We start from the raw sequence: 60,948 nt of genomic DNA, 5'->3' as shown, positions 1-60,948 counted from the left end.
TGTCAGCTGTGTGACTTTGGGCAAGTCACTTCACTTCTCTGGGCCTCCGTTCCCTCACGTGGAAAATGGGGATGGAGCCTGTGAGCCCCACGTGGGACAACCTGATCACCCTGTAGCCTCCCCCGTGCTTAGAACAGTGCTTTGCACATAGTAAGCGCTTAATAAAAGCCATTATTATTATCATTAAGATGGATTTGGGGCCTTCTTCATGCAGATAGGTGGGAACGCTGCTCAGCGCTTAGTACAGTGCTCTGCACGCAGTAGGCGCTCAATAAATACGATTGATTGATTGATTGATCTCAGCCTGCTCTTCCCTGGGGTGTCAGCCCCACCTGTTGGAGACGAGGATATAATGCAGGGGCTTTCCTTTCCCTCACCAATGTCTCTGAGGCCGGGAAGCAGCTATCTAATAATAATAATAATAATAATAATAATAATAGCATTTGTTAAGCGCTATGTGCGAAGCACTGTTCTAAGCGCTGGGGGGGAATACAAGGTGATCAAGTTGTCCCACGTGGGGCCCACAGTTCCCATTTTACAGATGAGGTAAAGGCTCAGAGAAGTTAAGCGACTTGCCCAAAGTGTTGTCCACTAGCGGACTTGACATGACTGACTCCATTTTGTGTACGCTGACAGTAACCCTCCGTTTTGTGCAGGCCGTGAGAACAACTCCTTTTTTTTTTGTATTTTATGCAAGGCTCGGCAACAGATGTCTTCAAGGCCAGTAACACCTATCTAGGCAAGGCCATAGGGCAGATAACAACAACCTGCACAAGGCAGTGAGAACAGAGAATAATGAGAATTTGTAACATCTTGTCGGTCCTAATTGGATTCCTAAAATTCCCAATTGCTCCGCTCCCATGTTGCTGTAACTCAATAAAAGACACAGTGAGAATGGGATCGGGGCTGCTTGCCACTCGTACCTCTCCCGGGAGGTGAACGGGTAGGTTGCCACTTTCCTTCTTTACTGCTCTATCATGTCTCCGAGTCATTTTTCCTCTCTGCGTCACCACCCTGGGTACAAGAACCCTGCGGCCGATTTACACCGATTAACCGATTTTGCACCCTACTTGTCGATAACAAAAGTCACACAGCAGACAAGTGGTAGAGCCGGGATTAGAACCCATGACCTCTGACTCCCAAGCCCGGGCTCTTTCCACTGAGCCACGCTGCTTCTCTACAAGCTCTTTCCCTCTACTTCCAAATCCTGTTCCAATTTCTTCCTTTCCCTCGGCAGCGAACACACCTATTAGAGGCTGAAATAAGGAGCACAGTAATAATAATAATAATGGTAATTGTTAAGCGCTTACTATGTGCCTAGCACTGTTCTAAGCGCTGGAGTGGATACAAGGTAATCAGGGTGGCCCACGTGGGGCTCACAGTCGTAATCCCCATTTTACAGGTGTGATAAAGTAATTATGATTGCAGTTTGGTGTCATGAGAAGGGCAACAGCCAAAGGCAGCGTGACCCAGTGGAAACAGCTCAAGACTGGGAATCAGAAAATCTGGATTCCAGTCCCGACTCTGCCACGTGCCGGTTGTGTTACCTTGGGCAAATCACAAACTCCCTGAGTCTCAGTTTTCTTATCTGTAAAAGTGAGAGGAAAAAACACCTGTTCTTCCTGCCTCTTATAGCAGGAGCCATCTGTGCATTCAGAGACTTTGTCCACTCTGATTATCTTGTATTTACCCCAGAACTTGACAAATAGTAAGCACAAACGAAATATATGCCATCATTAAGCTCCATCCACCCAGCACAAACTGAAATGGATGGTTTAACCTAATTTGATGGTGCCCACGGCCAAACCAGATCAACCAGGCCTCAGAGTGGTTTTGGTGGGGTGGTTTTTTTTTTTTGTCTGAATATTTGGTTCGACTGTCTGCACTGATCAAATTAACAGGGTAATTGACAGAAATCTCTACCTTACTTTGCGTGGTAAGTGTTGTCCACTCCGGCAGAAGCGGTATTGACTGCATTTTCCCTGAAGGCTTAGCATAACCGACTCCATTGTATTGCAGGGCGGAAGATCCTCTTAATCAAGGAGGGCTGACACTGATCAAAGCGGCTACGCCCTGTCTAAAACGACCCCATCCTGTGTGGGCGATGTCTCCTGCTAACGTCTCCTCACAACAGGGTGCCAAAGTTTCGCACGCTTTTAGGAATCCTTTGTGTAGCCCCGCTGTTTTTCCTATCTGCGTTACCACCTTGGGTTCTCGAACCCTGCTGCCTATTTACACCGGTTAATTTATTATTCCCCCTACTTGTCGATAACACTGTCATCCATTTCTTTTTAAAAAATGCCAGGCTTGCTACAGTCTTAGATACCAGCTTTACTATTATTATCATACAGGCTTGAAACATGGATAATTCATGTTAGCCTGTGAGTCTCAAATCTCTGTGAATGATTCCCCCTTTTCAATCTTACCTTCGGCATGATTTTCTTCCTTCAGTGAGGCAATCATGACTTTCGTGTTATCACTTCATCATGCTTAATCGCGCCTTTCAGCGTGGACACTATTGGAGTGCCACCAGCTCTTTGAAGTTGAATTGCCACTTTTCTTCTGCCTTTTGTCAAGCCGCAAGCAGACACTATTGGAGTTGGAGAGGCATTCATGCCATCGCATCAGATGCTGTGTGTATTTCCATACCAGCTCCTGGAAATTCTGGAACAGTCTCCGTGAAATGGATTCAAGAACGCTAGGCTACATTTTACCAGGAAAAAAAATGTATTTCCAGCCACAAGCGACTTTCAGTTCTTAGCTAAATTCACTATGCTTCTCCTCCATCCCTCACAACCTACCAAAGGCCTCTCTTCCCTCCCTCAAAACTAACCAGTCACTCCCTTTTATATTGTTTAACAGTCATTCAAAGAAAGGATGAAATTCCACCAGATCTGATTTCTCCATTAAAGGCAGAGTTGCCATTTGAATTCAGAAATGCCACATCAGAAACAGCACGAGCCATGAGGGAGGGAGCGACTGTGGGATGAAAAGATATAATTAACATATAATTAGTGTGTGCAGAACAGATATCAGGATGCAGACGCCCACATGATGCTTTGGCATAGCACATATCACTCATTTGCTTGTGCCGTTTCAAAAAGTATTGTGAAGTCCACAGAGAAAGGCAGTGAGAGTTCAGGAAGGCTGCTTTTCCAGAATTACTGTTCCTTTGCTGTACAGAATCCTCCAAGGTGGGTGATGAAGAGGGTGTCCTCTTCATCTCCAGGCCAATTTCAAACCATGGCTGAAAAGTGGGGTGTAAGGGAGATGATAGGAAAAAACTCGTAATATAATGGATGTTTCAGTTCTGAAGTGACGCTTAAGGAATGGCAAGGAGTCAGAAAACGTATTTTCATGGGCTTGGAATGCAAGTGTGGAAGAGATTTTTTTTCTCTGTCAGTGACACTCACGCCCATGGATACAATCCCACCTTCAGCAGAGGGGCTTTGAAGCCACGTTAAGGTAATTAAGTTGTCTGAAGTTGAGATTATTAGGCAATCTTGATGCTTTCCTTACACAGTAAGAGCACCTACAGTCTTCGAGATTTTCACTAGCCCACTCCTGCCTCCCCATTGTAAGATTTTAAGGCCCAAAACCTGATCTGCATTAAACAGCCTTTTCTGCCAAGAAACTTCAATTAATCGTTTGCCATTTCTAAATGGAGAACAGCTGAGGAGTAAGCTCTTTATACTAACCCTTCATTTACTTCACCTCTTTAAGTTTCTTTCCTCCAGTGATATCCTGAATGTGTAAGAAGAGTTCATTTTCATGAGGGTGTATAAGAATTTTCCTCGCCGTGGAATAAGGCCAGATATTAGAGTAGCCAGTTCCATTCAATTTGAATTGAATTTGTTGAATTTGTTTTTCATTTCTTTACCAGAATAGTCAAAGAACACTCTAGGTTGACGTGATCTGATTTTTTCATTTTATCCCTTCCCCACAGCACCTGTATATATGTTTGTACATATTTATTACTCTATTTATTTTACTTGTACATATCTATTCTATTTATTTTATTTTGTTAGTATGTTTGGTTTTGTTCTCTGTCTCCCCCTTTTAGACTGTGAGCCCACTGTTGGGTAGGGACTGTCTCTATATGTTGCCAACTTGTACTTCCCACGCGCTTAGTACAGTGCTCTGCACACAGTAAGCGCTCAATAAATACGATTGATGATGATGATGATCCCCCTACGACTGTATCTTCAGCATTTACCTACCAAATTCCTCATTTTCTCTGCATCACCTGGGCACTTAGGTCTGTTTCCCTTAAGCACTTTGCTATTCACCTCTCTCCTGGCCCAAAACACTTAATGTACATATTCCTTCATTCAATCAATCTTATTTATTGAACATTTACTGTGTGCAGAACACCGTATTAAGCGTTTGGGAGAGTGCAATGCAACAATAGACACATTCTCTGCCCACAATGAGCTTACATATCTGTCTGTAATTTAGTTTAATGTTTGTCTCCCTCTCTAATAATAATAATAATAATAATGTTGGTATTTGTTAAGCACTTACTATGTGCCAAGCACTGTTCTAAGCTCTGGGAAGGATACAAGGTAATCAAGGTTGTCCCACGTGGGGCTCACAGTCTTCACCCCCGTTTTACAGGTGAGAAAACTGAGGCACAGGGAAGTTAAGTGACTTGCCCAAAGTCACACAGCTGACAAGTGGAGGAGCCAGGATTAGAACCCATGACCTCTGACTCCCAAGCCCGGGCTCTTTCCACTGAGCCATGCTGCTTGTGTGTAAACTCCTTGTGGGCAGATATTGTCTATATGTAGTTTTATGTTTTATTCATTCAATTATTTGAGTGCTTACTGTGTGCAGAGCACTGTACTAAGCTTACTCTCCCAAGTGCTTAGTACTGTGCTCTGCACATAATAAGCGCTTAATAAACACCACTGATAGATCCAGTGTGGAAACAGCTCCTGGAAGCCACTGTTTCATGTGGGCAAGTCACTTAACTTCTCTGTGCCTCAGTTACCTCATCTGTAAAATGAGGATTAAGATTTTGAGCCCCCCATGGGACAACCTGATCACCTCCCCAGCACCTAGAACAGTGCTTTGCACATAGTAAGTGTTTAATAAAGGCCATTATTATTATTATTCCTCTAGACCATAAACTGTCTGCTAATTCTGTTGTATTGTACTTTCCCAAGCACTTAGTACAGTGCTCTTCCCATAGTAAGCCCTCAATAAATACCACTGATTGATGGATTCCTTCAAATTCCTGTATAGGAGAAAGAGGGGTGGTAAACTCAACAAGAATTTCCTCTTTCAATAGACTACACTATTCTTTTCCTCTCTTCATGCCCAAAATGAACATCGAAAGGGAGTTCTGCCTTGTACTCATTGCTTCCTGGGCAGCTTGCATTTCCCAGTGTAGTGTTCAAACATTTTACACTTTTGGAATTTAGCTTTCTGGCAGCTGTAAATAGGAATTATGGTCAAAATCTTAATAAATGGTCCAGTTTATTGAATTAGTTCACTCGCTTATCCTCCATTTCATGTTCAGCGTCTAGTGGCAAAGTCAATCACGCTTTTTAACCACATAAAAAGCAGGAATGGAAAATTTACCGTTGCTTCCTACCTTCCAGCCGCTGCCCTAGAGGGTGATTAGGACACATGATTTCAATATTGTGTAAAAGCCTGAAGTGTTTGCAGGTGAAAGCAGCCCAGACATTCTAAATGGAGAACAGCTGAGGAGAAAGTTCTTTACAATAACCCTTCATTTACTTCACCTCTGTTTCTTTCTTCCAGTGACAGGGTTCATTTTCATGATCGAGTATCTGAGAATTTTGATCACTATGGAATTAGGCCAGTCACTAATGATGAAAGCAGCCCAGTGAGGCATTAATTAATTAATTCATTCATTCAATCGTATTTATTGAGCGCTTACTGTGTGCAGAGCACTGTACTAAGCACTTGAGAAGTACAAGCTGGAGGCAGCCAATAGTATTTATTGAGTGCCTACTGTGTGCAGAGCAGTATACTAAATGCTCAAGCTAAGAGAAATCACAGCACAGATTTCCAGCTCAAATTATTTTATTTTCAAGTAATACAATTTGAACAGTTTGCATTACCTTAAAATTCTTCAATCTGTTAAAAACTAACAGTGTTAGTGATACACAGCAGCATGACGAAGTTAAAAGATCCTAAGCCCCAGTCTCTAAACTTGTGGATAAGGAATGTGTCTACCGTCTCTATTATACTGTACTCTCCCAAGCGCTTAGTACAGTGCTCTGCACATAGTAAATGCTCAGGTAAATACAACTGATTACTAACCATCTCCCACCTACGGTTTCTCACTAACTTTTCTGGATTGTTCTTTTCTCTTGAAGGCAAACCTTGGAGAACTTGAGTGTTTGAGATGTTCTTGGGGAGAATGTAGATGCCAACCTCCACCCAGGCGAGTGCTACTAAAAGAGGAAAGGTACATGATAAGAGCCCTGCAACCTTTACAAACTGGGCCAAAAGGAAACTGAGTCATTACACTTCAGTCATTTAGCCTGTAAGCTCTCCATGGGCTGGAAATGCGTCTGTTATATTGTGTTATACTCTCCCAAGTACTTAGTAGAGCACTCTGCACACGGTTAGCACTCAATAAACATGATTGATTAATACAGTTAACCCTCAAGATCCAACCCTTAAAACTCCCACATTCGCATCACACTATCCTTACTACCCACCAGCTCCCTGCGGTACTTTCATTTTTCTCATCTGATGAGCTCTCATAAAGATGTTTTGGATATTAATACCTTATTTTTTTTCCTACCCACAAAACCATTTCCCAGGCACTGAACCCCCACAGCCCACAGTCTGCAGAGAATCCAGAGCGGGAGAAATCTAGAGAGATTGTCGACCTTGGCTTTTGATAGGGTCAAGTGGAGATTACAGGCAGGGGGGACTCCAAAGTAAAGATGGGGGGGAGATATGGAAGAGTGGGGTGACAGACACACCCATCTATGCATGTGGGATCCTGAACTTTGGAGGTGTTTGAGGGAACCTAACTTCATTTTCCCTTCCTGTATTCAAAAGCCCAATTCTCTCCAGGATTTCTAGCTCAGGGATCTTAGGCAGGTGCTCCCTCAAGACCCTAGGAGACCCTTTGATGCACTGTGTACAGGGAACATGTCTACTGACTCTATTAAATTGTGCTTTCCTAAATGCTTAATACAGTGCTCTGCACACAGTAAGCACTCAATAAATACCACTGATGATGATCACTGCTCTAATAGGTGAAATAATAATGGCCTGAAGGAATGCTAACACCTTATTAAGCCCCCAATTCTACCAGGAAGGGACTGAGCAGATGAGATCTTAAGTGGGGTCAATGAACAACCCTTGTGGGGATGGTTCTGGACTGATGAAGCGCTTTCCCTTTCTATGATTTGCAAACAGAATATGAGGTCATCCTTTGAAAAGCTGAAGCCCATCCAGGAGAGCATCTTATTTCCCTTTCTACGCTCTGTCCCCACAGTGCCTAGGCACACTGACAGAAACACAGGAACTGTGATAAAGCCTTCTTTACCTCAGTAACAGCAAGTAGCTTCTGAGCTCCTGGAAAAATCAGTTCACCAAGGTGTGTGTACTGAAGTTGAGGAAGGGAAGAGAAGGGTCTTGTTTCAGGGCTGTGTCTGACCGGGAGGGAGGTATTCGGGGATTATAATTTAGCATCTCTGCTTCTTATCCCCCTGAGACACGCTCAAAAAATACCACAGGTTGACTGAAGGACACTGTAAGTTTGTTGTGGGCAGGGAACGTGTCTGCCAACTCTACAGTACTGTACTCTCCCAAGTACCTAGTACAGTACTCAGGGGAAGGAGCATGGGCTTTGGAGTCAGAGGTCATGGGTTCAAATTCCAGCTCTGCCAATTGTCTGTCAGCTGCGTGACTTTGGACAAGTCACTTGACTTATCTGTGCCTCAGTTCCCTCATCTGTAAAATGGGGATTAAGACTGTGAGCCCCACGTGGGACAACCTGATCACCTTGTATCCCCCCAGCGCCTAGAACAGTGCTTTGCACATAGTAAGTGCTTGACAAATACCATTATTAACTCCACACATAGTGAGCACTCAAATATTGCTGCTGCTGATGATGACCCTTGGAACATCAACTCAAAAACCCTTAAATAAATTCTGTGTGGCCCCTCCCCAAACCCTCCCCAAGCCATGTCCAAAAAGATGGCATTAGACAGTAGATGATTTCTTAAATGAAATTTGACATTACCTTATTGTCGCAGACTCAAGATGGTTCCTCACTTTGTTCTGAATATATGTTCTGAATACAGGTATATTATTTAATGATGAGATAAAGCCTCTTTTCTGTGAGTACCTTTTTCATAGCCAGTGCTAGCCCTTCCCAGGTCAAAATTTGGAAGAGAGAAATAAATTTCATGTCACTTCAACGATTCATTTTGTCCCACCACGTTGAAGCTCTTTGAGGGCAGGGATCTTGTTTACCAACTCTATTGCATTGTACAGTGCTCTGCACACAGTAGGAGCTCAGTAACTACTTTTGAAGGGCTACTGGCTGAGAAAGCAGGAAAATATCCACTTCTTTGGAAGTTTGCCCTCAGAACAAGCTCATTGGCCAGGGTCACATTTTTTAAAAATTCCACTGTGTAGCATAATGTTTGTGTTCAACTAAATATTGCTCAACTATGGTCACCTTTAAAAATGTAAATGCAGGTGTTTAAGATGTAGCCACGGGGCTAAAATCTTTTCCGAAATCCATGAAAGTGAAGACAATGACACCAAAATACAAATGCTCACAATTGCAGTCTTTCCTCTGGAGACCGATAAGGATGAAATTCTTTCTCTGGGAAAAGAACCACCTCCATCACAGAGACATCTGTAACTTCTAGACAGGCTTGAATACGAAACAGTTTAAAAAAACAAGTATAATTGCTTAAAGAAGAAGAAAGTATTTTGCCTAAGTTGCAAAACAATAGGTAAACTGACCTAGGGTTACCATGGAGGAAAAGTGAATCTCTGGAAGAGAATCTTAAAAATATAAACTCTGGGCAGTGGAAGGTGGAGGGTCTGGGGGCCTGCAGTCAAACTTACTTGAGGTGACCCTGGGTCCCCTTGTTATATGCGGGTACAGGATTCTCTAGACTGTAAACTCATTGTGGGTGGGGAAAGTATCTGTTTATTGTTGCATTTTACTCTCCCAAGTGCTTAGTACAGTGTTCTGCACACAGCAAGCAGTCAGTAAATAGACTGATTCCCTTGGGTAATCATTAGAAGGGAAGAGTGCATATTCAAGTACCTGTATTTCTTTTTATTTTATGGTACTTGTTAGGTGCTTAAAGATCAGGCTGGACACAAAACTCTGTCCCACATGGAGCTCTCAGTCTAAATCATGGGAGGGGGATTTAATCCCCACTATACAGATGAGGTAACTGAGGCGAAGAGAAGTGACTTGCCCGAGGTCACACAGCAGACCAGTGGAGGCCCTGGAATTAGAACCCACACAGAAACGTTGAGGCTGCTTTGTCTTCCCAAGATAATATATAATTTTTGGTTTCCTTCAGGGCTACATCATAATTTTCTAACCTTCAATGCCTTGTAAATGTTAATAGCAACAATACTGCATAATACCCAATTGACCTTTCCCAACAATGCAATCTAAAAACTAATCCAAAGCTAATTGCGAGGAAATCTGAGGCTAAAATGAGAGTAAATAAGGACAGGGAATATCCTAGCTCCCTACTGATTGCAAAGCGATTAAATAAATTATACTCTCCCGTATTTGGAGATCTCAGCCCTGAATTCAGCAACCCTAAAATGAATTTTCTTAGCATTTTTAAATCAGCTTTTTATAGTGCCTCAAGAGTCCACATAAAGTATCCCATGCCCCTCGTGAAGACAAACAGACAAAAATCTAGTTAACAGGTCATCCAATCCTTTGGACAAAGACCTACTTTTCTCTCAGTCATCTTTATCTGCCTCGCAAGGAGCTCGAGTCAATTCCAAGGGAGTTCCACAGCAGAAATCTAAACAGCCTCAAATGGCCTGATGACAAAAGTAGCTGTTTCCCAATCCCATAGACATGGAATTACAACTAGCTAGTGAATTTAACAAAAATGAAAAGACAAAAAAATAAGGGGGGGGGAATGAGGAGGGATAAGGGAATTCACTTTAGCTGTAAATGCTGTGGCGTGATCTGCCGTTAGATCGGCTCATTAGGTATGTGATCACACGTGTAGGATCCTTTCTGTTCTGCTCAGAGCTATGGCTTGTATTTTTGCCCTAAAATTCAATGACGCCTCCCTTTTCCTACTGAGGGGCTGACAAACAGGAGACCAGAAAACGCAGCGCTGATGTCCGAAAAATTATAAATTGAGTTTTCATTTTGGATAGCTGGGTATCTGAAAGGGGAAAAGTTAATACGGCATCGAATCCGATGACGACGGTCTCAGGGAATTGCATGGATTTACAATGAATACAACCTCTTGGGCCATGTTTGAGGTGTAATGACTAGCTAGACACATCACTTCAACTCTGGAGGGTCCACACCCAGGGAGCAGAGGAAAAGAGAAAACTGCCGCCACTAACTTTACTTCCATCATGTACTTAATCCCACTGTTTTATTCCACTGTAACTCGTGTTGCTATGGGGACACTGAACTATTTCCCATTTACTTATTTTTCATAGTGGAGATCTTATTTCTGTCAGGATGGGTTTTTTGCCTGTATTCTCCCTAAAAGCTAATAAGCAGTTGCCTGAAATGTCATGAATCATTCAGAAGGCAGGGCAAGCCTATGGAGAATATCCCTTTGGTTTTACCACACACACACTCACACATATGCGCACCCCGACACACACACACTCTTTAGAAAATGTCAATGACCGTCTTTTTTCTGATCCCAAAGTACCCTGGTTACAAATAATATATGCCAAGGTATGTGCAGGACTGATTGATAATACTGACCCATGAACTGATTAACAAAACACTAAAATATAAGTGCACCAAGGAAAGAGCCTAAAATATAAAGCAATCCTACAGTCACATACTGGTTGCTTCACATTAAATCAAAATATGCCTCTTTGGCAGCATTTTAGCCTATGAGATTCTGAACGTTTTCAAGGGAAAACCCCTCTTCAAGGATACGTGTTTCTGAGGCAAGGATGGTAATCAGGCAAAAATCATTTTTAAAGCAATTAATCAAATACCCCCACATGGATTTGGTGCTTTTCAGTCCTTATGTAAAATAAAGCAGTTATGTACAACATTTTTCCTGAGAGTGGGAGAAAAAAAAATTGCCAGGCCAGTTTTCGGGATCTTTTCTGGATCATGTGTTATATATTCTTGAGGCTCTTTTTGCTGCAGTTTGGGTGTCAGTATCCCCTTCTTCCTCTTCTTCAATCCTCTTGTGTTTTAAGAATAAGTCAGATTTTAAGAAGCGACTGTAGCTATCGTACTTCATGAGACTGAAGATCTGAAAAGAGAAACAAAATATTGCCCAGAATGAACCCCCAGATTGCGGATCGCCCCCCTCCTCCTCTTCAAAAACCGCCCAAGACAACCTAGTCCTGTCCATATTTAACAGAAACTCCTGACCATTGGGACGCAGCCTGAAACTGGGTCAGGAGACTTGTGTTATAAACCCAATTCAGCAAGGTTATAACCTCTCCGTGCCTCAGTTTCCTCATCTGTTAAATGAGAATAGGATATCATGACCTCCTTCCCACTCAGGTTGTGAGCTCATTGTGGACCATGGGATGTGTTTATTCTGACTGTACCTTGTTGCCTCCCCCAGCACTGGCATCTAAAAAGAGCTTACTACATATCACAGTAATAATAACTATTATTGGCTTCAAGCCTGTCCGTCCCAGAAGCCCTCAATCCTTGACTCCGCACTCTCCTAAAACTCTGGCACTCAATCTGTTGCCAAATCTTGCTGATCAGTGCTTTGCACAAAGTAAAAGCTTAATAAATGCCATTATTATTATTATTATTATTATCCTTCACGTCGCTTCCTGGATCCACCGCTTCCTTTCCACACAATTCTGGTACAAGCTTCAGTCGCAGCACGGTGGAGTGGATAGAGCCCGGGCCCGGGGGTCAGAAGGTCAGGGGTTCTAATCCCGGCTCTGCCATCTGTCTGCTGTGTGACCTTGGGCAAGCCACTTCACTTCTCTGGGCTTCACTGACCTCATCTGTAAAATGGGGATCGAGACTGTGAACCCCAAGTGGGACAGGGGCTGTGTACAGCTGGATTTGCTTGTATCCACCCCAGCGCTCAGTAGAGAAGCAGCGTGGCTCAGTGGGAAGAGCACGGGCTTTGGAGTCAGAGGCCATGGGTTCAAATCCCGGCTCTGCCAATTGTCAGCTGGGTGACTTTGGGTAAGTCACTTAACTTCTCTGGGCCTCATTTCCCTCCTCTGTAAAATGGAGATTAAGACTGTGAGCCCCACGTGGGACAACCTGATCACCTTGTAGCCTCCCCAGCGCTTAGAACAGTGCTTTGCACATAGTAAGCGCTTAATAAATGCCATTATTATTAGTATTATTATTATTACAGTGCCTGGCACATAGTAAGTGCTTAATAAATGCCATCATTGTCATTGCTGTTATTATTATTATTAATAAACTGCTGCATCAGCCACTACTGGTCTCCCACTCTCTGGCCTCTCCCCACTATATATTAGATATTGCTGCACAGCTAATCTCCCGCTGGGTGCCATTGGGTAAGTCCCTTCACTTCCCTGTGCCTCTGTTTCCTCATTTGTAAAATGGGGATTCAAAACCTGTTCGTTTTCCCTTTGCCTTAGACTGTGAGTCCATAAAGGACTTCACTGTCCGTCACGATTATTTTGTATCTACCCCAGCAGTTAGTGCATGCTACTAACTATATTATAGTATTATTATTGTACTCTCCAGAGTACTTAGTACAATGCTCTACACTCAGCAGTGCTCAGTAAATAGTCCTGACTAACTGACTGATAAGGAGGTAGAGTGTGGAGAGGAAGAAGCACATACTGTGGAGGAAATCTGGTAAAATGAACGAGAAAGATAAAAGGCAGAGAGTAGCTGAAGGTGGAACGACAAAACGACACACTCTATCCATGTCCTGCAGTCTTTGTCCCAATCTTGCCCCAATACACTCACCCACCACCTCAAAAAAAACCCAACAGACCCCCCAGATCATCCTAAGACCTCCTTTCCTCTTTTACCTGCAAAAGGAACCAAGAATTTAAGAAAGGGAGGAAAAAAGAGCCAGCACTTTACTGTGTTGAAGGGGAAAAGAGCACCGGATCTTATTGCAAATTATCTATCCCAGGACTGTGTCTTAGATTGCTCTGCTTATATTAGGTATTTGTTCCAGTAATGTTGATTATGTTAATGAAGTCCAACGAATGGTATTTATCGAGCCCTTACTTTGTGCAGATCACTGAACTAAGCGCTTGGGAGAGTACGATAAAACTGCACATTCCCTCCCCACAAAGGCAGGGACTTTATTTTTCGGAATATTTTAATTAATCGTATTGTCAGTAAAACAAGCTACCTGGAAATGACACCGAACCAAAACTAGCTTTTGAGTTCCGTTGACTCTCCATCCCTGGTGAATAGTCTGTACCTCCGATATGCAAAGAACAACAGCAGAAACACCAACCAGTCAAGTGGAGTGCAGGAAAGTGGCTTCCAAGAACTGGATCAGACTTTTCATGGGAGCTAAACGAAGGGTAAAAACCTGAACCCTTCAATTCCTGGAATTGTAAACCTACCTTTCCCCATTTATAGGGTGGGGGGACGTTTTTATAAGACACGTTTCTCCACGGATTGGTTGGTCAGACTGGCTGCTCTTTTCTTACTTTGGTTTCTCTTTCCCTCCCTGTTGGAGATTTCTAATTCCACGCTCCTCAGAAATACCACTTCGCCTTGTCATCCCTGGGCTTTGCATCTCTCTACACTGCCTCACCCACTTCATAATCACAGCCAACGTCGATTTGAAATAAAACCTGCTGGAACCCACTAACTAGTAACTCCATTTCACCTTTGACGCGTAAACCCATCCTGGAAAATATCTAGGAAATAATCTTGGGTGGCAGGGGGAACCCACAAAAAAATTTCCTTTCCTCTTTGATCCAAGTGGGCCAGATTAATCATAGTCTGCGGTCATGATTCATTACTGATTAAAGTTTACGGTTCCCCAATTCAATAGGGCCTCCAAGATAAATTTTGGGATGCTCAGCTGGTTCAATAAATAGGATTAAAAATTCCAAGTGTGATTTGGAAAACAGCTTTATGACTCTCCCTCTTAAAATGCTAATTTGAAGGGTGTCTGTGAGAGGGAGAGGAAAATCTCTGTTTTCTCCACCACACACTTCCAGTGAGTGAAACACAAATTCTTTTCGAAGAGAGGTACAAATTGGGTATTTATTTGAACTCTCTTGGAAAAGACTTCGTTTACCCACACGGGTCCAGTATCCAGTATCCAGAGGGAGGAAGGGAAGGTAAAAGAAGTAAGATATATCCAGAGGGAAGGTAAAAGAAGTAAGATAAAAGTCGGTTTGGGTTAGAAATAAAAGTGTGAAAAGCCACGGTGGGGATCTACATTTTTGTAAACAAAGTGTCAGAGGCCTAGCATGGCTCCAGGCAATTCCTATTTCAAGGTCAGGGGTGTGTACTGCTTAGAACCGCAGGAGAGATACCCCCCTGGAACATCCAATATGCACTCCTTTGGCCTGGACTAATCTACTTTTAACTATTTCACAGGAGAACTTAAAAAGAAAAAGTTCCCTACCTTCTGCAACTGTGCTAAGCCCAACAAGGCTGATCCAGCGCTTCAGAAGGCATTATTATAAAACCAGCGACAACTTCCAGCTGATTCATGAGGCAAAATTTCCCTTTACAATTCCAACAGATGGTGCTTTTTGAAAATGTTCACTGATCCGCTAGACTGTAAGCTCGTTGTGGACAGGAAAAATGTTTACCAACTCTGTTATACTCTCCCAAGTGCTTAATAAATACCGTTGATTCTAAACTTAATCTTAGATTCTGCTAATTTGCCACGTATAGAAATGAGGCCCATCATCCTATAATTCCCACATTTCCTTTAAAACCCTTCCTGCAATAAGATCATCCCCAGACTGTAAACTCCTTGAGGGCAGGGAATCAAATCTACAAACTCTACTGCACTGCACTCTCCCAACACGTGGTACAGTGCTCAGCAAACAGTAAGCACTCAATAATCAATCAATCGTATTTATTGAGCGCTTACTGTGTGCACAGCACTGTACTAAGCGCTTGGGAAGTACAAGCTGGCAACATATAGAGACAGTCCCTACCCAACAGTGGGCTCACTTCGATTAATCCTACACACTCTCCCAAGCGCTTGGTCGAGGGCTTTTCACATAGTAAGCGCTCAATAAATACCACTGATTGATGCAGCCTTTCATACCGTCTCTATGTTGCCAACTTGTACTTCCCAAGCGCTTAGTACAGGGCTCTGCACACAGTAAGCGCTCAATAAATACGATTGAATGAATGAATAACACTGACTTCAACTGCTTCCAATCAGTCAATGGTGTTTATTGAGCGCTTACTGTGTGCAGAGCACTGTACTAAGCGCTTGGGAGCATACAACAGGGTTGGTAGACACTCTCCTTGCCCACAGTGAGCTTTATAGTTTAGCGAGGGAGACAGATGTTAATATAAATACTTTATAATATATAATTTATAGATACGTCCGATATAGATCCCATTTCCCCAATCTACCTTCGCTCATTTTCCTCATGCTGACTCTTTGAGTCTTTTCTATTCTCCTCCCAGGTCTTAATGCTTAGCTGTCCGGGAGAAACACGGTTTCCACCTCCTGAAGCTCCCATGGCTAGCGCACGAGCCTGGGAATCGGAAGGTCACGGGTTCTAATCCTGCTCGACCGCTTTTCGGCTGTGTGGCCTTAGCCAAGTCACTTCACTTCTCTGTGCCTCAGTTACCTCACCTGGAGAATGAGGATTAAGACTGTGAGTCCCACGTGGGACAGGAACTGGGTCCAACCTGATTTGGTGGTATCCACCCCAGCGCCTGGCACATAGTAAGCGCTTCACAAAAGCCACAGTTGTTATTAGGGGCAGGAGAGGGACTTCAGGCCCCACCGTGTAGAGCAGAAGTCACTGACCAAAGCTACTGGGGAGGATTCGGCGGAAAAATTGTGTGTCCTGGTAGATACAGCATGGGCTTAGGAGTCGGAAGGACCTGGGTTCTAATTCCGGCCCGGCCGCTCGCCTGTTGTGTGACCTTGGGCAATTCATTTCATTTCTCTGTGCCTCAGTTACCTCATCTGGAAAACGGGGATTAAGACTGTGAGCCCCCTGTGGGATATGGGCTGGGTCCAACCTGATTAGTTCGTAGCTATCCCGGGGCTTAGTATAGTGGCTGGCACATGGTAAGTGCTTAACAAAGACCGTTTAAAAACCAAACAAAAAAAATACGTCATGGCCTAGCTGAAAGAAAAGGGGACTGGGACTCAGGAGATCTATGTTCCAGTTCCAACTCTGCCCCTCTGGGTGACCTTGGGCAAGTCACTTAACTGCTGAGTCTCGGTTTCTTCATCTGTAAAATGGAGCTAAAATAGATTGTGAGCCTCATGTGGGACAGGGATTGTGTCCGATTTCATAAAGTAGTATCTACCCCAGCGCTTAGCACATAGTATGCCCCGAATAAATACCATGACGAATGAAGCGACGTGTGGACCGGAGCATCCTCACTGCCGGGCCTCGACCTCCAATATCCCCGCCCAAAATCTCCCAGCACACAGAGTGTGATGAAAGGCTGTGAGAGTTCGCGTAGAATGGTCGGGGCTGTGGTAGTGATGAGACTAGGAAGGGCTGTTACTTTTCTTTTTTTAACTGTTGTTTCATTTCCATCTAATTTAGCCTGTCATTTTCCTCCCCATACTGCCATCGTTTGTCAGCCTCTTGAGAGCTAGGGACAGTGCCTGAATTTATGTCCATGTGTTCCCCCCAGCACTTAAAAACAGTACATTTAAGTATTTCATCAATGTTATTACCACCATTATTCCTTTAGGGTCCCTGGCCGGCCAGCCCAGCCCACAACAAGACATTCAGCGAATACTTCGGTGGCGGTGGGAACATCCAATACTCATTTGAAACAGAGTTGGATAAAATCTATTTGAAAGGCAAATGAAGACGACAAATTCAGGCAAATTCAGCTGTCACTGAATGGCAGCTGGAGTCGTCTGGAGGTATTCAGAGGATGGCCTTGATGGCTTCTCCCCCTTTTAGACTGTGAGCCCACTGTTGGGTAGGGACTGTCTCTATGTGATGCCAATTTGTACTTCCCAAGCGCTTAGTACAGTGCTCTGCACATAGTAAGCGCTCAATAAATACGATTGATTGATTGATTGATGTCCCAACAGGGTGATTCGGCCTCAGCCAAAGGCCTCTGAGGCACTTTTCACATCTGGCAACTGCCGCTCCCACCTCCATTCGTTCTCCGCGGGCCCGGCAAATGGAGCTGCTCTTCTTTTTTCACATTGGAAGCTAAGGACAGGGAGATCCTCTCCAGGCACGCTGGCAGGCCTAAGAGACCTAACAGGAAGATGGGAGAGTAACGGAAAGCAGCGTGGCCTAGTGGATAAAGCACCGGCCTGGGAAGTGGAGGACCTGGGCCCTGCCGCATGTCTGCTAAGTAACCTTGGATAAATCACTTCCCTGTGCCTCAGTTACTTCATCAAAAAAATGGGGATTAAGACCGAGAGCCCTTTGTGGGACAGGGACTGCGCCTGTCCAACTACGTGTACAGTGCCTGGCACATAGTAAGTGCTTAACGAATACCTTAAAAAAGGGAGCAGGTGGGAGATGTGTGCTGTCTGAGATAATGCCCTGAAGCAGCAAGGGCTAATGGAAAGAGCCTGGGCGTCAGAGGACGTGGGTTCTAATCCCACTCTGCCACCTGTCTGCTGTGTGACCTCGGACGGGTCGCTTCACTTCTCTGTGCCTCGGTTACCTCATCTATAAAATGGGGATTAAGACTGTGAGCCCCATATGGGACAGGGATTGTGTCCCACCTAATTGCCTTGTATCTACACTAGGGCTTAAACAGAGCGTGTCATATAATAATTGGTTAACAAATACCTCAATTATTATTATTATCGAACATCCCCCCGACTTCCCATGTCAGGAATTCTCCCTACCTCCCCAGTCCTACCTATCCATCAGCCACCTCAATATTCACCTACTTATTTGTTTCTGGCATTATTAATTGGAAATATCCGCTCACTCTTAACTGCTACTTATTCATTTCTCCAAAGGGGTAAATTTTGATTGTGAGGGTGGGAGCGGAGTTGGGTGGAGACTGGGAGAGAACAGACTTCATAGAGTCAACAGAAGCAGCGTGGCCTAGTAGAAAGAGCATGGGTTTGGAAGTCAGAGGACCTGGGTTCTAATTCCAGCTCTGTTGGTTGCTCTGCCAACTGCTAGCTGCGTGACCTTGGGCAAGTCACTTAACTTCTCTGTGCCTCCGTGTCCTCAACTGTCAAATGGGGAATTCCGGTTCTCCCTCTCGCTTAAGACTGCGAGCCCCATGGGGGGCAGGGACTGTGTTTGACCTAATTACTGATACCAAGCCCAGCACTTAGAACAGTGTGTCGGACACATAGTAAACACTTAACGAGAACCATCAAACAAATGGACCAATAAACCACTATTTGGGGTATCTTTGGCCCCAACTGGAGATTTTCGGGTCTTGTCAGAGACTGGAAAGGGTGAGGCTGGGCTTCGTTCAAAGATCTGGGGGGATGGGAGCTCATCTAATAGCCCCTGGGGAATGATAGTACCTCTACCGATCCCTCCTTAAACTGGAAACTCTGGAGAGTGGTTTCTGCTCCCTGAAATCCTTTATATATGTGTATATAGACCGTGAGCCCACTGTTGGGTAGGGACTGTCTCTATATGTTGCCAACTTGTACTTCCCAAGCGCTTAGTACGGTGCTCTGCACACAGTAAGCGCTCAATAAATACGATTGATGATGATGATATATGTCCAAGGGCCCCGTAGCGTGGCCTAGTAAAAAGAGCACAGGCCCAGGAGTCAGAGGACCCGGGTTATACTCCCAGCTCTGCCACTTCTCTGTGTGACCTTGGGCAAATCACTATCCTTCTCTGTGCCTCAGTTTCCTCATCTGTCCAGTGAAGATTCAATACCTTAGACTCTGAGCCCCGTGAGGGATAGGGACTGTATCCAATCTAATTATTTTGGATCTACCCCAACGCCTGGCACATAGTAAGCGCCTCTAGACTGTAAGCTCATTGTGGGCAGAGAATGGGTCTGTTTCTTGTTGTGTACTCTCCCGAGCGCTTAGTACAGTGCTCGGCAGACAGTAAGCACTCAATAAATGCAACTGAATGACTTAATGAATGCTTAACAAAAACCATTATTATTACCGTTACAAGTGTCAGCTATACGTCGTACCGTCCCAAGAGCTTAGTACAGTGAGGAAGAGAAGCAGCGTGGCTCAGTGGAAAGAGCATGGGCTTTGCAGTCAGAGGTCATGGGTTCAAATCCCGGCTCCGCCACTTGTCAGCTGGGTGACTTTGGGCAAGTCACTTCACTTCTCTGGGCCTCAGTTACCCCATCTGTAAAATGGGGATTAAAACAGTGAGCCCCCCCCTCCCCCGTGGGACAACCTGATTACCTTGTAACCTCCCCAGCGCTTAGACTTTTAGACTGTGAGCCCACTGTTGGGTGGGGACTGTCTCTATATGTTGCCAACTTGTACTTCCCAAGCGCTTAGTACAGTGCTCTGCACACAGTAAGCGCTCAATAAATATGATTGATTGATTGATTAGAACAGTGCTTTGCACATAGTAAGTGCTTAACAAATACCATTATTCTTATTCTTATTAAGTCCCTTCACTTCTCTGTGCCGCAGTTACCTCATCTATAAAATGGGGATTGAGATTGTGAGCCCCACGTGGGACAACCTGATCACTTTGTAACCTCCCCAGCGCTTAGAACAGTGCTTTGCACATAGTAAGCGCTTAATAAATGCTATTATTATTATTATTATTATTATTAATCAATCGTATTTATTGAGCACTTACTGTGTGCAGAGCACTGTACTAAGTGCTTAGCACTGTACTATTACAGTGCTCTACACATGGTAAGTGTTCAATAAATTCCATTTATTAATACCGATCATTAGACTTAATTATGCCCCCAACTGTGATGATTACCATGCTTGCCTTTTCCCCTCTGGCACTCAAGTGGGTGATGGCATGATTCTGCGACTGCATTAAGGAGCCTAGATCTAATCTTGGAGTCTTCATCTGCGTGGGTCCTTGATTAGACTTGGGCTGGTGCAAAACACAGCATCCAGCTGGGTCGGTGATCAATCAATCAATCAATCAATCAATCGTATTTATTGAGCGCTTACTATGTGCAGAGCACTGTACTAAGCGCTTGGGAAGTACAAATTGGCATCACATAGAGACAGTCCCTACCCAACAGTGGGTTCACAGTCTAAAAGGGGGAGACAGAGAACAGAACCAAACATACCAACAAAATAAAATAAGTAGGATAGAAATGTACAAGTAAAATAAATAAATAAATAAATAAATAGAGTAATAAATATGTACAACCATATATACATATATACAGGTGCTGTGGGGAAGGGAAGGAGGTAAGACGGGGGGATGGAGAGGGGGACGAGGGGGGTGATGAATTCCAATAGTCACCGGAGTGAAAGCTGGGAGGGGATGTAAAGAAGTGGGAGGGAGAAAGTAGGCCCAGAGATAGGAGCTAGGGAGGGAATGGTGCCCAGAGGAACTGACCACAGGGAAAGGCTGGAAGCAGAAAGTAAAGGAAACAGATCCCAGATTGACCGGAAAATCAAACTGGCAGCAAAACTGCATTATGCCTTTTCTGTGGCACAGACGGGTTTCTGATTTGGGCCAAACGTTATTTGTGAGCTACATGTGCCTGGAATGTAAATTGTTTAACATTACCGCAATGGAATCCAACCCTAGGAGCAGCTGGAGACTGGAAACTTTACGGCAACTGGGAAATGATCCTTAACTACAGACATGCAACTCCACACAACTGTTCTTCATCATAAACTAACATATTTTCTACCCATCAGTCTCCCATCCAACAGAAAGGCTGGGCAATTTTGCCAATATATGAACTTAGGATGACTTTCTGATTTTTTAACCAGGGATTCATAGATCCCTGATCACTGTGCAAAGCTAAGAAAACCCAAATAACCCACTAAAATTAAGAGCAACTCTTTTCTATTTAATTCTTCTGAATATTATTTTTTTTCAGATGCATACTCACACCTCAGGTAAAACAAGGAGACTAAAATGAACTTCCCCATAAAAGTTCTCAAAACTGAAACCTCCCTGTAGTCCCGAGTAGCCAAAGCCTAATAAAATATCAACTGTTTAAAAACAAGTGTGTAAGATGTAAAATGCACTTTTCTTTCCTGCAAGAATCTGGGCGTCCTTTCTATGAAATATTGGGAGTGAGATTCTTTTAGACTGTGAGCCCACTGTTGGGTAGGGACTGTCTCTATGTGTTGCCAATTTGTACTTCCCAAGCGCTTAGTACAGTGCTCTGCACATAGTAAGCGCTCAATAAATACGATTGATTGATTGATTAGATTACATCAGCTGGCTGCTCATAGGAGAAAAGACATTAGTTATTTAACTAATGCAACAAATTCAAACCCCCATATTTTGGGGATTTTTTCAGGTGAAATATGCAAAATTTTAAAACTACAACCAAAAAAACCCCCAACCATGATTAATTTCTAAATTAGGTTTCCTGAAAGCAGGTAGGCCAAGTTCCAGTAAACAAACCAATCTAAGCTGGGGTTCTAGAAATCTAGAAGTTTCTTTAAAAATCTGCCTTCTTTTCTCCCCTACTTCCCACCCCCAACTCCACATTAATCCCCATACAATGGTGGGATTGTAGTAACTGCCCGGGCACAAACGAGACTAGTTTTGTACAAAATGCAGATGGAGATTTTTTTTCCCCCACTATAGCATTTGATTTGTTTCCTTTTGATGTGGAGATTGGGATGCGCCTCACAGGAAAAGAGAGAATTTAAGATTGAGAACAGTCCAAGAATTAAAAATGTAAACTTTTGACTTCAAACAGCTTTTCTGCTAATGAAGAATTGTCTGAAGACACTTAGCTACTCGACGCTGGCAGCACCCAAAGGAGAGATCTGAGTTGTAAATGTTTTGCCAAAATGAATGAGCTATGAGATTTCAGCTTCTGCTACAAACGGTATTGTGCCCTGACAAATAATCTGACCCCACATAACCCATATGGACAGCTGATAGAGAAACACTTCTGGTTTATAAATACTTTATGTCTTTTCATTTTCATTTTTCTCCTCGCCTCTTGTCTGGAAAAAGATCAAAAAGTTATTCTGGGAATTTGAAATGTTTACATCAACGACCAAGTGATAGTTCCCAAGATCCATCCTTGAGATAGAATGAAAGGAATTTAATTTCCCTTACTTTGTATGGGACAATTTTGCAGTGTTTTCTGAGTAAAATACTCCTGTAAGATAGCCTGGCAGTTGTCATTCTTGGAGTAAAAATCTGCTCTTTACCTTGCTATTACCCTGAGCTTGGTAAATACAAGTTTCTTATGAATGTGTGCACATTTGTGAATGCATAGTGTCCCACGTTCCATTATAATTGGTTCTAAACCAGATTCCATATACCTCAACCAAACATGTCCTACCCAGGAGTACTAGCATCTTTTCCACGTTAATTCAGGATAGAGCACTGTATATTAAAAGAGCAGACCAGGAACCCACTGCCTTTCTAAGCACTCTATCAACCTCAGATATCTACCCTGCCATTCATGGAAACCTAAGCAAGGAAGCAAAAATGCCAAGAGAAAGACACCTCCTGTGCCAACCCTATTCTAATAAGCATTTTATATAATGGATACTCTGCTGACTTATAAGCAGTGATGGACAGGCCTTTTTCTCCCCCTTCCTCTATACTGCTGTCTGTTTATTGCTGAATAACTTCAACCACAGGTACAATCTTCCCTTTCTGGGCAATTTTTCTTTTTTTTTGAGAAAAATCTCTTATTCGATAGATCTTCTTTCTGGAAACTTTCATCATGTTAAGCACGGGCTTATGGGTGATTTTTCCCTACTTGCTCCTGGAATTATTCAGTTGAAAAGCTGCACTTTCAGAACTTTTTTTGAATCTCCTCGAACCCACCGACCGATGCTAACACCCCACCCTTTCACCAATCTACGGTATTAATGAAGAAGTCGCCAATTACGCCAGGACTTCTGCGCTGTCCCCTGCCATTTTATGGGATCTTTAGTTAGTACAAACTATTTGTGCAATCCTCGAGTTATGACATCAAGTTCCGGGGAATGGCGCTTCCAATGTTTTTTCGATTAACAGTAAAGTCAAATACTCCGATCAACATGTTGTTTGGTTCTGTGATACGGTGCCCAAATTTACAACTCAGCTGGGCTTCAGGGGCATTCCCTCCCCTGCTTCCTCCCACCCTATCCCCGCACCCCTTTTTTTTTTAAATGGTATATTTGTCGGTGCTATGTGCTAGGCGCTGGATACAAGCTAATCAGCTTGGACACAGTCCCTGTCCCACATGGGGCTCCCAGTCTTAATCCCCATTTTACAGATGAGGTCACTGAGGTCCAGAGAAGTGAACTGACTTGCCCACAGCAGACGAGTTATCGAGCCGGGATTAGAACCCAGGTCCTCTGATTCCCAGGCCGGCTTTTCAATAGCCTTACTCCTCTTTCCCTTTCTCAAATTGTTGCATCTCCCCACCATGCCCTCGCCACCCTTGCAGTTTGCCACACAGGAGGCTCCACAACCTTGCCCCAGTCCGGCCTGGCTCCCACGCGTGTGGTGGTCCTGCCAGGGAAGAGGGTTGTTCGTAAAGAAAGCAAGCAGGGGGTGGGCCGGGAAAAGGGAGAATACAGGATACAGATTCAGATGAGGGAGAGGGAGGGAGTGCTCATTCATTCAATCATTCATTCAATCCTATTTATTGAGCGCTTACTGTGTGCAGAGCACTGGACTAAGCCCTTGGGAGAGTACATTATAACACTAAACAGACACACTCCCTGCCCATGATGACCACCCAGGAGCTGTGGGTCAGAATCAATCAATCAATCAATCGTATTTATTGAGCGCTTACTGTGTGCAGAGCACTGTACTAAGCGCTTGGGAAGTACAAGTTGGCAACATCTAGAGACAGTCCCTACCCAACAGTGGGCTCACAGTCTAGAAGAGGGAAAGTCTAAAGAAGAAACCTCACTCAATCACACCTACCCAAGAGTCCATTTTTGGTTAAAAAAGTGAAGGAGAACGAGGCGGGGAGGGGGCACTGAAATGTCTTAGCTTATTAGATCAATCGTAAATAAGAGTGAAACACTGTACAGTGTAGTACTTTACTATAGTTATACCCTCCACTTTCGACTTTTTATGTGTTTTTATATCGATATAGGACCATTTTCATATGTAGATGAGCTATATTACTCGTCTATAATCGATCGAGTGCGTAATTCCAAGTTTAGTGAAAAACATGAAGCAACCGGCCCTGGTTCAGAGATCAATCAATCCCCCTTTTATAACAGCGCTCCCAAGAGAAAATAAGTTCTGGCTGACGTTTCGACTTAAGACACAGGCTTTCATGAACCAATCTTGCTGGTAAATCCGAGGACTGATTGTTTGTGCCTGGCTGGACTGAGTATTGCATCAGATAGGATAATACGCAAACTAAACTTTGCAGAAGTGAAATTAGCTTCCTCTTTACTGTCCCCGTAGTTGGGAACGGATGAAACTCGCAGGCATTCTCTGCAGGGTGCATGTGTGCTTATATGGAAAGATGGCGAGAAGCGGTCTGGCTAGAAAAATCTGTACTTACAGAAGGGTAAGGAATTTCCTTAGCAACAACTCATTAAACTCTCATCAGTTTGCAGAGGGACAACTTGTTACATTCAGCATGGCTAAAGGAGACTTTTACTGGACCATAATTAATGATGAGCCACTGGAAGAATTAAAAAAAAAACCTCTTTCAATTCACATCCTCAGTTACCCGGAAATTGATTTTAAAATGTTCAGCAAGAATCCAGGGCACTTTTGACCCTAATAGCTCTCTTTGAAACTGTCCCTCTCCATATCTGCTATCGGGACTGAATGGTAAAGCTCTCTGTCTCCATGTCAGACACACACAGAGACTCCTCAAACAGAGATGGTAACTGTGAGCCCAGTGCGGGCAGGGATTGTATCTCTTTACTGCTGAATTGTACTTTCCAAGTGCTTAGTACAGTGGCACACGGAAGCACACGGTAAGCGCTCAATAAATACGATTGAACAAATGAATGAATGCACTGATTTCCACTGTCTTTTTCCAGAGGCAAAAAAAAATGAGTACAATGTTATCTCTTACCTAGGTTCCTCATATTAAAGAAGATCTTTGAAAACTGCCATTGATTAGTAAAGGAAATCCTCCAGAATATTCATGTGGAAGGAAAATTGGTATCCCTGCTCTCTTTTTAATCACTCGGTCAATGGTATTGAGTGTTTTTTATGTGCGGATTACTGTATTAAGTACTTGGGAGACTGCAGTACCACGAAAGTAGCAGACATGCTTCCTGACCATAATGAGATTACAGTCTAGAGACTGTAAATGTCCCCTTTAATAACTGACATATTCGGGAATTTGAGATATTTAATGTGCTGCTAGATGGTACGATATGTGAGGGTATGGATCATGTATTCCAGTTTCTATACTGAACGCTCCCAAGTGCTTTGCACACAGCGGGTGCTCAATAAATGCTCAATAATCTATGCTAGGATTGACTGATTAACAGACGTTGGAGCTTTTCTAAAACACTGAAATTAAGAGAGAAATACAAGTCTTGAGGAAAATGCAGTTGTAAAAATTAAAATTCTACATTTGCTTAGGACTGACCGCAGAGAAATTACGAGTAGCTTTCATAGGTTTTAAAATTTTTGTTATGATTATTTACTACCACTTATTAAGTACTTACCCTGGACAAACCACGGTACTAAACACGGGGGTGATAACAGAAAAATCAATGAAAACATGATTCTTGATCCTCTGGGGCTCACAATTGGCAATCTAAGTTTTTAATCTAATTTAATACATTATTCTTTAGTAATTAAATATAACCGCCTTATAAAGCAAACGGGATAGATGTACAGTTGGTTCTACCATGCTTTCGTTGCATTCTGGAAAACACTGCCTATCACAGTGTGAGTTTTTGGGCGCGTTGTATGAGAACTGACTATCACTATCTCCATGTTAAAAGGGGATAAAATGTTCGCATTTTAAAAAGTGGAAAGTTGTGCTTAGATAACGTGGCCAGTTTAATATTTCAAAACTTTATCATTATTTTTGTAAGATAATTGCCATTTCCAGACCATTTATAGGTGAAGAAACAGAAACTTAGGGAAGTGAAGTGGTTAACCCAGAGGCCAACGAAACCGTGACCATAACTCATAGCTCCTGTCACGGAGCCACACATTTTCTAGCTGAATCACTTTAGGAACCAAGACAAAATCAGGGAAAATCTTCCGCATTTCTATCATATCTAATATAGATATATCTATCTATATCTATATATAGATAGATATATCTATATCTATATATAGATATAGATATTTCTATCTATATTAGAGAAGCAGCATGGCTCAGTGGAAAGAGCACAGGCTTTGGAGTCAGAGGTCATGGGTTCAAATCCCAGCTCCGCCAATTGTCAGCTGTGTGACTTTGGGCAAGTCACTTAACTTCTCTGTGCCTCAGGTACCTCATCTGTAAAATGGGGATGAAGACTGTGAGCCCCCCGTGGGACAACCTGATCACCTTGTAACCTCCCCAGTGCTTAGAACAGTGCTTTAAGCGCTTAATAAATGCCATTATTATTATTATTATCACAAGACACGTGACGCCCAGTCACCAATGCAGCTACTGAAAGAAACCGCTCTGTGTCCCTGGCTTCTCCACCACAGGAGGGTCAGGGCTCGAGGTGACTTCTCCCCTCCCCACCAAAAGCACGGAGTCTTTCCGTCTCCGGGCAAACGGGGGGAAAAAGCTTTGCAAACATCTGAAATGCTGGGGCGAGTGTGGCTGTCGTGACTGCTGGACTCTCGATGGTCCCGTCAAAGCGGTGAGGAGTTTGCAAATCGGCTCCCTTTTCTGTACTGAACATTTTATTGTTTTTACTGACCTTGTTTTCTTATGGTGTTTTATGCCCATATAGCCTTAGATTCTGAGCCTCCAGGGGGTCAGGGTCCATATCTAATTATCACCTTTGCCCTCCCCAGTGCTTAGTTAAGGACTCTGCCCAAAGTAGGCGTTCAATAAATGCTATTTTTCAAAAAAGGAAGGCAATTTATCTGTACACAGTATGCACTCGGGAAATACCACTGATTGACTGGTTGATTTTCCTCAGCAGATGATAAAAGGCGCGAGGGAAACAACACCTTGCCGTTAGGCATTTCTAAGTTTCTGCATTCATTCATTCATTCATTCATTCAATCGTATTTATTGAGCACTTACTGTGTGCAGAGCACTGTACTAAGCGCTTGGGAAGTACAAGTTAGCAACATAAAGAGATGGTCCCTACCCAACAGCGGGCTCACAGTCAAGAAATCATACACCTTATGAACTACCAATCATACATACATACCATGCATCATACACCTTATGAAATACCAATCAATCACTGCTATTTATTGAGCACTTACTGTGGGCAGAGCACTGTACTAAGTGCTTGGAAGAGTACAGCACGGTGCAGAGCATGGGCTTGGGAGTCAAGTGGTCATGGGTTCTAATCCCGGCTCCACCTTGGGCAGGTCACTTCACTTCTCTCTCTCTGTTACCTCATCCGTAAAATGGGGATTGAGGCTGCGAGCCCCACGTGGGACAGGAACTGTGTCCAACCCGATTTGCTTGTATCCGCCCCAGCGCTTAGTACAGTGCCTGGCACACAGTAAGCGCTCAACAAATACCGTAATTATTATTATTATCCAATATATCAGAGTTGGTAGATGCATCTCCAGTCCTCAAGGTGCTTCCAGTCTTAAGGTCTTACGAAATATAGCTATAAACATTGGGTTTTAGAGCCACAGAGTGACCTTCCACCGAATGCTAACCTAAACGCCATGGGCACTGCTACTAGGATGAAGAAGTGACTCGATGTACAACTTCTCAGTTGAGGCAATGTAGAGAGAATGAGATCGCGGAGTAATAATAATGATGGTATTTATTAAGCGCTTACTATGTGCAACACACTGGTCTAAGCGCTGGAGTACTTTTCTGGGACTGAGCTGCCATCAATCAACGGTACTTATTGAGCACTTACTGTGTGCAGAGCACCGTACTAAATGACGCTTGGGAGAACGTGATACAGCAGGGTTGGTAGACACATTCCCTGCTCACAAGGAACTTACAGTCTAGAGGAGGAGACAGACATTTCCATGCAGCCAAGGGACACCACACAGAGTTGCTGAAGCTGCTTTTACTTTCCTACTCATTCATTCAATTGCATTTACTGAGCGCTTACTGTGTGCATAGCACTGAACTAAGCGCTTGGGAAAGTACAATACAACAATAAACAGATGCAGCCTCTTGGTTTCATTTGTCAATCAATGGCAATTACTGAGTGTTTACCGTGTGCAGAGTACTATGCGCTTGGGAGAGTTACAATATAACAGGGTTGGTAGACACATCCCTTGCCCGCTGCGAGCTTCCAAGTCCAGAGCGAGCTTAGCCTAGTCTACAAGTCCTGTTTTGTGAAAACAGGATTTGAGAAGGAGGCCTCTAGAAAATGAAGAAGAACTAAAGCCATCCTGAAAGCACACTTTGGAGGCTAACCCTATAACCAAGCTGATGCAGAAACAAAGCTTTAGAGAAGTGAAACAGGACTCAAGACCCTCCATTTACAACTCACTTTAGAATTATTTAAAACTGCTTTATTTTCATTCGCCTGTGCCCCCCTGAGGCCCATTTCTTTTTTCTTTTTCCTCTGCCCTTAACTAAGGGCTTGAACTGAGGTTTTAAAGTTTGTTTGCTTAGCTGTGGTGGTAATGACAACACTATGCTCCAATTCCACATTTAGGATAATTAATATTTCACAAGCGCTTACTAATTGCTAAAGCCCTCTGCTAAGTGCACATATTGCTAAGCATCTGTAAAGATTTGAGGTTCGGTGAAGTCACCCCTAAAGAACTGGCTCAAAGTTACTTTGTTTAGTTTCAGTTTTGTGCTCTTTTAACGGTATTTGTTAAGCGCTTACTATGTGCCAAGCACGGCACTAAGCACTGGGGTAGATACAAGATAATCAGGTTGGACACAGTCCCTGCCCCACGTAGGGCTCACAGTCTTAATCCCCATTTTACAGACGAGACAACTGAGGCATAGAAAAGTGAAGTGACCTGCCTAAGGTCACACAGCAGACAAGCGGTGGAGCCGGGATTAGAACTCAGGTCCTTCTGATTCCCAGGCCAGCGCTCTTTCCACTAGGCCACACTGCTCCTCAGTTTTGATTACTGTTTGCGGACACAACTGTAGGCTGCCTTCATCTTGCAGAGTTTTTTATTCTACAGAGTTTAGCCCCTTCCTTCCTCTCCCCCTCGTCCCCGTCTCCATCCCCCCCATCTTACCTCCTTCCCTTCCCCACAGCACCTGTATATATGTATATATGTTTGTACATATTTATTACTCCATTTATTTATTTAACTTGTACATATCTGTTCTATTTATTTGATTTTGTTAGTATGTTTGGTTTTGTTCTCTGTCTCCCCCCTTTTAGACTGTGAGCCCACTATTGGGTAGGGACTGTCTCTATATGTTGCCAACTTGTACTTCCCAAGCGCTTAGTACAGTGCTCTGCACACAGTAAGTGCTCAATAAATACGACTGATGATGATGATGATGATGATGAAAAATAGGCCAGGTATTCATCTCTCAGTCCTCAGCTCTTCTTTAGATTTCATGTGAATCTGCATGGGCCCTTCCAACCAATTTTCACTGGTGTAATAATTGGGACCCTAGGTACCAACTATTGACTCTGAGTACTGGGGTACAGCCCCCCTTGCCCCTCACCTGACCTGTGGGTACCCAGAGCAAAGTTATGGATGGGGTCGGAAAACTGGCATCATGATATAGGTTCAAGTCGGATGTGGGTCACGTTGGCTGGCCCACCGTGGAAAGAAAGAAGAGCAGCAGCACACCATCACCTGGACTATCAGCCGGGACTGGCCTTTATCCTGAGGCCACCCCCACCTTCTATCTTCCTTTTTTTTTTTGTTAAGTGCTTACTCTGCTTAGTACTATGTACTAAGCGCTGGGATGATACGAGATAATTGGGTTGGTCACACTCCTTTCCCGCAAAAGGCTCCCAGTCTTCACCCCAGTTTTCAGATGAGATAACTGAGGCCCAGAAAAGTGAAGCGACTTGCCCAAGGTCACACAGCAGACACGTAGCTGGGATTAGAATCCGGGTCCTCTGACTCCCAGATACTTGCTTCTCCCTCCCTCTCCTGGGCCGCCCATCCCACCACGACGTAGACTGTGAGCCCACTGTTGGGTAGGGACTGTCCCTATATGTTGCCAACTTGGACTTCCCAAGCGCTTAGTACAGTGCTCTGCACACAGTAAGTGCTCAATAAATATGATTGATTGATTGACTGACGTGCTCCAGCCTCAGCCGTGGCCGGGAATACTCTGCACGGAGAGAGGATGATGATAATAATAATAATAATGGCATTTATTAAGCTCTTACTATGTGCAAAGCACTGTTCTAAGCACTGGGGAGGTTACAAGGTGATCAGGTTCACAGTCGTAATCCCCATTTTACAGATGAGGGAACTGAGGCCCAGAGAAGTGAAGTGAGTTGGCCAAAGTCACACAGCTGACAAATGGCCGAGCCGGGATTTGAACCCATGACCCCTGACTCCGAAGCCCGGGCTCTTTCCACTGAGACATGCTGATGTTAGGGTGGTCCAAATGGCCACCCTGTAGGAGATACCCACAGCTAACCCAACCCTACCAACGTTGATCTTTAAACACTCACATCCTGCCCGACCAACAGAAGCATCTATTTCCAAACGAACAAAGACAATGTAAGGACATATTCACCGCTTTAGAGAGATGATCGTTGTGGGCAGGGAATGTGTCTGTTTATAGTTATATGGTACTCTCCCAAACGCTCAGTACAGTGCTTCGCACGCAGTACGAGCTCAATAAACATGACTGAATGAATCGAGACTAAGGACCATATGGAAGACTGTAAGCCTGATTCTGCAGTGACCCTGTTACGATACAAGTGCGTACATTTCCTTGGAAAGGTGGCTATAGTCCAAGGAAGAGTGAAAGCCGATCGCAGGGTTCAGAGAGCCACTATATTAATTACGTAGCTGACACGTCTACACCCTGGAAGGTCATTTTTTATTGTTGAATAAGAAGACTAGCCCCTCCTGGCAGCTGCTTAAATCCGTCTCAACAGCAGACTACACGCGGGGACCAAGGAAGGTTGTTTCAACCTCCTCACTAGAAGGATAGCAGTGTGGCCTACGGGAGAGAGCACAGGCCGGCAAATCGGAGGACCTGGGTTCTAATCCCGGCTCCGCCACTTGTCCGCTGTATGACCTCGGGCAAGGCACTTAACTTCTCTGTGCCTCCATAACCTCATCTGTAAAATGGGGATTAAGACTGTGAGTCCCCACATGGGACAGGGACTGTGTCCAACCCAATTAACTTGTATCTACCCGTGTTTAGCACAGTGCCGGGAACACAGTAAAGTGCTTAACAAATGCCATATTAAAAAAAAAATAAAGAAAGGATATGCCCCTGGACTTTCCCTCTTGTCAACAGGGAGAACTAAATTCAGTATCTCTTTGATAATGCCTGGTGTGCCTCACCTATAATCCAGGTCCAAAAATAGAATTTCAAAAGTCCCATGTTTGGAGTCCTCTTCCTCCATAGGTTTTGAACTGCCATGACCATTGTTTTATTTTATTTCCCAAGTGCTTACTCCAGTGCTCTGCACACAGTAAACACACAATAAATACGATTGAATGAATGATGAATCTAGCCAGCCTGTCTGCTCACCGACCTTGAGTGGACTACGGATGTCTACCTACACCAAAATTCAAACCATGCTCAGGGAACGGACAAGGTTTGAGTCTGAACTAGTCTCACTCTAAACTAGGTCTAACTTGACTTCTGTGTTAGAGACGGCGAGAGAAGGGGTCTTGCGATTCAACGGGTCACACATGGACAGACGCCCTTGGGCACGGCTGGGATCTGTGTTTCTGCATGCGCTTTGGGAAGCAGCTTAAACTAGTGGAAAAAGCACAGGTCTGGGAATCAGAGAACCTGGATTCTAATCCCAGCTCTGTCACTTGCCTGCTGCATAATCTTGGGCAAATCACTTCACTTCTCTATGCTTCATCTACAATATGGGGACTAAATTCATCCTCTGACACACCGTGAGCCCCACGCGGGACAGGGACTGTATCCAACCTGATGCACATATATCTACCCCAACATGTAGAACAGTGCTTGACACATAACAAGCGCTTAACAAATTCAATAATTATTACCGCATACATACGAGACACCATCACATATGCTGGGATATTCCAGAAGGAGACTCAAAATGGAGGTGAGGAGGGAAAGATCTTTTCCCCAAGCTGATCAACACCCATCTTTCCCTGGGCCAAGCCAAGGCCTGGGAGACAGATCTGGGTCCGTGAGGGACTGCAGTAACTGAATCCCGACTTGGGTGGATTTCAACGGGATGAATCGGAAAAGCTCAGCATTAACAGCTGAGTCCTCCCTTTGAATTCTCCTTGGGGGGCGGGAGGGGTGGATGGCGGGAGAGAGGGGGGCGGAGAGAACCCATTACCTGGTCCTGGAGTTTCTGAAACATTAAAGGGTGGGGCTCCTCCAGAATCTTCTCACTTAGACGGGACTGCCCTTCCACATTGACTTGCGATGAAGCTTTACTCGACAAGAACGTTGAGTAAATTTCTGTTGCTTTCTCCTGCATCTGCGAAAGGACACATTGAAATGTGCACTTATTATCTGCGGGCAAAACTTTGTGTGCAGATTATCAACAGTTCATTATCCCTGGACAAGCGGAGACCAAGAATAGTAGCAGTTTTGAGGTTCAAACAGAAGAACCTTCTGCCCTCACCTCTAAACTCCCTTGTCCCGTCTTAGTCATTCTAAGCCTCCAGGATCAAGCCTGACTTAGCAGCCTCTCCAGTTCTCTTTTGGCTCAGTTCTTGTGCTTTCTCCTCCACACCTCTCTTGGCAATTAAGAGGAACACAGTACTAACTCCTTTGTCTATTAACTGAGCCTCCGCACCCAAACAAAATAATCCAAAGGGGTTAAAAAATAATGAACGCCTCGGACAAAAGCAAATTTCAGATGTGAATGTGAAAGTAAAAGTAAAATGGGAAAATTCCCTTTGCTTAGATGCCCCCTGCCAAGGTGACTTGACGTTTCTTTCATCTGTCGAACACTGAAATGTAAGAGAACCGTGCTCACTGAAGGGGAGAGGCATTGTCCATGGAAAACAATTCAGCACAAAAGGAGCTGGCAGTCTAGAAGAGAGAACGAGGCAGCGTGGCCTAGTGAAAAGAGCATGGGCCTCTGAATCAGAGGACCTGGGTTCTAATCCCAGCTCCGCCACTAGCCTGCTGTGTGCCCTGGCGCAAGTCATTTCACTTCTCTGTGTCTCAGTTTCCTCATCTGTAAATGAGGATTCAATACTTGGTCTCCCCCCTACTTAATCAATCATATTTATTGGGCGCTTACTGTGTGCAGAGCACTGTACTAAGCACTTGGGAAGTACAAGTTGGCAACATGTAGAGACAGTCCCTACCCAACAGTGGGCTCACAGTCTAGAAGGGGGAGACAGAGAACAAAACCAAACATATTAACAAAATAAAATAAATAGAATAGATATGTACAAGTAAAATAAATAGAGTAATAAATATGTACAAACATATATACATATATACAGGTGCTATGGGGAGGGGAAGGAGGTAAGACGGGGGGATGGAGAGGAGAAAGAGGGGGAGAGGAAGGAGGGGGCTCAGTCTGGAAAGGCCTCCTACTTAGCCTGCGAGCCCCATGTGCAACAGGTACTGTGTGTGCCCTGATTGATCTGTATTTACCCTAGGGTTTAGAAAGGTGTTTAACACAGTAAATGCTTAAGAAGTACTATTTTTTTTAAAAAAAGACACATGAGAAAACAACAGTTTGATAAAGCAAAACTTTGTCCGCTGGCTCCTCCTCCGCCTTTCACTGGTAGTTTCCCTCAAGGCTCTGTTCTGGCTCCCTAATCTTCTTGCTCTACACACAGTTTTATGGGGAACTCATCCGCTCATATGACTTCAGTTATCACATCTATGCAGATGATCCCCAAATCTATCCCTGTAGCCCTGACCCCTCACCTGCACCTGAAACCCTGCATCTCTTCTTGCTTGCAGGGTACCTCTACTTGGCAGGCTCGCTGGCACCTCAAACTCAACACGTCTAAAACAGAACTCATGATGTAGCCTAGCCTTTCCCAAATCATCCCATGAGCCCACTCTAGCACATAAAAACTGACTTATACCCTCCTCGGTACTCACAGTTGTATGTCTGCTCTATTTTCATCACTCTGGTAGTAAATAATGTTTAATCTGTCTCCCCATTTTAGTGTAAGCTCCTCGGGTTACTTCTTTACACTTCCCAGGCACCTGGTACAGTGTACCGCACAGAGTGGGCGCTCGATGAATGCTACCATTTGGGTCATGGCTCCAACGGAAGACGGTCTTGCCACAAGAAAATCATGATTTGGCTGGACTGGGCTTTAATGGCTCAGTCCCTGATGGGCTCATGACACTCTCTGGTGGGTGAAATGCCGGGCTGGTGCTCAGCTTTCCGTGCCGGGAGGTGAAGCCGTGTGGTCTACTGGAAACAGCCCAGGATTGGGAATCAGAGGATCTGGGTTCTATTCCCGGCTCTGCCATTTGCCTGATGTGTGACCTTGGACGAGTCACTTCACTTCTCTGTGCCTCAGTTGCTTCATCTGTAAATGGGGATTAAATACCCGTCCTCCCTCCTACTTAAACCGTGAGCCTCGTGAGGGAGAGGGACTGTGTCCAACTTTATCTTTTATCTGCCCCAGCGCTTAGTACAATGCTTGGACATAGTGAGTGCTTGACACAAACCAAAATTATTATTATTATTACTAGCAATAATAAGAAAACTTGGAATAACTAATCACTTGGAGATAACCTGAGGTTTCTTCCGGGGCTCTTTTTAAAAGGGTTGAAACTTGGGCTGGGCAATTATTTTGGCCCATTGCCCACAGAGCATATTCTTTATGTTGAGGTGCACAGTAAAGAGCAAGGAGGATGGAAAGCAGGATTTAAAATGCAGCCTCTTCAGCCTGAAGGGTTTCCTTCTTTACTCCAAATCTGCCACATTACGGTCAATAACCCCCGCACACTCCACCGGCTTCAGGATCACAGCTACCTCTCACTAAAACTGCAGAGAGACAGGGTTATCGGAAGCTTTCTATTCTGAATGTTTTTAGCCGGGGACTCTTGGGCGGCAGACGCCAGATGCGCTTATCTTTGTTAGGATAGGAAGTGTGACTGAAAAAGGAAACACTGAAATTGTTAGCCACAGTCACGGGGAATATTTTGAGTGAAGGCAAAGAGCTAGCTTTGGGGCAACTGTTAAAAAAAAGGGAACTCTGTCTGCTTGACACCTCAGCAGATTTGCTATTCTCCCACAAGCCACTCCTCAGAGGAGATTGTTGTTCTGACAACATATTAACACACGTTCGTGTGTCTGAATGGTTGTATACTGTTCAGGAGGCACCTAACACCACGGGCCCATCGGATCCCACATAATGAGGAAAATTTGGCCCGAAATTCTTAACTGTCAATCTTTTTTCCCTTTAGCTCCTCAACAAAATGTTACAGAGTATGAAATTCTCACCGTATCCCTCCAGTCAATCAATGGACCAATTCCCCACTATGATGTTAGTAATACTCTTTTTGTCTTTTGGCTAAGATGTCAACATTAAAGTCGTGAGCAACGAGTTACCTCAGGTTTAGCTCTGGTACTGTGACTTGGGTGGTCTCTGACAGCCCTGGAGAATGCTGAATATCGAGACGCCATGGGTTACATTGGGACCCCGGAGGGATATGCTGACAACTGACACTACTTTACGGATATATGCTGAGTTCGTCCAAACCCATAGGGGATTTCCAGGGGGGGCCCCCCCCCCATCACCGCCCCCTCCCCTCCCAGGTCATGTGAACATGAAACTCAGCAGCAGAAGCCAAGACGGAGGAAGGCGGGTTGTTTGAAATAAAGATCCCAGCTGCAAAAGCTCCTTGGGGGCAGGGAACGTGTCTACCGATGCTCTGACACGTATCTGCTGAGTGACCTTGAGCAAGTCACTTCACTTCTCTGTGCTTCAGTGTTGCCATCTGTAAAATGGGAATTGAGACGGTGAGACCTATGTGGGACAGGGAGTGTGTCCAACCTGATTTGCTTGTAACCACCCCGGTGCTTAGTATAGTGCCCGGCACATAGTAAGTGCTTAATAAATACCATTATAAGAGCACAAAACTGAAACTAAACAGAGTAACACTGAGCCAGTTCTTTAGGGATGAATAAATGACAAGCGAGAAGCAAGAAGCCCTACTGAGAGCTCACCTCCTTCCCCTCCCCACAACACCTGTATATATGTATATATGTTTGTACGTATTTATTACTCTATTTATTTTCCTTGTACATATTTATTCTATTTATTTTATTTTGTTAATATGTTTTGTTTTGTCGTCCGTCTCCCTGTTCTAGGCTGTGAGCCCGCTGTTGGGTAGGGACCGTCTCTATACGTTGCCAACTTGTACTTCCCAAGCGCTTAGTACAGTGCTCTGCACACAGTAAGCGCTGAATAAATACGACCGAATTGTACACAAGTGCTGTGGGGCTGCGGGGGGGGGATGAATAAAGGGGGCAAGTCAGAGTGACGCAGAAAGGAGTGGGAGAAGAGGAAACGAGGGTTTAGTCAGGGAAGGCCTCTTGGAAGAGCTGTGTAAGGCTCTGAAGGGGGTCGGGGGGAGAGTAATTGTCCATTGGATATGAAGAGGGAGGGAGTACCAAGTAAGAAGCAGGACATGGGTGAGAGGTCGGTGACCAGACAAGATCGATATACAGTGAGAAGGTTAGTAGTAGAGGAGCCAAGTATGTAGGCAGGGTTGTAGCAGGAGAGTAGCGAGGTGAGGTAGGAGGAGGCAGGGTGATTGAGTGCTTTAAAGTCAAAGGGAAGGGGTTTCTGTTTGCTACAGAGGTGGATGGGCAAACAGTGGAGTTTCTTGAAGAGTGGGGAAACGTGACCTGAACGTTTTTGTAGAAAAATGATCTCGGCCGCAGAGTGAAGTATGGACTGGAGTTGACACAGGAGGCTGGGAGGTCAACAAGGAGGCCGATACAGTAATCAAAGCGGGAGAGGAAATAGCCAAGTGGCCTAGTGGATAAAGCAGGTGCCTGAGAGTCAGAAGGACCTGGGTTGTAGTCCTGACTCCATCACCTGTCTGTTGTGAGAACCTGGGCGAGTCACTTAATGTCTCTGTGCCCCAGTAACCTCATCTGTAAAATGGGAATTATGACTGTATATATATATGTATATATGTATATATGTTGTATATATGTATATATGTTTGTACATATTTATTACTCTATTTATTTATTTATTTTACTTGTACATATCTATTCTATTTATTTTATTTTGTTAGTATGTTTGGTTTTGTTCTCTGTCTCCCCCTTTTAGACTGTGAGCCCAATGTTGGGTAGGGACTGTCTCTGTATGTTGCCAATTTGTACTTCCCAAGCGCTTAGTCCAGTGCTCTGCACATAGTAAGCGCTCAATAAATACGATTGATGATGATGATGATGACTGTGAGCCCCACGTGGAACATGGACTGCGTCCAACCCGATACCTTGTATCTACCCCGGAGCTTAGAACAGTGCCTGGCACATAGTAAGCACTTAAGTTCCACAGAAAGAAGAAAAGTACTGGGAATCACATGGTAGCAGTTTGGACGGAGAGGGAAGGGCGGATTTTAGCGAGGTTGTGAGGGTCGAACCGACAGGGTCTAGTGATGGACTGAATGTGTGGGCTGAATGAGAGAGAGGAGTCAAGGATATACCACCTTGAATACTGCATCAAACTCCTCACTTACCTCCCTACCTCCAGTCGCTTCCCTCTCCAGTCCATACTGCCTGGACCATTTTAAAAAATGGTTCTATCCACATCTCCCCACTCCTCAAGAACCTCTAATCGTCGCCCACCTGCCTCCACATCAAACAAAAAAACGGCTCACCCTCAGCTTTAAGGCTCTCCCCCTCCTACTTAACCATGCTGCTCTCCCATTACAACCCAGCCCACACATTTCACTCCTCAAACGTCGACTTACTCACTGGTCCTTGATCTCATATCTTTCCACCGTCAACCCCTTGCTCAAGTTCTCCCTCCGGCCTGGAATTCCCTACAGCTTCATAACTGACAGATCACACCTTTCCCATCTTCAAGAGCCCTGCTAAAATCTCACCTCCTCCAAAATGCCTTCCCTCTTGTTTCCCTTCTGCTTGCCTACACACTTAAGAACTTTGATACTCACCCTACTCCGAGTCCCACAGCAGTCCCGTCCAAATTCTCAGGCTCTGCTGCTTCCCCTTTCTGTATTTTATTTCTGTTATTTACTTTAATCTCCCACTAGACTGTGAACTCGAGGGCCAGAATTCTTTCAACCAAAATCACTGTATTATATTCTCTCAAGGGTTTAAATAGTGCTCTCCAGACAGCAGATACTCAACAAATACTTTCATTTGATTTAACTGAATGAAAAACAACTGACTGGCCATCCCAGTGATGTTTCATTTCCAGTTTGGAAAAAACACATTCTGATCCATTTGTTGATTATTCTTTGAGATTTTAGATTTACGGTTATGATCGGTTGCTTGAAACTTGCTGCTTTCCACCCCAAAGGTGAACATATCTTAAAAAGACCTGAAATCATTCTGACAAATGATTTTATGGTATTTGTTAAGCACTTACTATGTGCCAGGCACTGTACTAAGCGCTGGGGTAGATACAAATTAATCAGGTTGGACACAGTCCCCGCCCCACATGGGGCTCACAGTTTTAATCCCCATTTTACAGATGACAGAACTGAGGCACAGAGAACTTAAGTGACTTGCCCAAGGTCACACAGCAGACAAGTGGAGGAGGCGGGATTAGAACTCAAGTCCTTCTGATTCCCAGGCCCGTGCTCTCTCCCCTAGGGCATGCTGCTTCTCTATCCATTAAATCACGCTGTTTCTCTAGGTTTGTAAAGGTTTGTAAATTGGGAACCTCTGGAATGAAAGTGACACAAAGATTAGGAATGGTTGATACTGTACTTTTTCCTGGATGATGATGATGGCATTTATTAAGCGCTTACTATGTGCAAAGCACTGTTCTAAGCACTGGGGAGGTTGCAAGGTGATCAGGTTGTCCTCCGTGGGGTTCACAGTCAATCCCCATTTTACAGATGAGGTAACTGAGGCCCAGAGAAGTTAAGTGACTTACCCAAGGTCATACAGCTGACAATTGGTGGAGCCGGGATTTGAACCCATGACCTTTGACTCCAAAGCCCGGGCTCTTTCCACTGAGCCACGCTGCTGGATCAATCCAATGCACCGCTTCAACCTGATACCTTATGAAAGAGTATCCTGAACACTTGGTAGAGTGCTCTGCACACAGTAAATCATCATCATCATCATCATCAATCGTATTTATTGAGCACTTACTATGTGCAGAGCACTGTACTAAGCGCTTGGGAAGTACAAATTGGCAATATATAGAGACAGTCCCTACCCAACAGTGGGCTCACCGTCTAAAAGGGGGAGACGAGTAAATGCACAATAAATACCACTGATTGATACACTCCTCAGTTTCCGAGAGAATCACGTTCAGTTCAGCTCCCTACACCTCAAAAAGCGTATGGAAAAATTAGAGTAGGGTTCTGAGAAGGGCAGTGAAAATGGCCAAAAGGACAGAAAACAGACCCGAGGAGGAAAAGTAAAAAAGTGGAGCTCTTTAGTCTCAAGTCTCAAGATGCTGAGTTATTCATTGTCTTTAAACCTATGTTTAATAGTCTAAGACTATTCTCATCAGCGCTTAGAACAGTGCTTTGCACATAGTAAGTGCTTAATAAATGCCATTATTATTATTATTATTATTATTCACTGTCGATGTGGCTATTTAGGTATCCCAAAGCTGAACTGGACCTCCATGGATCCAAACCTAGGGAAGCAGGGTGGTCTGGTGGATAAAGTACGGGCTTGGGAATCAGAGGACCTGGGTTCCAAGCCCAGCTCCGCCACTTGTCTGCTCTGTGACCTTGGGCAAGCCACTTCATTTCTTCGTGCCTCAGTTTCTTCACCTGTAAAATGGGGATCAAACCCTCCTCCCTCCGATTTAGGCTGTGAGCCTCGTGTGAGACAAGGACTGTGTCCAATCTGATCAACTGTAGCTACTGCAATGCTTAGAACAGTGCTTGGCACATAGTAAACACTTAACAAGTTCCATATAATCCAGAAAGGTGAGTCATTAAACCATCCGGAACAAATGGCTAATTATTATTTTCCTAAAGACCTTCAGGGATGGAGACTCGCTAACCTCTCTTGCTAGCTGATTCAACTGTAGGCATGAAGTGTCTTCTTTTGAATAAAATAAATTCTCTCGCTTTAAGCCATCTTCCTCATAATAATAATAATAATAATAATAATAATGGCATTTATTAAGCGCTTACTATGTGCAAACCACTGTTCTAAGCGCTGGGGAAGATACAAGGTGAGCAGATTGTCCCGCGTGGGGCTCACAGTCTTCATCCCCATTTTCCAGATGAGGTAACTGAGGCCCAGAGAAGTTAAGTGACTTGCCCAAAGTCATCTGCAGATATGAAGAACAGCAGCGGGAAGTAGCGTGGCCGGCTGGAAAGAGCCCGAGCCCGGGTGTCAGAAGTCCTGAGTTCTAATCTCACCTCCACCACGTGTCTGCTGTGCGATCTAGGGCAAGTGACTTCACTTCTCAGAGCCTCAGTTACCTCATCTGTAAAATGGAGATTAAATCCTCCTCCTTCCAATTTAGACTGTGAGCCCCATGTAGGACAGGACTGTACACAACCTGGCGACCTGTATAATAATGATAGTACCGGTTAAGTGCTTACTATGTGCTAAGCACTGTTCTAAGCGCTGGGGTAGATACAAGGTGATCAGGTTGGACAAAGTTCCTGCCCCACCTGGGGCTCACACTCTTAATTCCCATTTTACAGATGAGGTAGCTGAGGCACAGAGAAGTTGTGACTTGCCCAAGGTCACACAGCAGACATGTGGCGGCGCTGGGATAGAACCCACGTCCTCTTACTTCATCATCATCAATCGTATTTATTGAGCGCTTACTATGTGCAGAGCACTGTACTAAGCGCTTGGGATGTACAAATTGGCAACATATTCTTACTTCTTACTTCTTACTTCTATGCCTATGCTCTTTCCACAAGGCCATGCTGCTTCCTCTCTCTACTCCAGCGCTTAGCTCAGCTCCCGACACACACTAAGCTCTTAATTAAAACATACCATAAAAATAAAAAAGGACAATAGGTCATTATCCACATTTTATGTGGATATATGTATACATGTTTGTACATATTTATTACTCTATTTATTTATTTATTTATTTTACTTGTACATATCTATTCTATTTATTTTGTTTTGTTAGTATGTTTGGTTTTGTTCTCTGTCTCCCCCTTTTAGGCTGTGAGCCCAATGTTGGGAAGGGACTGTCTCTATATGTTGCCAATTTGTACTTCCCAAGCGCTTAGTACAGTGCTCTGCACATAGTAAGCGCTCAATAAATACGATTGATGATGATGATGATGATTTTAAGTTTTCTGTACTTGAAAGCTTTCTCTTTCCCTCTTTCCCTGTAAACTGATTGCAGGCGGGGAGCCCGTCTACCTACTCTCCCGAGTGATTAGTACAGTTCTCTGCGCACAGTAAGGGCTCAATAAATTCATTCATTTATTCATTCAATCAATCGTATTTATTGGGCGCTTACTGTGTGCACAGCACTGTACTAAGCGCTTGGAAAAAGCAGCGTGGCTCAGTGGAAAGAGCCCGGGCTTGGGAGTCAGAGGTCATGGGTTCTAGTCCCTGCTCCGCCACTTGTCAGCTGTGTGACTTTGGGCAAGTCACTTAACTTCTCTGGGCCTCAGTTACCTCACCTGTAAAATGGGGATTAAGACCGTGAGCCCCCCGTGGGACAACCTGATCACCTTGTATCCCCCCAGCGCTTAGAACAGTGCTTCGCACATAGTAAGCGCTTAACAAATGCCATCGTTATTATAATTACAAATCGGCAACATATACAGACGGCCCCTACCCAACAACGGGCTCAGGATCGACTGATATCATCATCATCATCATCAATCGTATTTACTGAGCGCTTACTATGTGCAGAGCACTGTACTAAGCGCTTGGGAAGTACAAATTGGCAACATATAGAGACGGTCCCTACCCAACAGTGGGCTCACTGTCTAAAAGGGGGAGACAGAGAACAAAACCAAACATACTAACAAAATAAAATAAATAGGATATGTACAAATAAAATAAATAAATAAATAGAGTAAAAAAAATATGTACAAACATAATATGACTGGCTTGAAGACAGCTTTCGAGCTGCACCTTAATAAACAGCATGGGCTCGGGAGTCAGAGGTTGCGGGTTCTAATCCTAACTCTGGGCAAGTCACTTGACTTCTCTGTGCCTCCAGACATCTGGAAAATGGGGATTAAGACTGGGAGCCCCACGTGGGGCAACCTGATTACCTTGTATCTACCCCAGCGCTTAGAACAGGGCTTGGCACATAGTAAGCGCTTAACAAATACCATTATTATTATTATTATTCCATGAACAGCCAGGGAAAGGGGGTTTCAGTGAAATAAAATAGCTGTGCCTCCCCCTGACTTTCCGCACCCCAGGCTGAGAAGCAGCGATGACTGACCGACCCTGAAACCCACGCAAATTTGGAGGGAGCTCCCCTTCCCACACCCCACCCCTAAAACCTTGAGCGACCAGATTTTCCTTCATTAGATCCCTCTCCTTATTTGAATAAATATTACTTTATGAGACTGCCTTAGGGCTTTTAAAAGCCAACGGCCTGACGCATTGTAAAACAAATTATTTTACTCCAGATAAATGCAGAAAAATGTTTTAGTAGGATGCATTTCAACTCCCAGAAGACGGAGAACACATAATTAGCTGTTCAAGAGAAGATGAGTCAATCACAGACGCAATCAGCTATGTTTCTACACATACCTAGATCAACCATTTTAAAAAATCTACGTACGGTACTAAAACAGTCGAAGATGGGGAAAATAGCCCTTTAACTTACTCGTGAAATGAATAAACATTAGCCAATGCTTAACACAACATATAAAAAAGCTGGTTACAACAAAAATTGTTCATTTAAAGATTCACATGAAAAATCTACAGATGTTACCCCGCTGGAATGAAATCTTAAGAGTTTGTTTTATAGTTAAGACAATAAAAATTACAGACATAAGTCTACAGAAAGCACGGGTGAAATGGGGTACATGATTTTCTGCAGGCATTACCCAAATGTATTGTTTTGGCATCTACTTAAAATAACACTAAATAACTGTGTTGGGAAAAACAATATACCCCTAGGGATTACTACAAAATAGTGTTGAAGGAAATACCTGTTTTTTATCTTGCGTTTTCTTAAAATCTTCACACGCTAGCCAAAACAAAACATTTTCTTCACTAAATTCCTTTTTTAAAAATTCCTGGAGATGAAAAAAGGAAAATATTATACAATTAGTACAGTGCTCTGCACACAGTAAGCGCTCAATAAATACGATTGATGACGATGATTTCCCAACGCATACTTTTTTACTCCTGAAAGTGTTCTAGTTGCGATTTTCTTAATGACTCAAAGACTTTTCATCAAATTAATAACTAATGAACACAGATCATTCATCACGCCTTCCACAAAAGTCCATATTACAAATTTTACTCTGCTTTTACGAATAGAAACAGCACTCTTACTTTTCTAAATACACGGACATATATTACAAGGAAGAGGAAAACCTGGGCAAGCGACTGGGTTTCTAAACATGATTCTCGCTGATACTGAATTGCTTTAAAATATATTGAAGCAGAAGACCTATTGGCTCTTTCCCGACACTAAATAAGTGCATTCCTTTAAAATCAAGTACGCTTTAAAATAAAATAAAAGCCTATTAAACGGGGATTCCAAAGTATTAAAATGTTTATGAGTCTAAGTAACATTCTTAAATTTCCAAATGCAAAAAATGTATGCTATTCTAGTACAGTGCTCCAATTGTTATGACACTAGTTCTGCCAGGAGGTAGAAAAGCAGAAGGACTGAGGTTCTTATCCCAGCTCTGCTACAGGTCTGCTGTGTGACCTAAGACAAGTCACTTAACTGCTCTGTGCCTCGGTTACCAAATCTGTAAAATGGGGATTAAGACCGTGAGACCCACGTGGGACACGGACCGTGTCCAACCTGATTAGCTTGTATCTACCCCAGCGCTTAGTACAATGCCTGGCACATAGTAAGCACTTAACAAATACCATTAAAAAAGGGGAGGTCACTCTTGCGACTTGGGGCGGGTGTAATTTTTGAAGATTTTGCTAATGTGAAATTCACAAAATACTTATTGGCAGAAATCCAGAGGACCAAGAGGGTGTTGCTGTCCCTCCCTCTAGACTGTAAACTCACAGCGCTTAGAACAGTACTTTGCACATAATAAGCGCTTAATAAATGCCATCATTATTATTATTATTATCGTGGGCAGGGACTGCGCCTGCTTGTTGTATTCTCCCAAGAGCTTGGTACAGTGCTCTGCACACGATAAGCGCTCAATAAATACGATTCAGTAAACGAACCAATGAATAAATGAGGGACTCCTGAACCCCCCTCTTGCTCTAGACCCCATTAACCCAGCACTATTTCTGGGCTCGTGAAACTGGAGCAGGGTGGAGGAAGCCCGGGCTCTTAAAAAATCCGGGAAATAAAGTCATTCGGCGCTTTGGTGCCCATGGACTGACGTCTGGTAGAAAAACAGATCGATGACCTCCCTAGGGATGTGTCCGGGGTCTTTTTGTTCTTTTATCTTTCCAATCTCCAGTTGCCAGGACAACAGAGGAGGATCTAGATGGGAAGAAGGTCAAAACTGCAGGTATTAAACCTCTCAGAGAGAAAACGGGGGAGAAAGTTGATTTTTTTATGGTTATAAGAAGAGTTCAAAACGTCCGTCTCCCCTTCTAGACTGCAAGTCGTTAGGGGCAGGGAACGTGTCCGCTAATTCGGTGGAATTGTACCCTCCCAAGCGCTCAGTGCTGTGTTCCGCACATAGCGGGCACTCAATAAATAGTACTGATTGATTCTCTTTTGGGTTTTGTGCATGTATCACTGTCTAATGCTTCCCTTTCTTCCCTACTGTCCCCTGGCGCTTTGAAAAATGCTGCCATTTGGATATAAATATAAAAGAAAAGTGTGTTTCGCGTCTTACTCCATTTACTTTTCTGAAGGGAAAGTGGAAAAGATAGGCTGCACAGGAAATAGCGTGGTTTCGTGGATAGAGCACGGGCCTGGGAATCGGAGGACCTGGGTTCTAATCCTGACTCTGCCGTCTGTCTGCTGTGTGACCTTGGGCGAGTCACTTCACTTCTCTGGGCCTCAGTTACCTCATCTGTACAATGGGGAATAAGAGTGAGCCCCATGTGGGACAAGGATTATGTCCAACCTGATTAGCTTGTATCTACCGAGCGTTAACAATAGTACTCGGCACATTCATTCATTCATTCAATCGTATTTATTGAGCGCTTACTGTGTGCAGAGCACTGTACTAAGCGCTTGGGAAGTACGGTCGGCAACATATAGAGCCGGTCCCTACCCAACAACGGGCTCACAGTCTAGACGGGGGAGACAGACAACAAAACAAAACATGGAGACAGGTGTCAAAATCGTCAGAACAAAGGGGCAGGCATAAATCATCAGTCGTATTTATTGAGCGCTTACTGTGTGCAGAGCACTGTACTAAGCGCTTGGGAAGTACAAGTTGGCACCATATAGAGACAGTCCCTACCCAGCAGTGGGTTCACAGTCTAAAAGGGGGAGACAGAGAACAAAACCAAACGTACTAACAAAGTAAAATAAATAGATAGATGTGATCAAAGTGAGGTAAATTTGGAAGAGACATAAGTTTGTTGCAAATGACCTTAGTGACTCTCCTACTTACAATCTGAGCCGCAAACAAAGCACTGCCTTCTATTTAGTACATGAGTTGTTACAAAGAAACTAAACTAAATGAAGTATTTCCCCTTATTGACACCTTTTCATTGTTCATGCCTCTAAGGCTACTACACTTAATCTATTCTGTAGTTAAAATATGCAACGAGATACTTGTTAGTTACAGTATGGTCCTAAGATCCTAGGCCTCGGAAGCTAGATCATTTTATCTGAAAAGGATATAAAGTTGAATTTTGCCACCAGAGACCATCTTTAAAATTTACCGTGTACCTTCTTCCCGCTATAAAGCTACAGATGTAACGAATTTGGCGTAAAAGCTAAAATATACTCAAATGCCCCGGGTTATTTCCAAAGTTGTCTAAGGCTCGTGTAGACAGGAAACACGTCTACCAACTCAGTTGCACTGTACTCCTCCGAGTGCCTAGCACAGTGCTCTGCACACAGTCGGCGCTTAATAAATCCCATTGATTGAAAATGGACTTCAACAACTCTGTGAAGAGAAATTTCTCATCTTCTGAGAAACTCTTTATTTCTCTAGTTTTCGGAACGCGTTCTTGAAACCTGTTTCAATTGTGAGCAATAATAAAAATAGCAACCCTAAATCTTTTAACACCGTCTGGGTCTTCAAGTAGGTTCTCCAAGGAGGCAGCCCATTTTGTAGTTCCTCTAAGGTTCTCTTGGCTGCTGCTTGAACTCCCATCACTGTCATGTATCTCTGAAAAACAAAATACAAAACGTTTGTTCAGATTGAAATTTCCACTCTTTACAGGCATCTTACCTAACTGTGAGATGGCTGTTATGCCACTGAGGCTAGCCTGCCTTATTTTTTCCAGCAAGTCTGTAAACAAACACCATTTATCATTAGAAAAGCACCGTTTTTAAGTGAAAAGTGAATCTGGGTTCTAAACCCAGCTCCGCCGTCATACAGCAGACAGGTCAGTTAACTTCTCAGTTTCCTCATCTGTAAAATACGGATTAAAAAACCCGTTTTCCCTCCGCCTTAGATTATGAGCCCCAGTGTCGGACAGGGCTGTGTCTGACCCTATTATCTTGTATCTACCCCAGTGCTTAGAACAGTGCTTGACACATAGTAAGCATTTAAATACCACAATTATTATTATTCGGTCCCAAAGTAAGAAATTTAGTCATTGCAAAAAGTGGATGAGCAAAGTCCAGTTCTCTCATTCTCTTAAGTGGATGAAGTGGATGAAAGAATACTCTTGAAAGTTAAGCTACTTATTATATAGGAAATGATTGGATTAGAAATTCTCTATATTCCCAGTCCATTTTACCTTCACTGGTTTGGCTGTTCCCTGCAAAAATGTTTTGTGCTGTTATTCTGTTTTTTGGGCTGCACAGCAGTTTGAGAGTTTACCAAAATTTATTAGTGGTTATTCCCCTACTAAAGTAATTATTGCCATCCTCTTTGATTGTTTCATGGTTTCTATCTAGAGAAATCAAATTTATGTCCCTACTGGAGAACAACGAATTCCTCAGCTCTTGGCTTTCAACCTAGTTCTAAGATAACTCCAAAACTTTCACTCGTTTTAAAAATTAATAAAACAGCATTGAACTTAAAACTGGCAAAGTACATTGCAAATATATTTGTAATCTGCTGCTTTTTCCTCCCCTCACCTCATCTGATTACTGCTTGCCAAGTTTCTTCCATCCTGTTCAGTATCTGCTTTGCATTTTACTGTCCTCAAGAGTGTAGGCGTGCATTTTTCCAAGATTTTCCGCTGATATTTCCAACCTCATTAAGTCTCGGTGTAGTGTTTCTCCAACTACTCAGACATTTCCCAATATCCCAATTGGGCATCATCTGTAAATTCCATTAAAATATCACCTTCCCCGGTCATTAGCACAGATGACACAAAAACTACTCTTGCCCAGCCCTTGATCCCTAATGGGAGTTACTTTCTATACAGTTTGTACAAACGTAGTACATTTCCCCAGCAAATTAACTTCTGTTAGTGTCTCACTGGCCATTTTTTCCAATTTTTGTAACAGATACCCTAGACTGATTTAATTCCCTTTAAATTTCACCTCAATCTTTAAAAATAAAACTCATCTGACTCACTTTCTAAATAGTAATTTGGAGCTCTGTGCAGGAACCCTGCTCCATTCCAAAACACGACTCCACATCTTTTCACAGCTATAAAGACCAATGTCATGGAGGTAAACAATCAGATTTTTCTTCTAATTATCCTTAAAGGTACCATGAAGGATGGCATGCTAGGCAGTATGACATTTCTGATGTACTTATTCTGAGAAAATTTCTGTTACGAAATTTTCACAAAACCTTAAAAGTTTCTCTAAATGTGAAACAATGTTACCACCTCAGGGAAGAGAATTTAAAATGCCGATGACTAATGAAATAATGAAATGTGAGAAAAACTGAGCTTAATTTGATATTTATAACATCCGCTCAGAAATATTTTCCTTGATGTCATTTCGATACTCTATAGGAGTTTTTAATACTTCAAATGGCAAAATTTTTCCCCCCGTCATTTACTATCCATGCTGTGTATTTTGTAAGATTTATAGCTTTAAAAACTTTACGTGGGCAACAGTTTGGTTTTCATACTTATAAATTTCAGTAAGATCAGCTCATCTTCAAATGGCACATTTTCCAAAAGGACCACTTTTATTTAGATAACAGTTGATAATTACACTTATCTAGGCTCGGGTCTTGGAAAGGGGCGATTTTTCAAATTATCTGAGCTTAATTTTACCTGAAGAATATGAGGTTGAAAAATACTTATTATACCTTCACAATTCTAAAATCATATTTCTATTTACTCATATTTATTACCTTAATGAACCAATATTCACAAGCCAAATTGTAACATTACGGTCAGGTGGATTCATTGCACAACTTGGTTTCAGAAGTCATGGAAATGATCTAACATGAATTCTATGTAAATCAAGATCAAAAGGTAATCTGTGAGGCATCTGAAAGTTTTCAATAGGCTTAATCACAATATGCAACATGAAACCATGTAAATATTTAAAAGTTGATTTACTTAAGGCAACCAAATGAAGCTTTGGTAAAGTCAAAAATCCCTGACAAATTACTTATCCCATAGCATATGGGGAACACTACGCATTCCAGGACTCATCTTTCCCAAAACGTACAGTTATTATGATTGCTTAAAAACATACAGCAATAGCCGGGGAGAGGAAGAAAGACATGAATCAGAACTATCTGCTGAATATCCCATATAATGAAAACAAGAACAACACTCAAACTCAGATTTTAAAGTGGTTGGTTTTGCATTCACGCACACAAATTACCTATAAATAACATCTTGCTGCAGACTAATAAAGTGAAAATTAAAAGTCCGTGCCTTTTTAAAACTCAGAAGTCATCAGTTAATATGTCTCGCGCACCACATCTTTTCCATATACAAGACTTAGAATCAGATGAAAGCGGACCAGAGAATATAGTACTGATGAAATCACACAAACTGCTCTTGGAATAAACTGGGTCATGGAAACAATCTATCTAAATATTTCTCAAGTGTTTATCACAACAGTATCTAGCTCCTACAAACAACTGCCTTCCAGGCGGGCTACTCCCCTAGTAAAGGAGCTTTATGACCACCGTTTTAAGGAAAACTAAAAACGGAGAGAGAGAGAGAGAGAGAGAAATACCAGACATCCAACAATATCCAGTAGCTCAAAATCACTCTTCATTTTGGGGTCAGTTTACTCTCGATCGGGGTGCCTGGAACATTTCCTGCTCTTCACACACAGGCTTCGTCTTCTAAAGAAACTCAAGCCTCGTCCTCTACCAGTGTAGTCTACAGGCAATCAGACTTGTCATCAAATGATTAGCAAGATGAAGAAATTCTGGCCCAACCGGACATCTTCTAATGGCAATAAATCCCTTACTTTCCATGACTCCCCATACAGCGTTGCTTGAAGATTGTCCCGCTTACTGAATGACCTCCTCGCTGTCCCTGAATCTAAAAACCCTTTTCTAAGGGGTGGAGGGGTCCTCCAAACACCCCTCGGTTTGATCAAAGTACAAAGCCTCAACATCCTCTTTTGAGTGGACCAAACAACAGATGGTCACCGGCTTCTAGTTTCAACCAGAAGGAAGGAAGCAAAAAAAGGATGAGTTGTTATTTGTGGATTCCCTGGAACCATCACTTTCCAGGCAAACACCCAGAAAACGTTATACGAAACCCTTCCACGTAGGGGTGGGGGTTGAAATGAGGATCCTGCCATTCCAAAAGTAACGCTCCTTACTTCGGGAATACTGGAGCAATATGTAACTGTGACATTTGGACCGTATCCTCCGAGTAATCCCACCCGTGGCCTCACACCAGCTCGTATGGGCTTGAGGAGGGCCAGGACCTAAGCGTTCACGTTCCTTCGCCTGCCAGTTTGCAATGAATGGCATCTGTGAGACCCTTTGCAACTACTTAAAAGTAGAGGCGAGTGATCTGTAAGACCCCTTGCGACTACTTAAAAGTAGGGGCGAGTAACATTCTGCGCGGAAAACTTCCCTACCAAGGCGGCCCTTTGGGCTAGGTTGTTCAAACAGAGACATTAAACTGCTGTGGATCTTGTCGTTTGGATATGAAAACTTAAGCTGGCAATAAATCTGAAAATGTTTGGACTGTTTAACGAGATAATCTGTAGCAGGCCTTGGGTAGGACTCCGCGGGCTGGCAGGACTTGGGAATTCCACAAACACGGTCCTGCGGCGGGAAAGGGGTTGACTTTCATTCTGGGCAAGTGATCCATTAGCGGGAGATTAGGGGCAGAATTTACCAGCACCACGGCATCCTAAATTACGCAAAGCTTCCGTCTGTGGGAGTGCAAATAGAAAGAATAATGCCAGGTTGTTTCAAGTTTTGGGGCCTTCTGAAACATGGCAGGAACAGCCTAACGGTGGACAGACGTGAATAATAATTCTGGCATTTTGTTAAGCGCTTACTACGTGCAAAGCGCCGTTCTAAGCGCTGGGGAGGACACAAGGTGATCGGGTTGTCCCAAGTGGGGCTCACGGTCTTCATCCCCATTTTACAGATGAGGTAACTGAGGCTCAGAGAAGTGAAGTGACTTACCCAAGGTCACACAGGTGAATGGGATGTATATATGTTTGTACATATTTATTACTCTATTTATCTTACTTGTACATAGCTATTCTATTTATTTTATTTTGTTAGTATGTTTGGTTTTGTTCTCTGTCTCCCCCTTTTAGACTGTGAGCCCACTGTTGGGTAGGGACTGTCTCTATATGTTGCCAATTTGGACTTCCCAAGCGCTTAGTACAGTTCTCTGCACATAGTAGGCGCTCAATAAATACGATTGATGATGATGGGATGGAATCATTACATCCACTAATACGAAATCAGGAATGTGCTTTCTTTTTCTCTCCCTTCTCCAGCTCTCATCTCCACTTTCTTCCGAGGAGAATTATTAAACATATTGTGATTCCCTTGCCCTGCCAATTCCCTGAATTTGCAATCTGAAGCCCACCATACGATACCCAACCCTGGCATGGCATAGTTGCCGGGCTGCTAGCGCAAAAATCTTTTTAACTGGTAATTTCAGATCCCGCATATTTTATTTCCTGTGGCCATACGGGAAAGTGGGATTATTTTAGCACCTGAATTTGCCTCCTGGTATCACCTTTCAGATTCAAGCGAGCGGACTCTTGTCATGGGCAGAGAACGTGTCTACTAATTCAGTTGCATTGTACTCTCCCAAGCGCTTAGTACAGTGCTCTGCACACAGTAAGCGCTCAATACATACGATTGAATGAATGGTCTGCGCAGAGTGAGCGCTCAATAAACGCCACTCGATGTCTGATGGGTCCAGCTGCACGAAACGAATTTTTACTAATCTGTCCCCCACGTTGCAATGAAATGCAACCTTAACCATCACGACCCTCGGCTAACTACTGGTTATTTTTCCATTTTGCTAATCAAGACGACAAAAGTCAGAAAAAGGGATCCCCGGGTTCGCCACTGCCCCTTCTCTCTTCCGTGGCTTCTCATGCATTTAATCGTATTTACCGAGGGCTTACTGCGAGCGAAGCACTGTACTAAACGCTTGGGAGGGTACAATGCAACATACAACGCAAGCCCTCTATTTAAAGATACTACTAATAATGATGATGGTATTTGTTAAGCGCTTACTATGTGCCAAGCACTGTTCTGAGCGCTGCCATCGATCAGCCGGGGCCCAGGGCCCGGTTTGGGGTAAAGCGGCACAGAACTGGGCGTTTCGATCCGCAATTGGGAATCGAAGGCTGAATTACCCCAAGATTTCTTCCCTTCCTCCCTCCCAGCCACCCACCCAGTTAAAAGAAAACTGCATTCTTCCTCTTTCGGCCCAAACTTCCTGTTAAGAGTGTCTCTATATGTTGCCAACTTGTACTTCCCAAGCGCTTACTACAGTGCTCCGCCCACAGTAGGCGCTCAATAAATACGATTGATTGATTGATTGATTGATTGCATCGTCCTTCGGGTTGGAAGAGGGTGGGGGGCGAGGGAAAAAGACAAGAAATGAAGCTTTGCTGCCGAGGGAGGCCAGGGAGGGAAACCGAGGGAGAGGGAGGGGGGCAGGACCTTGAAATCAGCTCCTGATTTGGGGGGCAAGACTGGACGCCGAGTGTTCTGCACATAGTGAGCGCTCAATAAATACGATTGAATGAATGAGAGGAGGAGGGGGATGAAAGGGACGAAAGGAGGGATGGAGAGCGGATTGGCCTCCTCGCCCACGCTGACCCTGCTCCGCCACCAGCAGCAGCACCATGCATTCATTCAATCGGATTTATTGAGCGCTCACTGTGTGCAGAGCACTGCGCTGATTCACTCATTCATTCATTCAGCACTTACTGTGTGCAAGAGGACTGTACTAAACGCTTGGGAAGTACGCGTCGGCGACCGTCCCTACCCAACAGCGGGCTCACAGTCACCATCATCATCATCAATCGTATTTATTGGGCGCTTACTGGGTGCGGAGCACTGTACTAAGCGCTTGGGAAGTACAAATTGGCAACATATAGAGACAGTCCCTACCCAACAGCGGGCTCACAGTCACCATCATCATCATCAATCGTATTTATTGGGCGCTTACTGTGTGCGGAGCACTGGACTAAGCGCTTGGGAAGTCCAAACTGGCAACATCTAGAGACGGTCCCTACCCAACAGCGGGCTCACAGTCATCATCATCATCAATCGTATTTATTGGGCGCTTACTGTGTGCAGAGCACTGTACTAAGCGCTTGGGAAGTACAAACTGGCAACATATAGAGACAGTCCCCACCCAACAGCGGGCTCACAGTCTAGGAGACAACAAAGCATATTGGGAAAATAAAATAAACAGAATATGTACAAGTAAAATAGAGCAAGAAATCCGTACAGACGTATATGCGGGTGGTGTGGGGAGGGGAAGGAGTTAAGGCGGGGGGGGGGATGGGGAGGGGGAGAGGGCTCAGTCTGGGAAGGCCTCCTGGAGGAGGTGAGGATGTGGGCACGGTGGGCCCTGAGGGTCCGGCCGTGCCCCCCCCCCCCCCCCCCCGTTGCCCTGCGGGTGGGTACCTGAAGGCGGACGCTTCCTACTGAGCCTGCTCACCGCCCTGTTGAACATCTTCGGGGAAGGGGAGGCTCCGAGCCGAGCGGAGCCGAGCCGAGCCGAGCCGAGCCGATTGGAGCCGAGCCGAGGGCCCCGGGGGCGGGGCCGGAGGAGGGGGCGGAGCTTCAGGGGCCAAAGCCCCCGCCTCCCTTGCCTTGCCCGTCCCAGGCGCTAGGGGGCGCGCGCGCTCGGGGCGGCCGCAGCCCCCGGCTCCCTTGCCTTGCCTTCCCCGGACGCTAGGTGGCGCACTGCGCGCGCGCGCTCTGGGCGGCCGCAGCCCCCTGCTCCCTTGCCTTGCCTTCCCCGAACGCTAGGTGGCGCGCGCGCGCTCGGGGCGGCCGCAGCCCCCTGCTCCCTTGCCTTGCCTTCCCCGAACGCTAGGTGGCGCGCGCGCGCTCGGGGCGGCCGCAGCCCCCTGCTCCCTTGTCTTACCTTCCCCAAACGCTAGGTGGCGCGCGCTCGGGGCGGCCGCAGCCCCCTGCTCCCTTGCCTTGCCCTTCCCGGCCGCTACGTGGCGCCCTCCGCGCGCGCGCGCGCTCGGGGCGGCCGCAGCCCCCTGCTCCCTTGCCTTGCCTTCCCCGAACGCTAGGTGGCGCGCGCTGGGGGGGGCCGCAGCCCCCTGCTCCCTTGCCTTACCTTCCCCGAACGCTAGGTGGCGCGCGCTCGGGGCGGCCGCAGCCCCCTGCTCCCTTGCCTTGCCTTCCCCAAACGCTAGGTGGCGCGCGGTCGGGGCGGCCGCAGCCCCCTGCTCCCTTGCCTTGCCTTCCCCGTACACTAGCTGGCGCGCGCGCGCGCTCAAGGCGGCCGCAGCCCCCTGCTCCCTTGCCTTGCCCTTCCCGGCCGCTACGTGGCGCCCTCCGCGCGCGCGCGCACTCGGGGCGGCCGCAGCCCCCTGCTCCCTTGCCTTGCCTTCCCCGAACGCTAGGTGGCGCGCGCTGGGGGGGGGCCGCAGCCCCCTGCTCCCTTGCCTTACCTTCCCCAAACGCTAGGTGGCGCGCGCTCGGGGCGGCCGCAGCCCCCTGCTCCCTTGCCTTGCCTTCCCCGAACGCTAGGTGGCGCGCGCGCGCTCGGGGCGGCCGCAGTCCCCTGCTCCCTTGCCTTGCCTTCCCCGGACGCTAGGTGGCGCGCGCTCGGGGCGGCCGCAGCCCCCTGCTCCCTTGCCTTCCCCGAACGCTAGGTGGCGCGCGCTCGGGGCGGCCGCAGCCCCCTGCTCCCTTGCTTTGCCCTCCCCGGCCGCTAGGGGGCGCCCTCCGCGCGCGCTCGGGGCGGCCGCAGCCCCCTGCTCCCTTGCCTTGCCTTCCCCGGACACTAGGTGGCGCGCGCGCGCGCTCAAGGCGGCCGCAGCCCCCTACTCCCTTGCCTTGCCCACCCCGGCCGCTAGGTGGCGCCCTGCACGCGGGCGCTCGGGGCGGCCGCAGCCCCCGGCTCCCTTGCCTTGCCTTCCCCGAACACTAGGTGGCACGCGCTCGGGACTGCCGCAGCCCCCTGATCCCTTGCTTTGCCTTCCCCGGACAATAGGTGGCGGCCGCAGCCCCCTACTCCCTAGCCTTGTCTTCCCCGGCCGCTAGGTGGCGCCCTCCGCGCACGCGCGCGCACTCGGGACGGCCGCAGCCCCCCGCTCCCTCGCCTTGCCTTCCCCGAACGCTAGGAGGCGCGCGCTCGGGGCGGCCGCAGCCCCCTGCTCCTTTGCCTTCCCTTCCCCGAACGCTAGGTGGCGCGCGCTCGGGGTGGCCGCCTTTCCCTGCTCCCTTGCCTTGCCTTCCCCGAACGCTAGGTGGCGCGCGCACTCGGGGCGGCCGCAGCCCCCTGCTCCCTTGCCTTGCCCTCCCCGGCCGCTAGGTGGCGCACCGCACGCGCGCGCTCGGGGCGGCCGCAGCCCCCTGCTCCCTTGCCTTGCCTTCTCCGGACACTAGGTGGCGCGTGCTCGGGGCGGCCGCAGCCCCCTGCTCCCTTGCCTTGCCCTCCCCGAACACTAGGGGGCGCCCTCCGCGCGCGCATGCGCGCTGCTTTTCACGCTCCAGCCACCCGGGCCTCGCTTCCTGGCCAGGACTCTGAGGTACTGCTTCATTATAAGAGTAACAATAATAATAATAATAATAATAATAATAATAATAATAATAATAATATTTGTTAAGCACTTACTATATGCAAAGCACTGTTCTAAGCGCTGGGGAGGATGCAGGGTGATAATAATTCATTCATTCATTCATATTTATTGAGCACTTACTGTGTGCAGAGCACTGTACTGAGCGCTTGGGAAGTCCAAGTTGGCAACATATAGAGACGGTCCCTACCCAACAGCGGGCTCACACTCTATAATGGTATTTGTTAAGTGCTTACTCTGTGCCAAGCACATTAGGAAGGGAAGCACCCTGGCCTAGTAATAATCATTCATTCAATCGTATTTACTGAGCGCTTACTGTGTGCAAAGCACTGTACTAAGCGCTTGGGAAGTCCAAGTTGGCAACATATAGAGACGGTCCCCACCCAAGACCCGGCTCACACTCTATAATGGTATTTGTTAAGTGCTTACTCTGTGCCAAGCACATTGGGAAGGGAAGCACCCTGGCCTAGTAATAATCATTCATTCATTCCATCGTATTTATTGAGCGCTTACTGTGTGCAGAGCACTGTAGTAAGCGCTTGGGAAGTACAATAATAATGATAAAATAACACTAGTAATGGCATTTGTTAAGCACTTACTATGTTCTAAGCGCTGGGGTACATATGAGATAAGCAGGTTGTCCCACGTGGGGCTCACAGTCTTAATTCCTATTCTCCAGATGAGGGAACTGAGGCCCAGAGAAGGTAAATGGTTTACCCAAGGTCACACAGCAGACGAGTGGCGGAGCAGGATTAGAACCCATGTCCTCTGATTCCCAAGCCCACGCGCCTTCCACTAAGCCCCGCTGCTTCTCTGCATAGTGGACAGAACACATATTGGTAGAGCTCTGCCACTTAGCTTTGTGACTTTGGGCAGGTCACTTAATAATAATAATGGCATTTATTAAGCACTTACTCTGTGCAAAGCATTGTTCTAAGCGCTGGGGAGGTTACAAGGTGATCAGGTTGTCCCACCAGTGGCTCACAGTCTGAATCCCCCACTTAACGTCTCTGTGCCTCTGTTACCTCATCTGTAAAATGGGGATTAAGACTGTGAGCACCACATGGGACAACCTGATCACCTTGTACTCCCCGCCCCCAGGGTTTAGAACAGTGTTTTGCACTTGGTAAGCGCTCAAAAAATGCCATTATTATTATTATTATTATTATTATTAGAGCACGGGGCTGGAAGTCAGAATGCCTTGGGTTCCAAATCCCAGCTCCGCCATCTGTCTGCTGTGTGACCTTAGGCAAGTCACTTCGCTTCTTGGGCCTCAGTCACCTCATCCGTAAAACAGGGATAAAGACCGAGCCCCACGTGGGACAGGGACTGTGTTCGACCCGATTTGCTTGATTCGACCCCAGCACTTGGTACGGTGCCCGGCACATAGTAAACGCGGAACGATTACCATAAAAAAAACTTGACAAATACGACAATTACTATTATGTAATGTACAGTACTAAGCTCTATAAAAGTGCAGGAGTTACCCTATAAACACAGGAAGCCGGCCTTCAGAGTCCCGGTTCACCTAAAGGTGCAAGTGGCCGAAAAGGCCACCATTCAGGCCATCCCATCCTCAGGCCGAGAATGCTCTTTATTGTGCAGTCATTTGTTCGTTGTGGACAGGGAGCTCAGCACAGTGCTTTGCACACAGTAAGCACTCAATAAGTATTAGAACTGTGCTTGGCACATGGTAAGCGCTTAACAAATACCATTTAAAAAAAGTAAATGTGACTGAACGAATGAATTTGCTGCTTGCAGTGCTCTTTCGACACTCACTGTAGATGCAGTAACTTGTGCCCCATACTTGGGAAGTACAGAATAACATGACAGCGCCCTGTTCACAAGGAGCTTACTCTCTAACAAGGGAGACGGACATGAAAACGTTCCCATTTAGAGTGGTCGAGATAGACTGAGCAGAGTACTGATTTCCCAGTGCTGGGAAATTAAATGAGGAACGCTTGCTGGAGGAGATGGAATTTTAAGAGCTTTGAATTGGGGGAGAAAACACTGTGTTATTACTCTATTTATTTATTTATTTATTTATTTTACTTGTGCATTTCTATCCTACTTATTTTATTTTGTTGGTATGTTTGGTTCTGTTCTCTGTCTCCCCCTTTTAGACTGTGAGCCCACTGTTGGGTAGGGACTGTCTCTATGTGATGCCAATTTGTACTTCCCAAGCGCTTAGTACAGTGCTCTGCACATAGTAAGCGCTCAATAAATACGATTGATTGATTGATTGATTGTGTTCTGTCTGTTGTCGGGAGGAGGAGTGTTCCAAGCCAGGGGACTAGCCTGAGTGAGAGGACAGAAACTGTTCAGTCGAGAGTGAGATAAAGCTAGAAAGTTGGCTTGGGAGCAGCAGAGAGAATGAATTGTGGATTTCAATCATTCATTCAATCATCAATCGTCATCGATCGTATTTATTGAGCGCTTACTGTGTGCAGAGCACTGGACTAAGCGCTTGGGAAGTACAAGTTGGCAACAAGTACAAGAGTGAATTGTGGATTTCAATCATTCATTCAATCATCAGTCGTCATCAATCGTATTTATTGAGCGCTTACTGTGTGCAGAGCACTGGACTAAGCGCTTGGGAAGTACAAGTTGGCAACAAGTACAAGAGTGAATTGTGGATTTCAATCATTCATTCAATCAGCAATCGTCATCAATCGTATTTATTGAGCGCTTACTGTGTGCAGAGCACTATACTAAGCGCTTGGGAAGTACAAGTTGGCAACAAGTACAAGAGTGAATTGTGGATTTCAATCATTCATTCAATCAGCAATCGTCATCAATCGTATTTATTGAGCGCTTACTGTGTGCAGAGCACTGGACTAAGCACTTGGGAAGTACAAGTTGGCAACAAGTACAAGAGTGAATTGTGGATTTCAGTCATTCATTCAATCTGCAATCGTCATCGATCGTATTTATTGAGCGCTTACTGTGTGCAGAGCACTGTACAAAGCGCTTGGAAAGTACAATTCAGCAGCAGAGACAATCCCTACCCAACAACGGGCTCACAGTCTAGAAGAGGGGAGATAAATATCCAAATAAGTAAACAGGCATCAATGTACATAAAAAGAATTATAGAGATAAACACCTCATGAATAAAATAAATATGTGCATATATACACAAGGGCTGTGGTGGCGGCGAGGAGGGTGGAGCAGAGGGAGGGAATGGGGCGATGGGGAGGGAAGGAGGAGCAGGGAAAAGGGGGGCTTAGTCTGGGAAGGCCTCCTGGAGGAGGTGAGCTTTCTCCTCTCTCCTCTCCTCTCCTCCCCCTCTCCATCCCCCCGTCTTACCTCCTTCCCTTCCCCACAGCACCTGTATATATGTATATATGGTTGTACATATTTATTACTCTATTTATTTATTCATTTATTTATTTTACTTGTACATTTCTATCCTACTTATTTTATTTTGTTGGTATGTTTGGTTCTGTTCTCTGTCTCCCCCTTTTAGACTGTGAGCCCACTGTTGGGTAGGGACTGTCTCTATGTGATGCCAATTTGTACTTCCCAAGCGCTTAGTACAGTGCTCTGCACATAGTAAGCGCTCAATAAATACGATCGATTGATTGATTGATTGATTTCAGTAGGGCTTTGAAGGGGGGGAAGTGTGCTAGTTTGGTGCTAGTGTGCTAAATGGGCTGGAGAAGGAGAGAAGGGAGGTGAGGAAGGAGGGGGCCGGGTGATGGAGAGCTCTGAAGCCAACGGTGAGGAGCTTTTGTTTGATACAGACATTGATAGGCAACCACTGGAGATTTTTGAGTGGGGGGGGATGACATGCCCAGGGACCCGCCGATGAAGAGAGCAGATAGGAAAGATGGGGGCAGATGTGGAAGCCGACTGTGAGTTTCGGATTGACGCTACTTAGAGACACGAGGGGCCAGTGTCGGCTTCCCAGGAGAGATGTCAGCAGAGCAGTACTGCAGGGAGGTGATCCGTGTGCGCAGCAGCTTGTAGCGTAGATTGGGAGGGGGAGAGGCTGGAAACTAGGAGGCCAGTGGGCAGGCTAATGGACTGATCAATCTAATAATCTAGCCAGGGAGAGGCCAGAGCTTGTACTGAGACAGAATTAAGTTTGGGAAGCAGCTGAAGGACGGGTGGATCCGGGAGATTTTGCTCAGGAAAAACCGACAGGATCTCTGGTTCCAGGCCCTCAAAATGTCTACTCAAAACAACACTTCTATAAGCGCTTGGTACAGTGCTCTGCACACAGTAAGCGCTCAATAAATATGATTGAATAAATGTTCCTCAAGGCTAAGATGGCCAACCAATCAATCATTGGTATTTGAGTGCTTACTCAGTGCAGAGCACTGGGAGTGTGCGATACAGCCGAGTTGGGAGACAGATGCCCTGCCCACAACAAGCTTGTCAATCAGTCAGTGGTAGTTATTGAGCACTTGTGATGTGCTCGCTTTTAGAAGCAGCGTGACTCAGTGGAAAGAGCCCGGGCTTTGGAGCCAGAGGTCATGGGTTCAAATCCCGGCTCCGCCACTTGTCTGCTGTGTGACCTTGGGCAAGTCGCTTAGCTTCTCTGGGCCACAGTTATCTGTAAAACGGGGGTTAAGATTGTGAGCCCCACGTGGGACAACCTGATTACCGCAGCACTTAGAACAGTGCTTAGCACATAGCGCTTAACAAATACCATTATTATCATTATTATTATTATTATTATTATTATTATTATTATTATTATTATGTGCAGAGCATGGTACTAAGCGCTTGGGAGAGTACAATTCAACAGAGTTAAGAAACATGGGCCCAGCCCAAAATGAGCTTACAGTC

At 45.0% G+C, this 60,948-nt stretch overlaps 1 protein-coding gene across 2 annotated transcripts; it reads right to left on the bottom strand.

The window, feature by feature from the left end:
• Nucleotides 1-9,429: 9,429 nt before the first annotated feature.
• RGS10 (regulator of G protein signaling 10) lies at nucleotides 9,430-54,100 on the bottom strand. Of its 2 annotated transcripts, none has more exons than XM_038758020.1 (5): nucleotides 54,017-54,100; nucleotides 47,049-47,167; nucleotides 43,874-43,960; nucleotides 32,940-33,083; nucleotides 9,430-11,456 (listed from the first exon to the last, which is right to left on the bottom strand). In XM_038758020.1, exons 1-5 carry the CDS (start codon nucleotides 54,063-54,065, stop codon nucleotides 11,310-11,312), a joined length of 546 nt encoding a protein of 181 aa, XP_038613948.1. In that variant the 5' UTR covers nucleotides 54,066-54,100; the 3' UTR covers nucleotides 9,430-11,309. The 2 variants fall into 2 exon arrangements, with proteins under 2 accessions (XP_038613948.1, XP_038613949.1); XM_038758021.1 differs by lacking the exon at nucleotides 54,017-54,100 and adding an exon at nucleotides 50,350-50,401.
• Nucleotides 54,101-60,948: the final 6,848 nt, after the last annotated feature.

This window comes from Tachyglossus aculeatus, chromosome 16 (genome assembly GCF_015852505.1).
Source record: "Tachyglossus aculeatus isolate mTacAcu1 chromosome 16, mTacAcu1.pri, whole genome shotgun sequence".
NCBI classification, from domain to species: domain Eukaryota; kingdom Metazoa; phylum Chordata; class Mammalia; order Monotremata; family Tachyglossidae; genus Tachyglossus; species Tachyglossus aculeatus.
The sequence above is the reverse complement of the archived record's forward strand: the minus strand, read 5'-3'. Positions and strand labels throughout refer to the sequence as shown.

Coding starts and splice junctions, on each gene's coding strand:
- RGS10 (XM_038758020.1), bottom strand. CDS start 54,065: ATGTTCAACAGGGCGGTGAGCAGGCTCAGTAGGAAGCGTCCGCCTTCA. Junction 43,961..47,048: donor ACGGTGTTAAAAGATTTAGG/GTTGCTATTTTT, acceptor TTTCATCTCCAG/GAATTTTTAAAAAAGGAATT. Junction 33,084..43,873: donor AAACGCAAGATAAAAAACAG/GTATTTCCTTCA, acceptor GTCCTTTCGCAG/ATGCAGGAGAAAGCAACAGA.